The 72,089-nt window shown below is 34.2% G+C and overlaps 1 protein-coding gene, 2 long non-coding RNA genes and 8 other non-coding genes across 11 annotated transcripts; 1 reads left to right on the plus strand and 10 right to left on the minus strand.

The window, feature by feature from the left end:
• Window positions 1–18,468: 18,468 nt before the first annotated feature.
• Window positions 18,469–26,534, plus strand: LOC127123705 (uncharacterized). Its single transcript, XM_051053906.1, has 2 exons — window positions 18,469–19,084; window positions 26,365–26,534. Exons 1-2 carry the CDS (start codon window positions 18,469–18,471, stop codon window positions 26,532–26,534), a joined length of 786 nt encoding a protein of 261 aa, XP_050909863.1.
• Window positions 26,535–28,548: 2,014 nt separating this feature from the next.
• Window positions 28,549–31,174, minus strand: LOC127120318 (uncharacterized). The gene is made up of 2 exons (XR_007803178.1): window positions 31,036–31,174; window positions 28,549–30,424 (listed from the first exon to the last, which is right to left on the minus strand). It is a non-coding gene; the product is annotated as an uncharacterized LOC127120318 (long non-coding RNA).
• LOC127124725 (small nucleolar RNA Z105) lies at window positions 30,704–30,779 on the minus strand. Its single transcript, XR_007804188.1, has one exon. It is a non-coding gene; the product is annotated as a small nucleolar RNA Z105 (small nucleolar RNA).
• LOC127124792 (small nucleolar RNA SNOR75) lies at window positions 30,854–30,934 on the minus strand. The gene has a single exon (XR_007804263.1). It is a non-coding gene; the product is annotated as a small nucleolar RNA SNOR75 (small nucleolar RNA).
• Window positions 31,175–34,037: 2,863 nt separating the features above from the next.
• On the minus strand, window positions 34,038–34,113 carry LOC127124724 (small nucleolar RNA Z105). The gene has a single exon (XR_007804187.1). It is a non-coding gene; the product is annotated as a small nucleolar RNA Z105 (small nucleolar RNA).
• A 72-nt stretch (window positions 34,114–34,185) lies between these two features.
• Window positions 34,186–34,266, minus strand: LOC127124797 (small nucleolar RNA SNOR75). The gene has a single exon (XR_007804267.1). It is a non-coding gene; the product is annotated as a small nucleolar RNA SNOR75 (small nucleolar RNA).
• A 7,901-nt stretch (window positions 34,267–42,167) lies between these two features.
• Window positions 42,168–42,243, minus strand: LOC127124729 (small nucleolar RNA Z105). Its single transcript, XR_007804191.1, has one exon. It is a non-coding gene; the product is annotated as a small nucleolar RNA Z105 (small nucleolar RNA).
• A 72-nt stretch (window positions 42,244–42,315) lies between these two features.
• LOC127124798 (small nucleolar RNA SNOR75) lies at window positions 42,316–42,396 on the minus strand. Its single transcript, XR_007804269.1, has one exon. It is a non-coding gene; the product is annotated as a small nucleolar RNA SNOR75 (small nucleolar RNA).
• A 2,034-nt stretch (window positions 42,397–44,430) lies between these two features.
• On the minus strand, window positions 44,431–46,119 carry LOC127120317 (uncharacterized). Its single transcript, XR_007803177.1, has 2 exons — window positions 45,857–46,119; window positions 44,431–44,934 (listed from the first exon to the last, which is right to left on the minus strand). It is a non-coding gene; the product is annotated as an uncharacterized LOC127120317 (long non-coding RNA).
• LOC127124726 (small nucleolar RNA Z105) lies at window positions 45,525–45,600 on the minus strand. The gene has a single exon (XR_007804189.1). It is a non-coding gene; the product is annotated as a small nucleolar RNA Z105 (small nucleolar RNA).
• Window positions 45,675–45,755, minus strand: LOC127124794 (small nucleolar RNA SNOR75). Its single transcript, XR_007804264.1, has one exon. It is a non-coding gene; the product is annotated as a small nucleolar RNA SNOR75 (small nucleolar RNA).
• Window positions 46,120–72,089: the final 25,970 nt, after the last annotated feature.

The following is a 72,089-nucleotide window of genomic DNA, read 5'->3' on the forward strand; positions in this document are numbered from 1 at the left end:
CAACATTCGGCCGTGGAGCCATAATACCATAATTCCACTCGATGTCGGCTGCCTTTTGTATTACATTATGATTGGGAAATCGGTGGATGTGGCATCTATCGTCGCGGGGGAGATGAGAAAAGTGGCAACTAGCGGGACAAAGTTCGGAGGGAAAGTCGGTGTGCTCATGTATCCGGGGTTGATTATGGGGCTTTGCCGAAGGGCAAATGTGCCTATTCCGGATGAGGTGCACCTTTCTATAACCAGTGTGATTAATGATGTGTTTTTAAATAGGTTCTGCCAAAGTCAGATGGATAGAGCTGAGGGAGCATGCACTTCTTCATCTAGGCCTCGCGCTCGCGGTGCACTAGTTTTTGATCAGATGGCGTTTACCACTTACTACTGTGAAAACTTTGAGGCTTCTAGGAGGTCTCAATCATTCTTATTTGATGCCATGCAACAGCAGTTTCATAACACATTCTTAGCACCCGAAGCCCGCACTTTTCCGACTCAGGCGGAGTACGCATCTTATTCTAATTAGCCTGAAGGCAGGCCAGCATTCATGGGGGGTGTAGGAGGTAGTGGTCAAGCTAGTGGTGCAGGTCATGATGAAGACATGGAAGATGACATTGGGTCCGTGGGCGGTGGTGTTGATGAGGAGGATTGAAGACCTTGATTTAGGTAGTATTAGATTTTTTTTATTTGTAAGTTTTTTTTATTATTATTGTTTTTGTGTTTTTAATTATGGTTGTACTTTTGGTGGCTCTCGTTTCATCGTGAACTTTTGTTTTGTTAATTGCATGTATCTTTATTGTGAAGTCTAATTGTGTGTTTCTATGAACTTTGGTATGCCTCACTTTTTTTGTTTAATTGTTCTCGTTCTTGAGTTAAGCTTGAAGGAACCAAGTGATGCTTGCAAGGAAGGAAGCGTAGGACACTTCGAGTGGTGATGATAAGAATTGGTTGTCGGCATTTCAAGGTACACTTTACCGCTTTCTAGACTTAACATGAATAATTTGATGGTGCGTTGCAAATTTCCTATCATAAATTCCTTGAGATACATGTCAATTTTGAATCAAAGTAGAACTTAACCAATTGTGAGGTAGCCTTCCATTGTACACTAAATGCGGGAGACCGAATATTATTTCAATTCATTCTTATCATGCTAAATCATGCATTAGTCTATTTTTGTGAAAATTGTGAAAGTGATAGAGGCATTGTTTGTTATTGAGAAAACCACTTGGCCAAAAAAGTTTTGAATCAACTAACCTTGTGAGGTGTGATCCTTAGTTTAACCCCTTTGAGCTTGTATTAGGATTCATTTGATTGATAAGTGCAAATTCCATTAAAAATATTGCGAATAAATGAATCCTAATTTCTTTCGTTTCAATTGAACCTTCAACCGATTTTGTTTGCAATTTTTGTCTTTTGCCAATGTCTAAGTAGGGACCATTATTGCATAAATTTTGTCTTGAAGTCTAAAGTTGGGGAGAGTAACTTAGAAGAGTTGATAAAAAACTTGAAAAAGTGCTGTTTTAAAAACAGGTGAAAGTGTGAAAAGAAACAAGAACAATAAGTCACCTTTGAAATTATGGAGCTAGTAAAAAGAAAGAAAAAACAAAAAGAGAGCTCATGGTTGTGTTGTTGTTGAAAAATAAGAAAAGAAGAAAAAATGGGATCAAAAATAGAATTTGTTGTTGAGTTTGAATTTATGGGAATGCTCCATTGGGATAGGTATTTTTGTTTGAATTCCCTTAATCATACTCTTTCTTTGTAACCCAGGCCACATTACAACCTTTGAAAGACCTCTTGATTCTCATTTTTTCACATGATTTAGTGTTTGCTTTGATGACCGCATGATTCGAGTTGATGTTGATTTAATTGTTCGGATGAGTGAAAGAAAACCCTCATGTTTATCCATCATTAATATGGTGTGTGTATAAGTTTGATTCAATTTTGACATGTATTGCTTTGAATTTCTTGGTATGTCATTTGCACCCAACCATTGTTCTTGTTCATGTTTTGTCTAGCATTGAGGTAAGTGGATTGTGAAAGGGTTGTACACTTTTGAACCATTTGATTGTCTTTGGTTAATCCTTGTTTCATTCTCTTGTTTCATTACTTTGGTTACTTTGGTGAAAAACTTTTGTTTAGGGACAAACAAAATGATAAGTTGGGGAGAGTTGTTAGGGACCAATTATCACTACTTTTTATATATTATTATTGGTCCCTTTTACCATTTTCTTATCGAATTTACACACTTTTATTTTCAAAATTTAGTAAATATGCAATTAAGTTTATTTTAATTATGTTTTGAGTAGATATTTCACTTATTTGTTAATTTTGTAGAAATTGTGGACAATAGAGCATTGGATTGCATGAGCAAAATTTGGAAGGGGCTTGATGGGCATTTTGGAAGCACACTTGAAGAATAAAGTTTGGAAGAAAAAGTGTTAATGAAGCTTGCAAGGCAAAGAAGCTGCATTTCCTTCAGTTCGCGCCGCGACCCATGTTGGCGCCGCAAACCCTGCGAAGACAGCAAGCCTTTTAATTAGTTTGGGCCACTTGTTATGTTTGGAGCCTAACTTAAGTGTGGCATTTTTAGAACATTTTGAGATCACTTTTATGTTTGAGACCAAAAGGAGATTATTAGAGAAAGAATGAACTTTTTAACCACACAATGGGAGAAAAGGAGAGATTATAAGTTTTGTAAGAGCAATCTAGAGGCCATCTTTTGTATCCATTCCATTTGTTTTGCTGTCAAACATGGTGATGAGGAGCTAAACCCCACTTTGTCAAGATTTGAGGTAGTAGTTATCCCTTATTGATTATGTATTCCTATTAACTCTTGTATGTGACAATTGATTATTGATGTATGGATTGATACTTTCACCCTATTTTGAATATTCAGATTTGAGTTATTGTTGAGAAAGGTTGTTCAAATCTTGACTTAAAGTATGCTTTCAAGTAGTGAATAAATTGTAGAAATAGATTTATACACTACTTTTCTTTTGTATCAAACATTAAAGATTGTTATATTAATAGTTAGATGGAGAAATCGTCTAAAGATTAATATATTGATTATCACAATCTCATTTAGAAATAAATGTTATTGAGAGGATACTTGAGTATTATCAATAATTTTGAGTCCATATAGTTGCCACTAGGAAAACATAAGAAATTGGGATAGTGAACTCCAATCTTGGCAAGCCTTTTATATTTGATTTAAAACTAATTTCATTGTCTTAGTGTCATTTTAATTAAGAGATAACAATTCACTCAAAAACAACTTGGTTACTTTTCAAACTTACAACAATTGAGATTATAGAACGGCGATAATATCAACCAATCTCTGTGGATACGATATAAAAATATTTGCCGGAAATACACTTTTCAACACCTATCCATGTGGATTCAATTGGAGGTATAAAATACTTTGTCACATTCATAGATGATTTCAGTTGAAAACTGTGGGCTTACTTGATTAAGAAGAAAAATGTAGTGATCGAGGTATTTGCCTAGTTCAAATCTATGGTCAAAAGACAAAGTGGTCGAAAGCTCAATATTTTGAGGACTGATGCTTGTGGAGAATATGTGTCGAAAGACTTCGACATGCAATGTGAGAAAGAAGGGATTGTGCATGAGGTGGTGCCATCTTACACTCCACAATAGAATAGAACTGCAGAAAGTAAGAATAGAACCATTGTGAATATGGTGAGAAGTATGTTGAAAGGCAAGCATATACCCAAAGAATTATGGGGAGAAACTGTGTCGCCAGTAAAATATATTTTGAACAGATGTCCGACGAAGAAGCTAGATGGAATCACGCCAGAAGAATATTGGTCTGGTGTCAAGCCTAGCTTGGTTCATATGAAATTATTTGGATCTATAACACATAGACATGTGCTAGATCAGTTGAGAAGAAAACTTGATGACAAGTCGAGTCAGATGATCCTAATAGGGTATCATTTGACTGGAGGTTAAAAGTTGTTCGACCCAGTGAACAAGTAAGTAGTGATCAATAGGGATGTGATCATCGATGAGCTTAAGGAACCAGCAAGTGAAGTTAAAAGAGAAGTTCGACAAGATGAAGTCAGGGGTCAAGCAAGCACAAGAAGACCTTAAAGGAAAAGACACATTCCTGCAAGAATGTGTTTTTACATCAGATGATATGGTCGATGATGAAGGTGATCTAGTACATTATGCTTTCTATGCAAATGTCAAACCTATCAATGCAACTGAGGCATTGAAGGATTTGAAGTGGGTGAAAGCAATGAATGAGGATATGGAGTCCATAGAAGTCAACAACACCTGGTCACTTGTCAAATTGCGTAAAGGAAGTTGCAATAATGAGTTACTTATAACATGTCTCTATGTCGATGATTTGTTGGTAACAGGAAGTCACAAGAAGGAGATCGAGGACTTCAAACATGACCTAAGTAAGGAGTTTGAAATGTCATACTTGGGAAATATCTCATACTTCCTTAGTATCGAATTCTACAAGAGTAGTAGAGGCTTGACGATGTACCAAAAAAGATATGCAGGCGAAATACTTAAGATATTTGAGATGCAAGATTACAACCTAACTTCAACTCCATCTGAGCCTAGATTGTAATTGTCGAAAGACACATATGAAAATGATATCGATCCGACGCGGTATAGAAGACTCATTAGATCATTTTGATACCTTTACCGCACAAGGTCTAATATAGCATATAATGTAGGTATGGTGAGTAGATTCATGCAAAATCCAAAGGCATCACACCTAGCAGCGATGAAGAGGATACTAAGGTATCTGAAAGGAAATCTCGACTATTGCATTTTTTCCTGCAACTAATGAAGGAATATAATGCAAGCTAGTGGGATACACCGACTCAAGTTGGTGTAGTGATGTTGAGGATAAAAAATCCACAACTGGCTATGTGTTTATGCTAGGTAGTGCATTAGTTCCTTGGAGTTCAAGAAAGGAACTAGAAGTGACACTGTCATCGTGTGAAGAAGAGTACATAGTTGCTTATCTTTGTGCATGTCAAACAACATGAATGGTGAATTTGATCGAAGAGATTACAGGGAAAAGTCATGGAGCGATTACCATGAGGATCGGCAGCATGTCTGTTATCAATTTGCCGAAGAATTCGATAGCACATGGACGAAGCAAGCACATCGAAATGAGGTTTCACTATCTTCGAGAGCAAGTAGCAAAAGTGAAGTTGAACTTGGAACATTGCATAATTGAGAATCAGATTGCAGACATCATAACGAAAGGGAGTACCAGTTGAAGTGTTTAAGAAGTTAAAGTCTATGATGAATATAAATAGCTTAGACACAATGAATTATGTTGTGTGTTAAATTTTAATTCCTTGTGTCGAAGCAAGTTGCTCGACAGAAGCAAGGAAGTGTCGAATTGTGATAGTTGTCGAAACGTCGAAGTAGAGTACCTTGACAGGAATTTCGACTTAGGTCTAATTTTATAGTGTTAGCAAAATTAGGTATTTTTGGGTTTTATTTGAGGAGCAAGCAAACCCAAATCCATAAATAGGGAGTAATCCTTATCATTGTATAATTTGAGAACTTGCAGTTGCAAAGAATAAAATTTCAGTTGGGAAGCAGAGAGAAGCTCTGCAGAAAATATTTTACTATTCCCCTATTTTTCTTAAACCCTAATTTTTTTATCCTCCAATTTTATCTTTTCTTTCTTCTTCCATTAACAATTGTGCAACGAAAATAATCTTGCAATTAAGATTGGTTGATTCACTCGAGTGAAGAGTGAAGAGTAAAGAACAAGAGAAATTTGATCGATGTGATTGAATCTTATTCATCAAGATCGTTGTGGAATTCTCCATAGAATTTGTGAATTTCCAACAACATATTTATTTGTTTGTTTAAAATAAGATGTTGCGATGTGTTTTCCACGCCACAACATTTTTTTAAAAAAAAATTTAACATGTTATATTTTTTATTATGTTAAATATATAATGACGTGATAAACACATCGTAACAATATTTTTTTTGTCACGTGTTTATCACATCACAAAATCATGTTCCTGAAGGAAGGATTTCTTGTAGTGTTGTGATGTCTTTTCAAGCTACAATATACTTAGACGGAAGGATTTCTTATAGTGTTGTGATGTCTTTTCAAGCTACAATATACTTAGACTAACCTAACATATTTTATACTCTTTACAATTTTTTAGTCTTATGTCAAATAAAATAAATATTTATTTCTTACTCATTTTTTGTTTATATTTTTCTACTATATTTAATATATAAATAAAAACATATCAACAGAAAATCCCTAAAATTTATTTTTCTCATGAAAGTCCTCTATATTATCACAAAAATCAATAAAATACAAAAGTCCTCTTTATTATCAACAGAAAATCCATAAAATAGTACATTTGGTAAAAAAAAATGTTTTTTTCAGGTATATGCACAGCACTGTCTCATACTCTATGAACTTTTCAAGGTTTGAAACGAAACTAGAGTGGATACAATCCAAATTTTAAAATGTATTAACCCAAAAACAATGCTAAGGCGTTATTATCTTTAGCAACAAATTTTCACAGCTAGTGCGTGGCATTAGAAATAAATTATAAACTGTGTTTATGATATCAAAGTGCTAGAAATCATAGGAATATAATAATACACACATTTACTATAAAAACCATGATAGTTAGATCATGCATATTGGTACTAGTGATTCATCATCAATCATACTAAAGACTTAATTAATATTGAGGAGTTGCATAGAAATGTGCTACAGGGTAGAATGTTCAACCTGCGGGAAGGCCACCTGGGGAGGATGTGGCAAACATTTGACTACACTCTATGGTAGTATAGAGGAGGGCATGCATTGTATGTGCCGTTCATGGCCTGGTGTTGTTACAAGCTCTCACCAACCATCATCATCCTCTAATGGTACATCAACTTCTTTAATTTTGTCTTTTTCTTTTTTTGTTGTATATCTATTATACATCAACTTTGCCTAGTGCTCTAGATTTTACAGATTTGATTCTTTGTGGAGTGGTTAAGTTATTTTTATGCCATTTGTTGAGGAGTTCGTCTAGTTCAAAATGAAACTTCCATCCATCGGAGATTCAATCAATAAATTGAATGTTAGGGTCTAATGATCCGGAAACATAAATATTTTGATCATATTAAATATGTAATTCAACTTCGTTATGTTGTTAGTTTAATATTTTTTAATAGAAATTGGATATTGTCTACGAACAACTGCATTCTAGAGATTAATCTCTTGAGTCGAAGAAAATCGTAATGAACGATAAAACTGTTAAATATGTAATTTTTTGTTTTAAGTAAGAGTGTATTCGACAGGTGTCAAAGTATGTAGTTGTCGAAGAAGTTAACTTCGACAGAGTCTAAGTTTATGTATTTTCAGCAGAGTCAAATCAGTTTACTTCGATAGAGTTGAACTTAATTTTTTGTAATAGTTGAGTAAGTTATTTTGAGATTACTTAAAGCACAAGTAATCTCATTATAAATATAAGGAGACTCTATGTAATCAATATACAATATATTACTCTGTAAACACTTTTAAGGAATACAATTAAGTGTAGTTGCACTGAGAAATACATTCTTCTTCTTCCTCCAAAATTGTGTATTCTCTCAAACATGAATTCATCTTTTATTTCATCTCTTAAAATCTATGTGCAAAGTAGAATCATCTTACAATCAATGTGTAGTTGATTCACTCAAGAAAATTATGAAGAACAGGAGGCGCGATCAAGCAAAAAGTTTGATTATTATTCATAAAGATTAATTTGGATTATCTCCAAGATTGAGGTTAATTTCAACATCTGATATCTATAGCACTGACTGTGATTCTTGGGATACATTGAATCAAGATGAATCATATGAATAAGCATATCCCAACAAGTCTTTCCATCTTGAATGGTGAGAACTATGATAATTGGTGCAAGCAGATGAAGTTCGTTTTCTACTATCAAGATGTCTAAGATCTTGTGAAGAATGGAGTAACAGCAACTGGTGAGAATTCTACGGAAGAACAAAAGGCTGCACATAAAGATTTGAGAAAAAAAGATTATAAGGCTCTCTTTTTAATCCACCAATGTGTTGATCCAGACAACTTTGAGAAAGTTGGTGATGTAGACCCATCGAAGGAAGCATGAGACATCTTGGAAAAAATTGTTTGGAGGTACTGGGAAGGTGAAAGAGGTGAGGTTACAAACTCACAAAAGAACGTATGAATTGCTTTAGATGGAAGAAAACACAAGTGTTGTCGATTTCTTTACCAGAGTAACGAGACTAGTGAATCAAATCAAGATGTATGGGGAAGTGTTGACATAAAGATCAATAGTTGCAAAGATCTTAAGGTCATTACTTCCAAATTCCGATCATGTGGTATTATCCATAGAAGAAACGAAGGATTTGTCAAGCATGACAAAATAAGAGCTTCAAGAGACGCTTGAATATCATGAACAAAGAATGACTGAAAGATCTGCAAGCAAGATAAATAGTGATGTGGCTCTGTAGGCACAGTTAGCTAAAGATATGAAAGGCAAAGGAAAATGGAATGGAAACAAAGTTAGATGATGTTATAACAATTCGACTGGTAGAAGAAAACAACAAAAAGGTAGTTCATCAAATCAGAGACAATCCACAAGTCAAAACAATCACATAGGTGGTGTTGCAGAAAAAGAAAGATATGATGGAAGAAAACCTAACAAAATCCATATTCAGTGTTACAACTGCCAGAAGTAGGGACATTATGCAATTCAATGTCGAGAAAGCAAAAAATAAAATCAAGAAAGGGATGCAAGACTTGCAAAACAAGAAGAAGATGAAGTGTTGTTGATGGTCGTAACAAAAGAAGAAGAAAGACTCAAAGATCAGTGGTATCTCGACTCAGGTTGCTCATCACACATGACTGGAAAAAAGATATTGGTTCATTAACATCATTCCCTCGATGAAGAACAAGGTGAAATTTGCTAATGACAATACCCTAAGTGTCGAAGGTATTAGTGATGTTCTGATCACGAGGAAGGATGGCAAGTAATAAGTGATTTCCAATGTGTTGTACATACCTAGCATGAAAAGTAATCTTCTAAGTATTGGTTAGTTGATAGAGAAGAATTACAAGGTGGTGATTGAATACAAGATGATGAGAGTACTAGACTCAAATGACAAATTGATATTAAAGGCTCATATGTCTCAAAATAGGACCTTCAGGATTGAACTTGATATGTTGGAACATGAGTGCCTAGAAACTGCAACTAGCAGAGATGAATGACTATGGCATTACAGACTCGGTCATCTGAATTTCAATGAAATTAGCAACCTGAAGAGAAAAAACACGGTCCCTGGATTACCGGTAATCCATATTCCAAGTGAAGTCTGTGAAGAATGTGTTCAGGCAAAGCAACACGAGAATATATTCAACAAGGATCCAAGAAGCAAGTCAAAAGCCACTCTTGAAGTGATTTACTTAGATGTGCATGGTTCTCTCCATCTATATTCAACTGGAGATAACAAATACTTTGTTACATTTATAGATGATTACAACAGAAAGTTGTGAACCTATTTGATCAAGAAGAAAAGTTATGTGATTGATCTCTTCACCAAGTTCAAAACCATGATGGAAAGACAAAGTGGTCACAAGATCAAGACTCTGAAGATATATGGTGGTGGAGAATATGTGTCAAAAGATTTCGACATACTATGTGAAAGAGAAGGAATTGTACATGAGATGGTTCCACCATACACTTCTCAACAAAATGGTACTGCTGCAAGGAAGAACAAAACCATTATGAACATGATGATAAGTATCCTAAAAGGAAATCACTTACCAAATGAGTTATGTGGTGAGGTTATATCCACTACAAATTACATACTAAACAAATGTCCAACAAAGAGGCTAGAAGGTATCACACCATAAAAATGTTGGTCTAGTTTCAAACTTAGTCTAAGCAACTTGAAGGTGTTTAGATCCATAATACATAGACATGTGCATGATCAGCTGAGAAGAAAACCTAATGACAAGTTAATCCAGATGATCTTGTTAGGATATCACTCAACTTGTAGATACAAATTCTTCGACCCAGTGAACAAGCAAGTTGTGATCAATAAGGATATAATCATAGATGAGCTTAAGAAATGGGATTGGACTAAAAACATCAAGAATTACACAATGAGAATCCTATATGATGAACCATATAGTGAAGCTAGCAGAGAAGTTTGACAAGAAGAAATCAGAGGTCAATCACGCACAAGCAGAACTCAAAGAACAAGACACATGCCTGCAATATTGCAGGAATGTGATATCACATTAGATGATATGGTAGATGGTGAAGGTGAGCTATTATATTAAGTATTTTATGCAGATATTAAGCCATTCAATGTAGTGAGGCATTGAAAAACTCAAAATGGGTGGACGTTATGGTATCAGAGTTAAAATCCATAAAAGACAACAAAATATGGTCACTAGTTGAATTTCCACAAGGTAAGAAGGAATTTATTGTTAAATAGGTGTACAAGGTGAAGATAAATCCAAAGGGAAAAGTAACTAGACACAAGAAAAGACTTATAGCAAAGGGAAAAGTAACTAGACACAAGAAAAGACTTATAGCAAAGGGAATTCTTCGGAAAGAAGGAATTTACTATGATGAATTTTTTGCACCAGTTGCTAGGATCAAAATAATCAGGTTGGTTATTGGTCTAGAAAACATGAATAACTTGTCCATGTGTCATATGGATGTAAAATGTGAATTCCTAAATGTCCCTATAGATGAAGAGGTTTATGTAGCACAACCAGTTGGTTTTATGAAGCAAGGCCAAGAAGGAAAAGTACACATGCTGCATAAAGCCCTGTATGGACTCAAACAAGCTCCAAGAGCTTAAAACAAGAAAATAGATAGATTTATAAGGGAGAAAGAGTTTATAAAGTGCACAACTGAGCATGGTGTGCATGTCATAAGAAGCAGGAATGGGCTGCTTATACTTTATCTCTATGTAGATGATTTGTTGATAACAGGAAGCTACAAGAAGGAGACCGAAGATTTCAAACATGACTTAATCAAGGAGTTTGAAATGTCTGACTTGAGAATTATTTCATATTTACTTGGAATTGAATTCTACAAGAGTCGTAAAGGATTGGTGTTGTACCAAAAAATATATGCAAGATAGATACTCAAAAGATTTGAGATGAAGGAATGCAATGCAACTTCGACGCCAGCTGAAACAAGATTGCAGTTGACAAAGGATCTAGGAGAAGATGAAGTCGGTCCAACTTAGTATAGAAGACTCATTAGATCACTAAGATACATTTGTAAGGCCTGGTCTAGCGTACAATGTAGGTATAGTGAGTAGATTCATGCAAAATCCAAAGATATCTCATCTTGCAACCACCAAGAGGGTACTAAGGTACCTCACAGGAACACTAGATTATGGAATTTTTTTCCTGCTGTAGATAAAGGAAAAGAATGCAAACTTTTTGGGATACACTAATTCTAGTTGGTGTGGTGATGCTAGGGATAGAAAATCCACAGCTGGATATGTGTTCATGTTAGGTGGTGCACCCAATTGCTTGAAGTTCAAGAAAGGAACCTATTGTATAATTATCATCATGTGAGGTTGAATACATAGTTGCCTCTATATGTGCATGTCAACCAACGTGAATGGTAAATTAGATTAAAGAAATTACATGAAGAACCATGGAGCAATGACCATGAAGATCGACAACATGCTTACTAACAACCCAACAAAGAATCCGATAGCACATGGAAGAAGTAAGCACAGAGAAATGAGATTCCATTATCTAAGAGAAGAAGTAGAAAATGGAAGGTTAATTCTGGAACACTACAGATTAAATAATTGGATTGCAAACATAATGACAAAGGTTGTCCAAGTCGAATTTGTTCAAGAGATTGATGATAATGATGAACGTAGATATCTTAAACACTGTGAATTAGGTGGTGCGTTAAATATGTATTCTTTGTGTCAAGTAAGAGTGTGTTCAACAGATGTCAGAGTACGTAGTTGTCGAAGGAGTTAACTTCGGCAGAGTCTAAGTTTGTGTATTTTCAACAGAGTCAAATCAATTTACTTCGACAAAGTTGAACTTAGTTTTTTTGTAACAATTGATTAGTTATTTTGAGATTACTTGAAGTGCAAGTAATCTTATTATAAATAGAAAGAGACTCTATGTAATTAATATACAATAAATCACTATGTAAATACTTTCAAGGAATACATTTCAGTGTAGTTGCATAGAGAAATACATTATTCTTCTTCCTCTAAAATTGTGTATTCTCTCAAACTTGAATTCATCTTTTCTTTCATCTCTTCAAATATGTGTACAAAGTAGAATCAATTTGCAGCTAAGGTGTAGTTGATTCACTCAAGAAAATGGTGAAGAACAAGAGACGTGATCAATTAGAAAGATTGATTCTTGTTCATCAAGATTGATTCGGACTATCTCCAAGATTGGAGTTAATTCCAACAAAAATTCTCTTTCAAAATAATTTAACACTAATGTGTGTTCGGAACTGTGTTTGAACTTAAAACCTTGATTAAACTGAAAGATACATCTTACCATCTCATTTAAGTGTTCTTGAATATCGTCACTTCTATATTTGACCGCAGTTAATTGGTGCAAATATTCATAGTTTTTCAATTTTACATATATTTTATTTGTGTTTTTTTATACAAGCCATATATTATTTGTGTTGTTAGGGGTATATTAAACAAATTTCAATAATGGGTCTTTTTATTTAGTAAATAAAATTTACAATTAGTCTTTTGTTCGAATGAATTCCACTTTAAAATTACCTTTTACTATCCTAATGCTTCAAATAAGAAATTGTGGTTTTACTTTTGTCTACATTAAGTAAGATTAATTGTTTGGGACTCTACGAGTTCATTATAATTTAAGATGTACATACTCTGGTCACTATTATAAACAATAAAAAAAACTTTTTTGATTTATTAAATAAAAGATGTATCTGATATATAATAATTATCAGATATATTATTTATTTAATAAATCTAAAAAAAATGTTGTTTATAATAATGGCCAGAGAGTGTAATGACTAATTTCATATTATATTATATGGTGGACTAATAAGGTGACAAATAGATTTATTAAGGATGGCTAAAAAAACATAGCCTAGGGTACCCGCGGGTAAAACGCGTCATGGACGTGGATAAAACGCGTCAAGGACACGGGTTAAATAGTCCAATGAATATCCACATATTAAATAAACTAATATTTAATTTCTCATTTTTTTACGGGCACAAATACATAATTGATGGTACTCTTATCCGCGAATATTCATATCTACTATTAATTTAAAAAATTACTTAAATATCTTTTAAAATTATTATATTTCTCATTAATAGCCACTTAATTTAACTTGGTAATCTCCTTTTCATTTAAAATCATAGTTGCTTAAGTTTTTCTTCTATGTCTTCTTCTTGCCATGTGTCTTCTTTAAAAGTTATACACATAATTTCTATTTACGTCATATAATAAAAAATAAAAAATTACAATTTTTTTTTAAAAAAATACAATCACAATCAATTTATATTATAATTTTTTAAAAATATATAAAATATTTTCATTATAATATAAATTTTTATAAAAAAAAATTACAAACACAATCAATTTTCTTTAGAACAACGATTGAAACTAATCACAAATAAAAAAGAATATACATGCTTGTAAATTGAGAGTATCATATAAGATTTAAATAATTATACAAGATATGTCACTAGTGAAGATGGATTTTCGAGAGTATCACTAAAAATATGAGTGATATGGTACAAAAATAGTTGAAATGTCAACAAAATGTAATCCGCGTGATGCACACTAGTTTTATGATTTATTTGTTGATTTTTAAAGTAAATTTTTAAATTTTATTTTATAAAACTATATATATATATATATATATATATATATAAATTGTAGTGAGAATTTATATAAATTTGTAATGATGTAAAAATAATTATTACATAATTAAGAAATTATTGTAAGAAAAATATTAGTATCTTATAAAATTTATGAAAATAGTATAAATTTTTCACTTGCAAGGGTTTGAACCCATGAACTTTAATAGAGAATAATTGTGTGTTTTCCTCTTTTGAGTAGTGAAGATGGATTTTGGATCAAATGTTTGTATATCACTATTGTTGGAACTTGGAAGTTGGAATTAATTTTTTTTCTGTATTTTCTCAAGATGTCTTCTTTCACTTCGTTTTTGTGCAACTTTCTTCTTTCATCTTTAATATTCACACCATCATCATCAATGGAAAAAGAAATCATCTTTCCTCCTCTCATTAAATCTCTTCCATCATCATCAATGGAAAAAGAAATCATCTTTCCTCCTCTCATTAAATCTCTTCCACCATCAAATTCTTCTTCTAGTTCCATATCAGACATCATCTTTCCTCATCCTCCCAGTAAATCTCCATCACCAAGTCCATCTCACTTTCCAATGAGAGACCCTCTCCCATTAGCAAGGTGAAGAAGTCTCATTGATTGGTTGTGCCTTTTGTGATTGTTGCATGCTTTCTTCTTCTTGTCATCACAACTTGTTTGAAAATCTTTTTACTTCTCTTCACTACCACCACATAAAGTTGAGATGGTGGTACCTTCCACCTTGGATGCCGAGATGGGGACTCCATCATCAAATGTTGATATTGATACTGAAATGGTAGCTTCAACTCCCACATCACAAGCAGCTTTGAACATCGAGATTGTGACACCAACATAAAGAACAACCGCTAAAACTGAAATTGAAGAGTCCCAAGGATACTAGCAAGTTTATTAATATATGTTCTATTTATTTAGGTGCAACGGGTACATGATCCTTTACATGTAAGACCTATTGCCCATGCAATTTGGGATCCCCATTTTGGTAAACTGGCTGTAGAAGCTTTTACTTGAGGGGGTGGTGGTATACAATTGGTTTACGTACTAATAAGGATCTTTATATTGGAGTTATTTTTCTATTATTTCTTTCTTTCATATCTTTATTAGCGGGCTGGTTACACCTACAACCGAACTGGAAATCGAGCGTTTTCTGGTTTAAAAATGCTGAATCCCGCCCACATCACTAATTTCCTTTTGTGACGTGATATTTAGGTTTGTGGCGTGGATTTCACGTGCATAATGACTTCTTTTTTTTAATGTTTTATGTATTTATTTAGTTGAAATTTAAGAGAATTTTAGGGTATAACTGAGAGAATATTCAAATTATTATGTCATTTTTTCTTTATATTGAGGTGTTGGTTTTAGTGATATATTTGGCATTGGCTATGTACAGGTTTGTGTTGCTGTAATGTTTTTCTCTTTTTTTCATAAAAAAAATATATTAAGACCTGCGCAATGTGCGAATGCAAATTTATTTTAATATATTTTGTGTTTAATTTTAATTATTTTAAAAAAAACTTACAACTATAGTCAATACATTTATAATATTATAATTTTCTTTTGACAAACACTATTAATTTCCTTTTGAACAATGAAAGAAATTAATCACAAATAAAAATGGATGTATATGTTTGTAAGTTGAGAATGACATGAAATTTAGTTTTGAAAATTTAAATAACTATAAAAGATATGTGTTTTTAACTTTTAAGAAGTGAAAATAGATTTTGAAAGTTGCCACATAAAAATATGTGATGTGGCACTAAAATAGGTGAAGTATCGATGAAATGATATGTGGTTGTAATTTAATATATTATATAGATGATTAATGATATATTTTTTTATTTGAGTTCATACCTTTTTTTATATTTATATGTATTTGAGATATTTAATTTAAAGTTATAAATTATATGTAATAAGTATGATGCACAATATTTTTATATTTTTAAAATATTTAAAGAAAAATTTTAGATTTTATTTTATAGAATTACAGTTAAAAAATATTATAGTGAGACTTTATATAAAATTTTTAATGATGTGAAAATAATTGATAACCGCACTCGCGGACGTCCATTATTTTTATTTATATTTTGTTGAGTTTTAATTATTTTTGAAATTTTTAATAATTTGAGAAGTGAAGGTGAATTTTTGAGTGTGACACATAAAATATGAATGATATGGTAAAAAAATAATTGAAGTGTCAGCAAGATGATGTATGGTTATGATTTACTATATTATATAAATGATTAATGGTTTATTTTTTTATTTGAGTTCATATCTTTTAGATACTTGTATCTATTTTAGATATTTAATTTTAAGTTGTAAATTACATGTAACCAGCATGATACTTTATATTTTTATATTTAATGTGTTTATTTTTGAAATGTTTAAAATAAAATTATAAATTTTATTTCAAAGAATTACATCTAAAAAGTATCATGGTGAGAATTTATATAAAAACTTTAATGATGTGAAAATAATTGACACCCACGCGTGCGGATGTCTATTAGTTTTAATTTATTTTTTAAGTAGTTTTAATTATTTCATGAAAAATTTAATAATATGAAAAGAATTGATACATAATATGATCAATATCTAATTTTTTTCATTTGATTTTATATCTTTTTTATACAAGTATCTATTTTAGAAATTTAATTTTTAAGTTGTAAAATACACGTAACCCTCGTGATGCGCAATAGTTCTAAATTTTATTTTATAAAATTAAATTTAAAAAGTATTAAAGTGAGAACTTATATGAAATTTTTAATGACATGAAAATAATTATTACATAAACCAATATATAATTTTTTTATATTTCATAATTAAGAAATTATAGCAAGATAAATATAAGTAATATTTTATAAAATTTATAAAAATAATATAGTTTTATATTTGCAAGGGTTTGAACCCATAACCTTTAATATATAGAACAATCATGTGTTTTTCTATTTTAAGAAATGAAGATGGATTTTGCAATGTGCCGCATATGAATATAAGTGATGTGACACAAATATAGAACAATCATGTGTTTTTCTATTTTATCAAATTTATTGTATTTTGTAACCCAAATTTTATAGTTGCATATATGTGCAAACATACATAATGTTGATTAGAAGAAAGTTCAATTTATGTTGATTTTGGATCAAATATTTCTCAGGATGACTTCTTTCTCTTCATTTTTGTGTAGCTTTCTTCTCCTATCTTCAATATTTACACCATCATCATTTATGGGAGAGGAAATCATCTTTCCTCCTCCCATTAAATCTCCTCCGCCATTAAATTTCTCTGTAGGTCCCATATCACACTTCATCTTTCCTCATCAAGAGACCTTTATCATCCTCCCATCAACAAGGTGAATAAGTCTCATTGACTGATGTGCCTTTTGTGGCTGTCGTGTGTGCTTTCTCCGTCTTGTCATCACAACTTGCTTGTGAATCTTTTGCAACTATAGGCAATACATTTATAATATTATAATTTATTGTAATTTTTTTTACAAACACAAATTTTCTTTTGAATAACGATAGGAATTAATCACAAATAAAAAGGAATGTATATACTTGTAAGTTGAGAGTGACATATAAGATTTAGTTTTGAAATTTTAAATAACTATATAAGAGATGTGTTTTTCACTTTTGAATTTTGGAGTGTGCTATTTAAAATATGAATGATGTAGTACCGAAATAGTTGAAGTGTTAGTGAGATGGTGTGTTGTTAAAGATGAGCATGTTATTAGAATATCTCTATAATTGGTATACATCATAATTGTATATTATTAGCTTCCAAATTAGAATATCTTTATAATTAGTATAATTATTAGGATATCTCTATAATTGGTATACATCATAATTGTATATTATTAGCTTCCAAATATAGACATTGTCATACTTGTATATAATGAGTATTCTTATCAATGAAAATGCAGGGATTAAATTACTTACATGGTATCAGTTTTGTCACGATCCTAACCTAAACCCTTCTCACTGCCGCTAATCCTCTATTTTACCATGACAGAAACAAACTCCCATTCCCAAACTTCTGATGAAACTTCATCGGCCTCTCAAACCAACCCTCCTCAGGCTGCGAAACCCAACTTCCACTCCACCTTCACCATCAACAATGCCAAAACCATAATCCCGGTGACGTCGGAAAATGATTCTAATCTCTACCTCTCATGGTCTGCCCTCTTCAAGGTGTAAGCATGTGTTCACAACGTACTTGATCACATCATCCCGTCATCGGATGCACAGGTCATACAAGCATCAGCAGACCTTAAGGCTAACGATTCCGAACTTTGGAATCGGTTTGATGCGGTGGTACTGCAATGGATGTACGCAACTGTCTCGCAGGATATTCTCCGATCAATCCTCGTCGTCGATGACACTGCCGAAGAATGCTGGAAGCGCATCGCCGCTATGTTTCATGATAACAAGTATTCACGTGCTGTACAATTAGAAAATCAATTCAGCAACTCAAACCTGGAAGATTTTCCATCGACAAAAGCGTACTGCAACCGCCTCAAAACTCTATCTGATCAACTCGCCAACGTCGACTCTCCGGTCACTAACACGTGACTGGTGCTTAAAATGATATCCGATCTCACTGATGCATATGTTGGGTTTGTCACCTATATACAACAACACGACCATCTCCCCACCTTTGCCACAGCACGATCACGGTTGGAACTCGAGGAATCAACCATGTTGCAGCGTGCCGCTCGCGAATCACACGCCTCCTCTGTTTCGGCCGCTCTCATGGCCAAAGCTCCGGCCACCGAACCTACACCCAAACCGTCATCATATGCTTCAAACTCCCAACTATCTCCATCGACATATCGCGGTCATAGAGGAAAGAAACCGAATCGTGGCGGTCGAAATTCTGGAAGAGGAAATCGTGGGCAGCAACAACAACAACAGTGGCAGCCATGGAATTACCCACCTTGGCAACAATGGGGTCCTTGGAATTACCCACATTGCCCTTACCCAACCTCATATTTGAATAGACCAAATAATGGTCCTAAGCCCCAACAAAATGGAATTCTTGGGCCCAAACCTCAGCCGGCTGCTTTCAATGTTAATACTACCAGCCCTACTGACATTGAAAGTGCTTTTAGCACCCTCAATCTTGCTCAGCCAGACCCCTCTTGGTACATGGACACCGGAGCCACCTCTCACATGACATCTGATCGGAAAAATAGCAAGTGTACTATTTTCACCGATGTAGTAATAGGGAGTTTATTTCCCAGTATCGATCTCGAGGATTGCGTAGGAATTACTTATTTCAATTCGATTCTATTCAAACAAAAAGATAATGGTTGGTTTGTTTTGGAATTGCGAATAGTGACACGAAGATAGTAAAAATAACTGATTAAGATAAAAGATGCTAGGGTAAGTGGTTGAGTTAGCCCGTTATGAATTTATCCCGATTTCCTTAATGCCTATGATACATTCAATCACCTAACCTCAGAATGTTCTTACTTAAGTCCTTAAGTGAGAAACTATTAAACTACCAATTCTTACTCAAATGTCCATTCAATTAATCATTGGTTTTAATCATACAATATATCAAGGTTTACGGTAATTTATGAAAGTTACTAGTCCTAGATGATGCATTCATAAACCCAATTGTGTGAAAACCCTACCAATCACAGTCCTGTTATTGGAAGTCATAGATTAATTTGTATTTGTCCGATACAAAAGCATAATAACATCACACAATTAAATTGAAAGACATAACATAGTAATCAAGGAATCATTGGTTCACATTCATAACATACGATAACATCAGGACCACCCCCTAGCATCAGGGGGTTTAGCCTCTCATAGTACTTAAAGAATTCATAAAGTAAAGATTAGACATTACAAAGAATTAGGAGAATTTGATCTTCAATGGTGGCTACCGTTGAATCTCGCCGTCTTCGAATCCGTTGTATTCGCTATCTTCTCCACTGTAATGCTTTCGTTCGTCTATCAAAAGGTCCCTTTTTCTTTCTCTTCCAAGCCTTCTTATAGTTTCAGATGCCTCCTCCCCAAGCAAAAGGTCCATACTGCCCTTAATGAGAAGAATCGGTTCACAATGCAAAATTAGGTTTTCCAGGCTGCGTGCAATCAACACGGCCGTGTGTGTACACACGGGCGCCCGTGTTTTTTCTCCTGCATTAATTAATTTCAGCATTTGTTACAGTAGCAACAACACGGGCCGTGTCCCTACACACGGGTGCCCGTGTAGATGCATTGTTTTAATCAACACGGCCGTGTGTGTACACACGGGTGCCCGTGTTGATCCCTGTTTTCTGCTTCGTCTTTTTCTCTGCTTGACCAACAACACGGCCGTGTGGTGGCACACGGGTGGCCGTGTTGACCTGCTGTTCTGTCATATTTTCGTCCTTCAGAGTGTCCCGAACTTCACCATTCTTGCTTTTGAACCTGGAACAATGACACTACCCAAACGAAGCATAAACGAGGTCTTTTTGACTTAAACTCGTAATCGAATGTAATGTAATACCAAACCAACAAAACTTGATACTTGACTCAAATGCAACTAAAAACAAACATAAATCTTACCAGAGTGATGAAAATACGTCGGATTAACGGCGGGAATTCAATGGAAATGGTGACCGATCACAACCCCAAACTTGTCTCATTGCTTGTCCTCAAGTGATGTATTGAGTCCAAACAAAGGTCACCTCCGAATTCGTTTTCCACAATGCAACCTAGTCTTTCACCATTTGTGTTCTTCCTTTCCAATCGAGTTTCAGGTCTCTCCAATTCAGGCAGTTTACCATATTTCCACATCAGAAACATCTTCACCTGCAAGCTTTTCACTCACTCACAATATCTCTCGGGGTTAGGTGTGTACACTCACAGCACAGTATACAGTATCAGACTCTTAACTTTGAACACATTCTAATGTCATTACCACAGCAGATTTCACACACTTTTTGAGGTCTTTTTAGGTTGTAACGGGGCTTGGGTACGGTGGGATAAACAAAAAAATGGGTACAAAGGGTTTTGAACTCGGTAATCATATTGTGTACTTTTTCTTCTTTTCCTGTGCATCACATATATTTTTGGGGTAAAAACTCTTTTGACTCTTTTTCTACTCAACTTTCCGAGCATTTCATATCTCTCTAAGGTCTCGGCAAGTGCATTTTTTCTTTTCTTTTTTTCTTTTTTTTTTTCTCTTTCCGAGCCTTTCATATCTCTAAGGTCTCGGCAAGTGCATTTTTTTTCTTTTCTTATTTTTTTTTCTTATAAAGGACATACATACTGTTTTTCTTTTTGTATGATCTCATCTTATGCACTTGCCTTCCCTTTCAAAATTTTCACCCCAAACTTATTTTCATTGCACATCTTGCAATTCACACAATCATACCGAGTTATGACACAAAAGGGAATGGATAATTAAAAGTTAACATGGATTTATGAGGAATAATGCTTGACGTTAGCATGGGGTTTACAATGAACAAATGGCTAAGGCTCAACGGGGTTTTACGAAGGGAAACATACATATAGGGATGGCTAGAAAGGCCCTGGCTAAACAAACAACTTGCCTCAGTGTGTGTTGTCATGCTGTGACGTGTCAACAGAACATACGCAAAATCAGAGTGATAAAGTTATACCTGGCTGAACTCTCATGTTGATATTTCGTGTTTGGCCTTTTGTGATCTCACCATGTTGGTTAGCTTGCAAGCTCTGAAGTCTCTTCGTATTATGTGGTTCTTCCCTGACTTGGTCTTTCCATACCGCTCTCTTGGTCTAGTGTCACCAAATTGTGTCCGACTTTACCTTCTCATGGTTGCATCAACTTCCGGGGTGCCATATCAGAATAAGTATGAGGGGTGTCATTCATCCACTACCATTGATCCCGGATTCGTCCAACCATTTCTCATCACTCTGTACACACAAGTAAACAACGAAAACAAACAAAAACAAAAGCGATGGAAATAAAACATGAAAGGAAAACCCCCCCACACCTGAACTAAACATTGACCTCAATGTTTAAATCCAGATACTAAGGGGACTCACAGCGACTACTGTTGGTTTAATGCACTTGTGTAATTTCCTTCCACTTGGAGGTGTTTGTGACTTTGCCCTTTTAATTCTCCTCCTCCCCTACACAAAATTTTAGCACACACCAAAAATATAAAAACGAAATAAATTAGAAATCAAACGCGTGGGTTGCCTCCCACGAAGCGCTTCGTTTAACGTCGCATGGCTCGACGGTTCATTTCCCTTATCATGGGGGATATTTCCGGTTCAAAACCTTTTTGCACCTCTTGTCTACAACACGGAAATTGTCTCTTTTATCAGTGTGGACTCCTTTGTACCACGATTCCTTTTTAACTATCCTTTCAGTGTTAGGAATCTTTCCATTTCGGGTGGCTACTGGCAGTGGTGAGCCTTTGATAGTATTCAATGTCTTGATTAAGCCTACTTGATACTGAGATTTTGTATTTTCTTCCATCTCCTGATTTTCAATAGCATTCAATGTTATTTCCTTGTTGTGAACTTTCAAGGTTAGCGTGCACTCATCCATGTCGAGCTTGCATCGACTCGTCTTCATGAAAGGTCGACCCAGAATAATGGTTGCCTCATTGTCTTCAGGTATGTCTAGGATTACAAAATCAACTGGGAAAGTCAAGTCCGCTATTGTTACCAGCACATCTGCAGCTATACCATATGCATCTTTCCTTGAGTGATCCGCAAACTTCAGATTGGTCTTTATATCACTAATATTTTTAATACCCAGCCTGTGATAGACCGATAATGGCATCAGATTCACACTAGCTCCCGAATCTATTAGTACCTTTTTGAAGGTTCTTTCTTTGATTGTGCACGGTACTGTGACGGTTCCTGGATCCTTTTGTTTGTTAGGAATGTTCTGCTCCAGGGAGTTTGCATTATATTGTTCCTTACCAGATACCTGTTCTTCAGTGGTTGGTTTCTTTTCAGCCATTACCTCTTCCACGAATTTCTTGTACATGGGCATCCTTTCAAGTGCTTCAAACAAAGTCATATGACCCTCAATCCTTTTAAACATTTTTATGAATTTCTCGAAGTCTGACTCACTAGGTTCCTTCTTTGTCACTCTCTGAGGGTAGGGCAACTTAATCACCGGTTTAGTTCCTTTTGTAGTTTCTTCTTTAGTCGGCTCGCTCGGTGATATAATTTTTTTCTTCTTAGCAACCTCTTTCTCTGTCATCGTGACAATGTTAACATTCTCCTGACCTCTCGGATTTTGCACTGTTTCACTTGGTAGGGAACCTGGTGTTCTAGAACTTGACAGTTGTTGTGCTATCTGCCCCAGCTGAACTTCGAGATTCCTTAGGGAGGCGGTGGTGTTTTTCTGATTGTTTCTAGTCTCTTCTTCAAATTGCATATTTTGAGCTGCCATCTTTTCAATTGCAATCTCCCAATCTGCCTTCTGAGGTACCTGTTGCTGATCTTTCCAAGAGAAATTAGGATGATTTTTCCACCCCGGATTATATGTATTTGAATAGGGATTATTCTGCCTCAGGTAATTTATAGCTTGCACTTGTTCTGCGGTTGCAACACAATGCATGGCAAAGTGTGGTCCACTACAAATTTCACAAATCATGGTCGGAACCGGCTGAACTTGAGCAACAGTCTGGGTGCCTAAATTCATAGCTTTCAATCTCCTTTCAACCTCAGCAGCAATCTGGTCTTCCATTTTCACTACCTGATTTGCTAATTTCAAGTCAATTTTTCCCTCCGGCTGATTTACAGTACGGTCATACAATTCCAAATGCTCATTTGCTGCAATAGCTTCGATGATTTTTTTGATACCGGTTGCTGTAGAAAAATTAGACGAGCCACCAGCAGCTGTATCAATGAGTTGCTTAGTTCTCATCTTCAGCCCATTCACAAAATTCTGCATTTGTTCAGTTTCATCCAGATTATGTGTAGGACATGCAACTAAACATCTTTTGAATCTTTTGTAGGCATCTCCAAGTGTCTCTCCTTCTTTCTGTTTAAAATTCACAATGTCATACCTCTTACGGATATACACAGAAGCAGGAAAATACTCATTCAAGAATGCTGTTTCCATTTGTTGCCATGTAGTAATGCTTCCTGCAGGTAGGGAATAAAACCATTCCTCAGCGTCCTCAGATAACGTGAATGGAAACATGACCAATCTCTTTGCCTCCTCAGAATGCCCATCAATTTTCAATGACGTAGTCATAGTCAGAAACCTCTGCAGATGCTTGTTTGCATCCTCATTGATCTTTCCCGCAAAAGGTTTGCTTTCTAACTGGCGGATAGTAGACGGGTGCAACTGGAAGTGAGCAACATTAACAGGTTGATTCACAATGGTCAACCGCACTGCTGGATTATTTTGTCTGCCATAGTCACCTAAAAGTCTCTCCGGTGGAGGTGGGTCTGCAGCCATGATTTCAGGAACTGTTTCCGCTTCTGAATCTGAATTCTCTGAATGCACTGAAACAACTTCCTCGTCTGCTTTCTCTGCTAATTCCAATTTTTCTCGCTTGGCCTGTCTTAGTCTAGCACGAAGAGTTCTTTCTGGATCTGCGTCAAAAGAAAAATTCGCTGAGGACTTACCTCGCATAAACAAGTTAGACAAAGATTAAAATTGAATAACAAAATTGTCACAGACAAAATTTTGGTTGGCAAGCAACAAAATTTCGATAGAATAGAAATTAAAATATGTAGTTTGGCAATCCCCGGCAACGGCGCCAAAAACTTGATCGGAAAAATAGCAAGTGTACTATTTTCACCGATGTAGTAATAAGGAGTTTATTTCCCAGTATCGATCTCGAGGATTGCGTAGGAATTACTTATTTCAATTCGATTCTATTCAAACAAAAAGATAATGGTTGGTTTGTTTTGGAATTGCGAATAGTGACACGAAGATAGTAAAAATAACTGATTAAGATAAAAGATGCTAGGGTAAGTGGTTGAGTTAGCCCGTTATGAATTTATCCCGATTTCCTTAATGCCTATGATACATTCAATCACCTAACCTCAGAATGTTCTTACTTAAGTCCTTAAGTGAGAAACTATTAAACTACCAATTCTTACTCAAATGTCCATTCAATTAATCATTGGTTTTAATCATACAATATATCAAGGTTTACGGTAATTTATGAAAGTTACTAGTCCTAGATGATGCATTCATAAACCCAATTGTGTGAAAACCCTACCAATCACAGTCCTGTTATTGGAAGTCATAGATTAATTTGTATTTGTCCGATACAAAAGCATAATAACATCACACAATTAAATTGAAAGACATAACATAGTAATCAAGGAATCATTGGTTCACATTCATAACATACGATAACATCAGGACCACCCCCTAGCATCAGGGGGTTTAGCCTCTCATAGTACTTAAAGAATTCATAAAGTAAAGATTAGACATTACAAAGAATTAGGAGAATTTGATCTTCAATGGTGGCTACCGTTGAATCTCGCCGTCTTCGAATCCGTTGTATTCGCTATCTTCTCCACTGTAATGCTTTCGTTCGTCTATCAAAAGGTCCCTTTTTCTTTCTCTTCCAAGCCTTCTTATAGTTTCAGATGCCTCCTCCCCAAGCAAAAGGTCCATACTGCCCTTAATGAGAAGAATCGGTTCACAATGCAAAATTAGGTTTTCCAGGCTGCGTGCAATCAACACGGCCGTGTGTGTACACACGGGCGCCCGTGTTTTTTCTCCTGCATTAATTAATTTCAGCATTTGTTACAGTAGCAACAACACGGGCCGTGTCCCTACACACGGGTGCCCGTGTAGATGCACTGTTTTAATCAACACGGCCGTGTGTGTACACACGGGTGCCCGTGTTGATCCCTGTTTTCTGCTTCGTCTTTTTCTCTGCTTGACCAACAACACGGCCGTGTGGTGGCACACGGGTGGCCGTGTTGACCTGCTGTTCTGTCATATTTTCGTCCTTCAGAGTGTCCCGAACTTCACCATTCTTGCTTTTGAACCTGGAACAATGACACTACCCAAACGAAGCATAAACGAGGTCTTTTTGACTTAAACTCGTAATCGAATGTAATGTAATACCAAACCAACAAAACTTGATACTTGACTCAAATGCAACTAAAAACAAACATAAATCTTACCAGAGTGATGAAAATACGTCGGATTAACGGCGGGAATTCAATGGAAATGGTGACCGATCAACATCCTTGCAAGGTAATCTCTCGTCTTATTTTAAATTGAGCAAAAATAATAAAATCATAGTCGAAAATGGTCATTCTGTTCCAATTTATGGTCTCGGTAGTACACATCTAGATAACCCTCACCCACCTCTTGTCCTAAACAATGTGTTTCATGCTCCAAATCTAAACAATGTGCTTCCCCCTATCTATCAATCTATCGTCCAAGCCAACACAAAACCCATCACTAGGAGTCAACATGGCATTTTTAAACCTAAACAAAACACTATGGTTTACATCTTTATCCCTCATCTACTACTTCATTACTATCTTATAAAGATGCAGATTGGGGTGAATGTCCTGACACTAGAAGTTCCACTTCCGGCTACTGCGTGTATCTTGGAGACAATCTACTTTCTTGGTCGTCTAAACGACAACCCACACTCTCACGCTCTAGTGCTGAAGCAGAATACCGTGGAGTTGCCAATATGGTATTTGAATCATGCTAGTTACGAAACCTTCTGCTTGAGTTACTCATAGCATTTTACTTGGTCTAACAAGCAGAGTGAACGTTCCATTTATTCTAGAATTGATATAGTGATTGGCAATATGGATTGGTTTCAACAGCATATGGACTATACCCTCAACATTATGCAGCCAAGCATCTCTGATCATTCACTTTTTTGTCTGAAAATAAATGATGATAATAGGAAAAGGAGAAAGACCAACTTTAAATTCATCAACACCACTGCTGATATGGTGAATTTCTTGAACACGGTTAACAAAAGCTGGAAGGAAAATATCACTAGCAGACCTATGTATGTGCTTTAGAAGAAATTGCAAAGGTTGCAACCTATTCTTCAGGCTAGGCATAATTTGTTTCAGGCGCAGGTGGACCTTGAGAATGATAGAATGAATCCTAATAAAGTTAATTAGATGAAGAAGTATAGTGATGGCCTCATTGGGTGGCAAGAAGTAGAGGAAAAGTGTTGAGACAAAAAGCAAAGCTCGAATGGCTCAGATTGGGATATGGTAATAATAAATATTTCCATGCATCAATCAAGGCCAGGAGGAATGCCAACAGCATGAACATTCTGCAAACATAAGATGGTACTTTTATCACTCAACCCGAGGAGATTGAAGAGGAGGTCATTAGTTTTTACAAAAAGCTAATGGGAACTGCAGAGGCTGAGTTAAATGGTATTGACATACCTGTGATGAGATAGGGGCACCAAGATAGTAATACTCAAAGAGAAATGTTGACTACTCCCATCAATGAGCAAAAGATTGTGGAAGCTAAGTGTGGGTTGCAGCAGAGTGACCATATCTCTCCCCTCCTTTTTGTAATCTTAATGGAGTACCTCAATAGATGCTTCCGAAAATTGCAAATCAATCATAACTTCAAATTTCATGCAAAATGTGAAAAATTCAATCTAACAAATTTGTGTTTTGCGAATGATTTATTGTTGTTTGCTATAGGCGATTTTATTTCAGTCAAGCTCATGATGGAAGCCTTTGAAATGTTTTCGAAATTTACAGGCCTTAGGGTCAACTATGTTAAATGATGCATTTTCTTTGGTGGAGTGGACCAACATCTAAAGGACGACATTAAGTTGCTGACAGGGTTTGAAGAAGGCATGTTACCTTTCAGATACCTTGGGGTTCCAATGTTGAGTAGGAAGCTTACCATTCAAAATTATAGTATGTTGATTGATAAGATTATTGGGAAAATTGCGCGCGGGAGCTCGCGTCTGTTATCTTATGTAGGGAGGTTGTAGCTCCTCAAGAGCGTGATCTTTGCAATAACACACTATTGGATTCAGTGTCTACCATTCCCCAAGTGTGTTATTAGCAAGACCAATGATATATGTTGTGTGTTCCTATGAACTGGTGGTACTGAGAAGAGTCGGAAAGCTCATGTAGCTCATGTGGCTTGGAAAACTGTTTGCGGACCAAAGCGTCATGGAAGGTTGAACCTGACTGATCTTGATATTTGGAATACAACAACTTTGTTAAGGCTTTTGGGGAATTTAAGTGGTAAATCAGAAAGCTTGTGGGAGCAATGGATTCATGCCAATTATCTCAAAGACAAGAATATTATGGAAGCGCAATTAAAGTGTAAGACTTCTTGGATGGTAAAGGCCAATTTAAATCAACTTGGATAATAAAGGCCAAAGTATAAACTTCGTTGTTGGTGTCGCCATATGAAAGATGTCATCTCCTTATTGCAAAGTCCAATTTGAAAAATTTTCTTAAATAAATATTAAATAAGTATGATGTTTGTAGAGGAATTTCCATTTGCATCACATCATTGCCTTTGATATAATAACCATGCATCTAGCAAATCCAAAGTTTATCCACTTTTTTATTGATTTCCCAAAGTAACTTGAGGATACAAGTATGATTTCATGTAAGTAGATGCATGAGCTTTATACCACCACTAGTTCATGGTTTACAAACCTCCTCCCTTATTCGAATTCTCTCCTTCACCAGACCACAAAAACTTCCGACACACTGCATCAATAGCCTTCATAACGTTTATATAAAAAAAATAGCACTATTCATTCATAGTAAAAAAATTGGTGCTAAACTTCCAAGAAGCCCTTTATAGAAATAAAATATTTCCCTCCTTATATCAGCTTCATTGGTAAGTTTAGCACCATACGATCAAACAACACATAAATACACTGCCTACCACCCTTATTTTGTAAGCTAGCATGAAAATACCATTTATTTCCATCCCTAACATTCAACCAATGCACCTTTAATTTCTGTTTTAAGATCTTATCTTCAATAAGTAATCAATGCTCATAAACATTCTTATGTTCCTGCATTTCCGCTAACAAATGAGCATTAACAGGATCTTGTTGTAGATCAGTCGGCTTAGCCAGCATATTACTTCAAGCTGGTGCAATCTTCAAGTGCACCTGAGAATAATGCATAGTCATTTGCCTAAGAAGAGGTGCAGCTGCTTCAACTTCGTCCAAACTCTAAACATCTGAACTCCAGTACATTCCATATTCCAAACTCTAGCAACAGTCTCACTAAAAGATGGATGTCCAACAAGACAATTTAGAAACTTAAATGGCTTCAGCTTGGGAGCTCAAGCCAGATCATATTGCCAATAAAGCGGAAAATGGTCAGACCCTTTGGGATTCAAAACTTCCACAATGGCATTCCCATACTTCTGAATCCACTCGCCATTTCCAAAACACTCATCAATCTTAGTATAAATCAATTTTTCCTGTTATTTATTACACCACGAGAAAGACCATCCAATATAGCAAAGTTCTTGCACTTGTATATCAGTCATCCGCAAGCCACCAAGATGGTCAACCGTAGGCAAAACATTATTAAAGTCACAAGAGAAGGATCCCAAAATACCCAAATTCTGCATTAATAGCAGAAGTATAGTTATCCGCAAACATCCAACAATTATTGAAGCTTGTGCAAATTGCACTTGCCTTAGGCTACTTTACTCTAGTCTCTAGTGAACCAACCAAAACAATTTTATTAAACACTAAAAACTTAATTACTTCTCATTGTCCAGTGAAATTATTTAAGCCCCAGAAGTTCCAGCTCGAAATATTCTTGGAAAAAACGGAAGAAGTTGAGGGAACCACATGCCACTCTTGCCTAACATCCCAACACCCAGTACTAACCAGCGTCCATGGAGCTTCCTGCAGATTAGTAGGCTCACTAGGAGCCACAAGAGTCTCATGCCGAGCAACAACTACCTGCTCAGTTGGTCTCTAAACCTAACGCCAAACACAATTCTTAGGCTGCCTATGTTTTCTAGGCTGCCAAATATACACATTCTGTACAGCAGCACCACAATCATGCACATCACCAAGCACTTTTGACAATAACAGGGTTCATTCATACTCTATCGGCCGATCATAAACGACTCCAAAAGGATTCTTGTTAAAATGTATGTAGTCCTATAACAGTAATCTCTTAAATATTTCTATTTATTCTATGTTATTGTTTTAGACATGTTTATCTTCATTTTGTTGTAACCTAAACTGCTCATCAAACCCAGACCTACAATCACGAAACCCCCATGAAACTTCAAGGCCAGCTTCCCACCTCGCAGGCTCCACCACCAGCCTCACTTTACCCAACTCAATTCTGCACCATCTCAACTATCAAACTCCCTCGTAGCTATGCCATCTTCATCAACTTCCAGATTGTTTGTAATTTTGCAATATCAAAATATATTTTCTTCATCTTTATCACTTAAGATTTTAACACATATTTCAATAATAAAAAATCACAAACTTTCGTCATCTATAAGTATATTTGAGTCATAACGATTACTATCTATGACAGCGGAAATGATTAGCGAAATGTTCCATCCACCTCAGGTTGAAACTCTAAGATTGACCTCTCGGTTTTTCTGTGTCATAATATATGTGTCAATATTGTTTCCGGAATATGAGTCCTTCAAAGATTATATAGGTTATGAGTGACAAATGCTAAAAAATAAAACATGAAATTAAAACATAAAGATAAGAACACGGTAGCTCAAAAGTGCTTGAAAGATAATCATCGAGAACTCAAGTAAAATGATATTATCACTCTCATCATAGCCACCAAAGTGTCTCTCTTTATTTCAAAGACGAAATTATAAAAAGTAGAAGAATTGCAACAAAATAAAAAATATAGGCAATGGCATTCAGAATGAGTAGGAGGATATTTTAATCCTGTGTTTAATCATATGGAAAGGTTCACTGATATCATCATCATGCCATGCCTAAAACATTTAAAATAATCTTTTAGAAATTTAAATAATTGAGAATTTTCAAACGGAATAAAATGAATGAAATTCTCTCAGACAAATGCCTCGATATGTCGTCAGGATTTTGAATGGATCGGACTCGTCATCAATTGTTCATCATCACAGAGAATATCACAACTACTAATATTTGAAGTGAATAATAAACCAAACACTTTCAATAAAGCATGTTATGCTGCATAAAATTAAACGAAAGTACAGAAAATTCAAACCTATGGCTTTGGAAAAACCAGCGGCGGCTATGATATTCGTAGCAATGAAGGTATTATTCGATTTTATAGTGACCGGGTTCTGTTCTGACGCTTTAGGGTTTGTGGGAACATTTGGTGGTTTTAGTTAATGGGCCTTAACTTTCAAACAATGGGCCATGCTTTGAGAATAAAAGGAGTAAAAAATGTTTCGGAAAGTTGCTACACCTATGTTACAAGTTTATTTTCACACCCTCTATCTCTCTTATATAATTAGTGTCTTTAACCTATCAATCAGGTCGGCCCAATTAATATGAAGACCCTTTTATAATATAAAAAATGGTCTTAAATAAAAAATAAAGCAATTTTAATAATTAAAATTGACACATCAAGAATCAAACACAATATCCTTTAACAAATACCTTATCACTATTTTATTACCACTCTATTAGGGATCACTACATAATAATTTTTCACTCCTTTATTTATTCAACATAATTTTAAATACTAATTTTGTTTTTTTTAATAAAAATGAGATTTCTAAATTTGGAGATCTTGTATTAAGGATCTTCTTGTCCTTGTTTATGGATGGTCTTGATATCAAAAGAATTTACAATGAGTGTAAAATCTTATATTTTACTATCATTTCTAGCATCTCAAATTTATTTTATTATTATATTATATTACTTTGAGATGTATTATTTATCAAACTAGTATATGTATGATACGCGCATTTATTCACCTATATGAATAGATTTGTAATAATTAAAAAAAGGTTGATGTAACTGCTTTAGAAGAAATATAGAAATATAATTTGAGTGGTCATTACATTATCATAAATTAAAAGTACTGCGTATAGAAAAAAATAAAGAAATACAATTACAGCTGGAACATATATTGGTACCCATATAAATATAAAATGATAATTGATATACTAAAAAAAGGATATAGGATAATATATATACTTTTTTCATAATAATAGAATTTGCAATAAAATATGCAATAGTAATATTGTAGATTATGTAGTGTTATATTTGTAAAAGGCCTCACCTAAGGCGATGTTGTTGGACCGTCCTAGATGAGGCGACGATAAAAGGTCCCACGAATGGAGGGATCACCTCTCTCCATAGTCTTCTATCGCACCAACGTGAGAATTATAAGATAAGATATTTCTCGGGTAGAGAGAAAGTCAAGGTCATTAATTAATTCACGACACCTTTGGAAATAAGGATTCAACTGTCCATTATTGACTAAGTGGATGATGGACCTTTTCGAGAAAATCCTATGTCCTAGAGACCTCTACAAATACATATCCTCTCAAAGGAGAAAAGACAGATCCCAAGTAATATATGCTCTCTACACCAAACGCATTTCTTAGGCTGTCTATGTTGTCTAGGCTGCCGAATATACACATTCTGTACAGCAACACCACAATCATGTCCATCCCCAAGCACTTTTGACAATAACAGAGTTCATTCATACTCTATTGGCTGATCATAAACGACTCCAAAAGGACTCTTAATTCAAACTTTATACATCAACGGTTGGCCAACATCCACTTCCACCAAAATACAAGCATAAGCAATTAGAGATTGTTTATGAATATGTGACAGCTTTTGTCTCCGAATAATGCATCAAAAGTTTTAAGAACTTTATCTTCTCCTTTGTAAACTAACATTGTGAATGAGAATAATAAAACACATTGTGCGGTAGAGTGAGTTAAACTGACAATAATATTCTTCTTAAAATGTATGTAGTCCTATGGCAGTAGTAATCTCTAAAATATTTCTATTTATTCTATATGATATTGTTTTAGACATGTTTATCTTCATTTTGTTGTAACCAAAGGTTGTTGTCTTCAATCTAAATTAGTCATCAAACCAGACCTATAATCACGAAACCCTTTGAGCTTCCCACTTCGCAGGCTCTGCACCATCTCCACTATCAAACTCCCTCGTAGCTATGCCGTCTTCATCAACTTCTAGATTGTTTGTAATTTTTCAATATCAAAATATTTTTCTTTCCTCTTTATCACTTAAGATTTTAACACATATTTCAATAATAAAAAATCACACAAACTTTCATCATCTATAAGTATATTTGAGTCATAACGATTACTATCTATGACAGCGGAAATGATTAGCGAAATGTTCCATCCACCTCAGGTTGGAACTCTAAGATTGACCTCTCGGTTTTTCAACGACAAGTTTCAGGTTGGAACTCTAGGATTAGTGAAAACAATGCTATAAATGTTTCTTTCACCTTTTCATTTAAACTAATGAAATCTTACTCAAAATAAAAATAATAATAAAATTTAAATATTAGGTTAAAATTATTTAACTTTCATTTCTTTTAAAATTGATTATTTTAAAATACCATAGATAGTAAGGCATAAAATCAAATAATTTTTTTTTACATCCAACAACAACAACATGGACAAATTTTGATTATTTAAAAATATCCACAAAATTTTTGTTTTTTTAGTTTTAAAAAAATAGATTTTTTCTTTGTATTTTTTAAAATGGATTCTACAAAAACATTTTTCAAAATATTAAATTTTTTAAAACTTATTTTTTATAAATTAAAAAATTTAATTTTTCATTATATAACATAAATATACATTATTGAAAATCAAAACATAGTCAAAATCATAATTTTTTCAAAAAGTTGTATCTCAAAAATGATTTTCATGAAAAGCTATTTAAAATAGCTTCAAAATTAAGTAATTTTTTGAAATTTTGATATCCAAAAAAAGTTTAGATAAAATGATGAAATATCTTAAAATAACATTTTAAGAATAAGTATTCAAACTAAATTTTCATTTGAAACTTTTATGAAAAGTTTACTTGTAAATTTATTTTACACTAAAATATATAACACTATAAAAATCATTTTAAAAAAAAGTCAAAACAAACGGGTCCATTATCACTCTCATCATAGCCACCAAAGTGTCTCTCTTTATTTCAAAGACGAAATTATAAAAATTAGGATAATTGAAACAAAATAAAAAATGAAGGCAATGGCATTCAGAATGAGTAGGAGGATGTTTTAATCTTGTGTTTAATCATATGGAAAGGTTCACTGATATCATCATCATGCCATGCCTAAAACATTTAAAATAATCTTTTAGAAATTTAAATAATTGAAAATTCAAACGGAATAAAATGAATGAAATTCTCTCAGACAAATGTCTCGATATGTCGTCAGGATTTTGAATGGATCGGACTCGTCATCAATTGTTCATCATCACAGAGAATATCACAACTGCTAACATTGGAACTGAATAATAAACCAAACACTTCCAACAAAACATGTTATGCTACATAAAATTAAACGAAAGTAAAGAAAATTCAAACATAAGGTTATGGAGAGAAACGCAGTCGCTACTGTGATTATTGTAGATCTGAAGATATGTTCGGTTTTAGAGAGAACGGGTTCCGTTATGAGTCTTTTAGGGTTTGTGGGAACATTTGTGGGGTTTTAATGGGCCTTAACCCGCAAATAATGGCCCATACTTTGCGAATAAAAAGAGCCGGAGAAAATGTTTCGGGAAGTTGCCACTCCAATCTCACTATTTTATTTAAACACCCGTTGGCCCTCTTATGTAATAAGTGTCTTTAACCTATTAATAACCTTTGTAATGAATTTCTTACGTCAATTTTTATGGTTCACTCATCGCATATATGTCATTGACCATTAAGATAATTTATTAATTAATATCTTTTATAGAATAAATTAATAATTAGTTGTTTTAATTAATATTTTTAGAAATTAATTATTTAAAATTTTGAAAAGAATTACTAGGCCTAGGCCCAATTCATAATTGCATCTATTTCAAGTTTGTGCCAAATAAGACCTTGGATAATGCATTGTTGACTTTTATAAACACTAAAATTATTTATGAAAAAAACAATGTGGAAATCCAATGCAATTACAAGTTTATAAGATTTCACCTTCTTCCTTTGCTTCATCTTCCAACTGACTCTTACTAAACACAACAATATTTTAGGGACATGATGCTCGGTGAAAGCAAACTTGTCAACAATGTTTTTGGGATATGATGTTTGGTGACATCTATTGATACATCTGAGTTGTGTTTGTTTCGGTGTCAAAGAATGTGATATCTTGTTTCAATATATATATTCTACTTTTTATTTTTTTTACTCTATTGAAACTAATTGCTATAATTCTTAACTAATTATGACAAAATTTGTTTTCACTTCTAAAATAATTGATAAGAATATTTTAGTTTTCGCTTTTATTTCTAATAAAGACTCTAGTTGATATTCTTCTAACACTTTCCCATAAGATCAAAGTGGTTTTCAACAAAGAATCTTGAGCTTAGTTTTGAGATATTAGAATAAAGACTCTAGTTGTGCCAAACAATTTGGTTAATGTGTGGGCTATTTGGGACCTGAAAAGTACATGTTGAATAAGTAGTTTATTTAAGGCCGCCATTTTCTAATACAAAACAAGTATTAAGCTCGATATGCTTTATGCACGCATGAAGAACAGGGTTGTAGGACAACATGATATCACTTAAATTGTCACACAATAGTATATGTGGATAAAATGGAATTCCAAATTCATATAAAAGGGATTCTAATGGATTCTAACTGGAGTAACTCAGGGGTTGTATGATCACAGAATGGTCACACTTTGAGTGAGAAAACCCAATTTGTTGTAGAGCTTGAGTTAACTTATCATATGATGTCTTATTGAGCTTGCTTGTGTTGAACTATATATTTGCAGATTCAATCAAGAAGTGATCAAAGCTAAGTAAATCATGCCTACCATGGTTTTGAAGATTACAAATCATCTTTGATGACAACTTGTGAAAATGCAACTTGACTCTAAGATAAGTAAGTATTTCAAGCGGTCAAAGATGCAAAAGATAGTTTGTTCAAGCTCTTCCTCTGAATAAAGCCGGGGAGTTGGGGTTTAATGATCACATTTAATATCATCTGATAATGACATCTAACTTAAAGATATATCAAGCCTCATATCCAATAATACGCAGGCAAGTTCTTATATGATTGATGTATTCGGAAAAGTCTTGAAGCTTCTGAGTGTGAAAGAGAGGAAGTGTGAAAGTTTGCCTAATTGTATATGAGTGATTAGTGTTTTGTAAAAATACATGGGTGTGTTTGTAAAGTATTATGGCTAAATCATACACTCACTAATATAATTTTTAAACCCTATATCTTTCAAATAAAATAATCCAAAAATATTTTGGAGCCTAGACAAATGAATTGGAAATTGTCATAATGATTAGGACATGTATTTTGAATTGTCCAATCGATTGGATAAGGGAAAATTGTGTCCATAATCGATTATGGCAGTGTATTAATGAAGGGTAAATACTCTCTATCAAATATTTCCAAAATGAGCAATTCTAATTGATTATTTAGGTTATTCAATAAATTAGGATAAGAATCCAATTGATTGGTCCATTAACTTTGTCATTGGATTGTTTCCTTTTTGTGTCAAACTTTAACCTATAAATAAAGACATCTCCCTTCATTTTTTTACATCCAGAAACACAATCTATCTCACTATCCTTACTCTCTATCCAATACTTTTCTTCTTCTCTCATATTAATTTAGCCATACTACTTTGAGAAAGTCCTTGTGTTTAAGTGAGGAAACTTGTTCCAAAAGTGTAAATTTGTGAAATTACCAAAAGCTATTTTTTGTCTTGAGTGAATATCTCTTCTTAGGAAGTATTTGTTTAGGTTTGAAGCTAAACTCGTTAAAATATTTGTTTGAGGGATTTAGTATTAAGTCAACATTTGGTTTGTAAGTTCTCTTTATGAGTTCTCGAAGATAATCAATGAAAAATCTTCTCTTCGGTTCTTGAGCTCAATTCGGTATAAAAGCTATACTTGATTCGAAATCATGCTGGTGTAAAATCTCGGTTCGGTTTATGGTCAGCCAATGTAAAACCCTAGTTCGGTTCATGGTCATCCCGTGTAAAACCCTCGGTTCGGTTCCAAGGGTAGCTAATTCAAAACTCTAAATTGGTTTGGGATATGTCTCTATAAAAGTTTGTTTTACCTTGGGGACTAGCCGCTTAAAACTTTATTTGTTTTTAGAAGGAAAATTGACCGCTTCGATTCATTGTTCGTTGTTTGGTTGAAAGTGAATCTAAAACTTCATTTAACCTTGTATAAGAGGGTTCATGAGTTTAACCTACTAAAATCTCATAAAAATTATTGGATACTCTCAAGATAAAGTCTTGGAAAAATGAGTATGTCACTTTATTTAGACCAAACATCAATAAATCCTGGTGTGTTCTCTTTTCCCTTATCTCCTTACTTTCTGCATATTTTCTTTACCATTGTTTTTCCACTGCGAAATTCAAACATTTTCTTAGAAATGCTTTTGAACTCTGAAATTGAAAACGATTTTGTTTTAAACAGACGTTTTCCCCAAAATTCTCCCCTTCTTGTGTGTGGAGTCACATGTTCAACAAGTGGCATCAGAGCCTAACTCTTGTTTAAAGACTAATCGTCTAAGGAGAATGATGACTTGCAACATTATTTTAACAAGATATCTTTTCAAAACACACCTCCCCCATTTAATGGTAATATGTTTGAACTATGGAAAGATAGGTTTAAAATCTTCATTCAAAATTTTGATTTAAAATTGTGGGAAACAATAATCAACGGTTTGTTTATCCCTACTTATCACGTAAATGAAGAAGTAGTATATCAACCCGGTTTTATTTGAACCATAGAGGAATAGATAAAGTTTGAAATGGATTTCAAAACTAAGAAAAATTTAATTATGTCATTATATGATAGTCAATTCTTTTATGTTTATGATTACAAATCTGCCTAGGAAGTATGAGACACTCTTGAATGATTAGAAGTTTCTCCTAGTATCAAACAAAATGAACACAGATGGTGAAGAAGATGAATGTTTTATTCATAAGTGTTTATATATTTTTAGAAATGTTAGAAATAGTCGGTGTTGTCCCTTATCTCTGACTCGGGATTCAATTTGGTCATTTAAGTTTTAAAAAGATCATTTTTGTCCCTTAAATCTGCAAACATTATCATGTTAATTCTTTCAGTCCATTATATTAGTCAAAATTAATTCACAAGACCATGTGACACTGACGTGAAATACCAGAAATATTCGTAGCTAAAATATGTTTTGAATTTTATTTAGTATTATTCATCTTCTTCACCATACTCACACTCCATTTTATGCACTTCTCCATATTATCCCATGAATCTACCAAATATTAAATCTGCAAATTCAAGAACAATACCATAGAGCTTTATAAATCCACCATAAATTCACACGCCTAGCATCCTTGGCTACCATCAATTATTTTCTCAATTATCTATTACACTCAAAAGTATTGGAATTATAATTGATTAATTAATATAGAAACAGAGCAACACCACAAAGCTCATAAATCCAACGTAGACAAAAAATAGAGCTTCATAAAAGAGCAGTGTTGCCTCCGAGTTGAAAAAGAACCCATTTCGGTATTAGAGACGTTTTCTCTAACAATTGAAGCGATAAACAGCACATGTGGTGATTCCAAGATTGGTTTATTTGTGTGTAATGTGCATATGAATGCATAGTTTTTAATCTAAATAATTGCTATGCATATTAGATTTTAATTGTTATAATATTGATTGATATTGTTGTCCAATCATATGCTATTTCAAACATCCATTTCCACTTATAAATATATTACAAGCAATTTCTTTCCTTTTATGACTTATAATTTCTCTTAATACCCTTCTCACCCTTATGCATTTGCAGGTTTTCTTCCATCGCCTCTTCCTCTACCTGCACCACCACCTATGTGATTGCCTTGATTAAAAGATTGTCTCTGATTTGATGAATTACCTTCTTGATGGTTTCCTCTACTAGTTGAATTTTTGTAACTTCCTCTGCCTTTGTTACCATTCCATCTTCCTTTGTCTTTCTTAGTCAACCGAGCTTGCTAATCCATGTCAGTCTTCGACTTACTTGTAGTTTTTTTAGCCATTATTTTTTTGTGAGATTCAAGAGTCCCTTGAAGCTCTTCTTTGATCACACTTAACAAATAATTTGATTCTTATATGGCTACTACCACATGATCGAACTTTGGACCCAATGACCTTAAAATCTTTTACACTACAGATTTTGATGTCAACACTTTTCCATATTTCTTGATTTGATTCACCAGTTTTGTTACTCTGGTGAAGAAACCAGTCGCACTTTCGTTGTCTTCCATCTGAAGCAATTTAAACATTCTTTTGTGAGTTTGTAACCTAACCTCCTTCACTTTCTCAGTGCCTCCAAATGATTTTTCTGGGATGTCCCGTGCTTCCTTTGATGAATCTACATCACCAATTTTCTCAAAGTTGTCTAGATCAACACATTGATGGATTAAAAAGAGAGACTTGTAATATTTCTTCTTCAAATCTTTGTGTGCATCATTTTGTTTATCTGTATCATTCTCTCTAATTGGTGTTACTCCATTCTTCATAAGATCCCAAAGATCTTGATAAAAGAAAACAACATTCATCTGCTTAGATTAATTTTTATAATTCCTACCATTCAAGATGAGGGGATTCTCCATAAAATGTTTGTTCGAACGATTCATCGTGATTCAATATGTCCCAAAGATCACACAACTAGTGCTCTAGATACCAGATGTTGGGAAAACTACAATCTTGAAGTTAATCGAATCAATTTTGATAAATAAGGATTAATATTTATGATTGATCACACCCCTTGTTCTTCACCTTTTACTCAGATGAAACAACCACTCATTGGTCGCAAGATGATTTTACACTACACATAGAATGAAAGAAGAAAACGAGATAATTGAAAGTGAGAGAAAAGAGAAATTATGGAGGAAGAAGATGAATGTATTATTGTGTAAACTGCACTCTAAGTGTTTGATACAACGTGTGTTAATCACAATTGTGATTTCTGAAACTGCATAATGCAACTACAAAACTCGTTACAAGTGAAACGAAGTTCCTCTCTATTTATAGATAATATTACGTGCACTACAAGTAATCAAAAATAACTAACTTAACTAAAACTGAGCTAAGCCAATCTTCTTCGTCTTTGTCGACTCCTTCGACAACTACATGTTTTGACTGCATATTTCGATAGGTTGTATTTGACTTTTTGTCAAATATAATCAATACAGACTTTGTTCAACGCATGCTACTTCGACATACACTAAAACACCTTTCGACACTCGTCGAATACAAATACATTATTTAGACATCGACACAAAGAAATACATATTTAACAATATCTTGTAGCACTAACCCTTCCATGTTTCTCATATTATCATGTAATTCATTAGCAATGTTACTGTATTATTAATATACCTCACAACTAGTAATAAAATTGTTGTTAACAAGCATGAATTGACTAGTAGGACATACATTTTTAAAATGACATTTGATTCAGGATTTTCATCAAATTGATTGTAGCCATCATTGGAAGAATACATTGTAACATAAAATTTGATGAGACAATATATCCAAAATGCATAATAACATAAAATTTAAGGAATTTCATCAAACTGTGAAACTGTTGTCAGAATTTGTGGCCAAAACATTGGAGAAGATCAAGAATATATTTAAATATTGAAAATTTCTTTAAGTGATCGACTTTTTCGTCGCTAAATCAGTCAATGTTACATGTCATCTGCCACATCTGCAAAAAATAACATTGTATACAAGCATAAGCAATTAGAGATTGTTTATGAATATGTGACAGCTTTTGTCTCCGAATAATGCATCAAAAGTTTTAAGAACTTTATCTTCTCCTTTGTAAACTAACATTGTGAATGAGAATAATAAAACACATTGTGCGGTAGAGTGAGTTAAACTGACAATAATATTCTTCTTAAAATGTATGTAGTCCTATGGCAGTAGTAATCTCTAAAGTATTTCTATTTATTCTATATGATATTGTTTTAGACATGTTCATCTTCCTTTTGTTGTAACCAAAGGTTGTTGTCTTCAATCTAAATTGGTCATAAACCGATCTATAATCACGAAACCCCTTGAGCTTCCCACTTCGCAGGCTCTGCACCATCTCCACTATCAAACTCCCTCGTAGCTATGCCGTCTTCATCAACTTCTAGATTGTTTGTAATTTTTCAATATCAAAATATTTTTCTTTCCTCTTTATCACTTAAGATTTTAACACATATTTCAATAATAAAAAATCACACAAACTTTCATCATCTATAAGTATATTTGAGTCATAACGATTACTATCTATGACAGCGGAAATGATTAGCGAAATGTTCCATCCACCTCAGGTTGGAACTCTAAGATTGACCTCTCGGTGTTTCAACGACAAGTTTCAGGTTGGAACTCTAGGATTAGTGAAAACATTGCTATAAATGTTTCTTCCACCTTTTCATTTAAACCAATGAAATCTTACTCAAAATAAAAATAATAATAAAATTTAAATATTAGGTTAAAATTATTTAACTTTCATTTCTTTTAAAATTGATTATTTTAAAATACCATAGATAGTAAGGCATAAAATCAAATAATTTTTTTTTACATCCAACAACAACATGGACAAATTTTGATTATTTAAAAATATCCACAAAAATTTAGTTTTTTTAGTTTTAAAATAATAGATTTTTTCTTTGTATTTTTTAAAATGAATTCTACAAAATTATTTTTCAAAATATTAAATTTTTTAAAAATTATTTTTAATAAATTAAAAAATTGAATTTTTCATTATATAACATAAATATACTGAAAATCAAAACATAGTCAAAATCATAATTTTTTCAAAAAGTTGTATCTCAAAAATGATTTTCATGAAAAGCTATTTAAAATTGCTTCAAAATTAAGTAATTTTTTGAAATTTTGATATCCAAAAAAAGTTTAGATAAAATGATGAAATATCTTAAAATAACATTTTAAGAATAAGTATTCAAACTAAATTTTCATTTGAAACTTTTATGAAAAGTTTATTTGTAAATTTATTTTACACTAAAATATATAATATTATAAAAATCATTTAAAAAAAAAAGTCAAAACAAACGGGTCCATTATCACTCTCATCATAACCACCAAAGTGTCTATCTTTATTTCAAAGACGAAATTATAAAAATTGGGATAATTGAAACAAAATAAAAAATAAAGGCAATGACATTCAGAATGAGTAGGAGGATGTTTTAATCCTGTGTTTAATCATATGGAAAGGTTCACTGATATCATCATCATGCCATGCCTAAAACATTTAAAATAATCTTTTAGAAATTTAAATAATTGAAAATTCAAACGGAATAAAATGAATGAAATTCTCTCAGACAAATGCCTCGATATGTCGTCAGGATTTTGAATGGATCAGACTCGTCATCAATTGTTCATCATCATAGAGAATATCACAACTACTAACATTGGAACTGAATAATAAACCAACACTTCAAACAAAACATGTTATGCTACATAAAATTAAACGAAAGTAAAGAAAATTCAAACCTAAGGTTATGGAGAGAAACGCAGTCGCTACTGTGATTATTGTAGATCAGAAGATATGTTCGGTTTTAGAGAGAACGGGTTCCGGTATGAGTCTTTTAGGGTTTGGGGGAACATTTGTGGGGTTTTAGTGGGCCTTAACCCGCAAATAATGGCCCATACTTTGCGAATAAAAAGAGCCGAAGAAAATGTTTTGGAAAGTTGCTACTCCAATCTCACTATTTTATTTAAACACCCGCTGACCCTCTTATGTAATAAGTGTCTTTAACCTATTAATAACCTTTGTAATGAATTTCTTACGTCAATTTTTATGGTTCACTCATCGCATATATGTCATTGACCATTAAGATAATTTATTAATTAATATCTTTTATAGAATAAATTAATAATTAGTTGTTTTAATTAACATTTTTAGAAATTAATTATTTAAAATTTTGAAAAGAATTACTAGGCCTAGGCCCAATTCATAATTGCATCTATTTCAAGTTTGTGCCAAATAATACCTTGGATAATGCATTGTTGACTTTTATAAACACTAAAATTATTTATGAAAAAAACAATGTGGAAATCCAATGCAATTACAAGTTTATAAGATTTCACCTTCTTCCTTTGCTTCATCTTCGAATTGACTCTTACTAAATACAACAATATTTTAGGGACATGATGCTCGGTGAAAGCAAACTTGTCAACAATGTTTTTGGGACATGATGTTTGGTGACATCTATTGATACATCTAAGTTATGTTTGTTTCGGTGTCAAAGAATATGTTATCTAGTTTCAATATCGTTTTCAAGTACAAACTATGAATCCTCAGAACTTGTCCTTCTCCTGTCACCATCCAACATGATACCTCTACCTAAGAGGCATAGGACTTACAACCATTACATGTAGATTTGGATTAAAAGACAGCCTCTGTCAAACTTTAGAACCTTTTCTTTGCCTAAAGTTCCCAACAGAACCTTTTTAACTTTTCTAGAAACAAATACTCGTTTATTCTAGACCAATCCCCTGGCTCTCGAAAATGCTTATGGCATTGACCTCCAACTTGCTACTACATTTGGAATAGGTAAATACTAGAAAATCCTTACTTTATACACCGCATTGCCTAAAGCAAGATATCCAACCTTAAGCAATTTATTTTGAATGTCAACCCTTCGTTGCCAATCCACTCTTTCACCCTAAACTTGAAGTTTTTGAAATCTTCAGTGATATGTCCAAGTGATCCAACATAGAATCCACACAATGTTTTTGGTAATACCAATGTGGATATGTATACTCACTAATCAATCACTTTAAGCCTTGAAGTCAGTGTTCCTTTTGGAAATAAAAAACATTTACGTTTAACCAAGAGCAAAGTAGTTTTGTTCAGTTAATCTGACTATGCTTTCAAATTGTAAGAGAAAATGTCCCATATGGGTATTAACCACATGCTCCTCGTCATACACATCACGACGTGACGAAGAAATCATGATAAAATCCAAAAATTATGATGGTTGTTCCTCAAAAACATATTACATAAGAATCACAAGCCCTTTCAAACAAAAAAAAACAAGTTCTCCGAGAATTATTCCAAAAAGAAAAAAAGGCCATTACGTTGAACAATTGACTTCGGCAAAAAAAATTAGGACATCCCAGTGGACTTAAAAGCTTCAAATAAGCCATTAAGGCAAAAATTAGAGATAAAAAATTATGCCATATCAAGAATTAGGTGATCACCATATCAAAACCAGAAATAAAAGGCCACTTACACTTTTAACAAAACCAGAAATAAAATGACTACCATTTCTACGTTAATCACCTTCAAACTCTTATCTAATTAGAGATTCCAACATTAGAACTTAAATCTTATCTACATTCCAATTACACCTTCATTAGAACTTAAATCTCCATCTTTAACATTCGTATGTTGAATTAACTAATCATAAGACAGGAGATCATCAAGAAGAAAGGATAAACTAAAATTAAATTTGAAAACCGCTTAAAGTATAGTTTATTTTAAAAACATATTACAACAAGGTTACTTGTAGAGATTTGCTAATCAACCACGTTAGTATCATATTCTAGCAGTATGCTTTGTATTTTTTATAGGTAAATAAACATGGTGTTTAGGTTAATGGTATGCTGGTGAAACATAGCATAAGCCTAGATAATATCTAGAAGAAACATGATACGGATTGGAGAATAGACACTGCCTTGGAGGCATTCGTAACAGAAGTTAGAGATCATATATAGAAAAAACATGATACGGCTAATAGATCGTTGTCAAAGCTATTTTTCTTCTCTTATCTACATTCCAAATACAGATTCCAAAATCTAACCAACCTTTCCTTTAATGAGGTTCACGTCCATCTCATGTTGGATTCATTGGTTTTCAAGCATTCAAAAGCGTATGAGCGCTAAATTAATGAAGTTGTTTACTATAAATGAATTCATAGATTTCCCTGCATAGAACAACATTTGAATACATATATTATATAACAAAAAACTTATTCGAGCATAAACCAAAATTTGCTTTACATGTATTATTGAACAAAATCTTATTTGAGCTCTTGTCCACAAAAGTTTAATTTCCCAACACCGAAATCAAACCAGTGATAGCTACGAAACAGCAAAATTTGACTGTTTCTCCCCACGGTTACAAAATGAAAAATATCCTAAAAAGCTACGTAGAGTATTATAAGTTAATTTTATTCGTTCATATCTCTATAAGGCTAAAGTTACCTATCAAATGTTTTGGCAAATCGTTTAATCCCAAAACAATGCAACACCAGTTTCTAATTAACATATGAAACTACGAACTTTTCTAGATACCATTTGCTAAACAAGAAACATTTTGCTAAAACTTTTCTTAAAAGTATATCAGTATAGACAGAAGGTGGCTCAAAAGTGCTTGAAAGATAATCATCGAGAACTCAAGTAAATGATATTATCACTCTCATCATAGCCACCAAAGTGTCTCTCTTTATTTCAAAGACGAAATTATAAAAAAGTAGAAGAATTGCAACAAAATAAAAAATGAAGGCAATGGCATTCAGAATGAGTAGGAGGATATTTTAATCCTGTGTTTAATCATATGGAAAGGTTCACTGATATCATCATCATGCCATGCCTAAAACATTTAAAATAATCTTTTAGAAATTTAAATAATTGAGAATTTTCAAACGGAATAAAATGAATGAAATTCTCTCAGACAAATGCCTCGATATGTCGTCAGGATTTTGAATGGATCGGACTCGTCATCAATTGTTCATCATCACAGAGAATATCACAACTACTAATATTTGAAGTGAATAATAAACCAAACACTTTCAATAAAGCATGTTATGCTGCATAAAATTAAACGAAAGTACAGAAAATTCAAACCTATGGCTTTGGAAAAACCAGCGGCGGCTATGATATTCGTAGCAATGAAGGTATTATTCGATTTTATAGTGACCGGGTTCTGTTCTGAGGCTTTAGGGTTTGTGGGAACATTTGGTGGTTTTAGTTAATGGGCCTTAACTTGCAAATAATGGGCCACTCTTTGAGAATAAAAGGAGTAAAACATGTTTCGGAAAGTTGCTACACCTATCTGACAAGTTTATTTTCACACTCTCTACCTCTTATATATAATTAGTGTCTTTAACCTATCAATCAGGTCGGCCCAGTTAATATGAAGACCCTTTTATAATATAAAAAATGGTCTTAAATTAAAAATAATGCAACTTTAATAATTAAAATTGACATATCAAGAATCAAACACAATAACCTTTAACAAATACCTTATCACTACTTTATTACCACTTGACTAATGATCACAGCATAATAATTTTTCACTCCCTTATTTATTTAATATAATTTTAAATATTAATTTTGTTTTTTAATAAAAATAGATCCTAAAATTGGAGGTCTTATGCTAAGAATCTTCTTACACTTGTTTAGGGGTGGTCCTGTTATCAAAAAAAATTTACAATGACCGGAAGATCTCATATTTTACTATCATTTCTAACATCTCAAATTTATTTTATTGTTCTATTAAATTACTTTAAGATGTATTATCTATCAAACTAGTAAAAAAACTTGTAATAATTGAAAAAAAAATTGATGCAACTACATTAGAAGAAAGATATAAATACAATTTGAATGGTCAATGCATTACCATAAATTAAAAGTAATGCATATAGGAAAAAAATCAAGAAATATAATTACAGCTCAAACATAAATTGATATCCATATAGATATAAAATAATAATTGATATACTAAAAAAAAGGATATAGTACAATATATATTTTTGTCATAATAATATAATTTGCAATAAAATATACAATAGTAATATTGTAGATTATGTAGTGTTATATTTCTAAAAGGTCTCGTCTAAGACGGTGCTCTTGGACCGCCCTAAAAGAGATCACGATAAAAGGTCCCTCGAAGGGAGGTATCATCTCTCCCCGTAGTCTTCTCTCGCCCCAATGTGAGAATTATGGGATAAGATATTTCTCGGGCAGAGAGAAAGTCAGAGTCATTAACTAACCTATGACACCTTTGGAAATAAGGATTCAACAGTCCATTATTGATTAAGTGGGCGGTGACCATTTTCGAAGAAAATGTATGTCCTAGATATCTTTACAAATACATATCCTCTCAAAGAAGAAAAGACACACCTCAAGTAATATATGTTCTCTACACCCTAAAGAGCACAATGTTCGTTATAACCTTAATACACGACCTTTGATAGTCATATGCTTGCTACCAAGCATCGTCGGTCATCAGTAAAGTCTCTCACCTTACGTGAGCAGATCTCTCAAATCATCTCAAAACACCATCTTGCATGGCTTCTTGCCATCGTTGGCAAGCCCTAACCACCATATCGTGTTATAAACCTACTAAGACCTCTTGATCTCCTTGCCCTTGTAAGGGGAACATGCACACCTGTACTTTTTGACATGTATAGTGGCGCCCACCATAGGGCCCCGGTAAAACTAACCTGGTCCACATCATACTCAAACTCCCATCATCTTCGCACTGAAAATGATTGATAAAACTACAATTTATAATACAAACACCATCGTCGGAGGTCACTCTAGATCTTTCTAGAAGAAATACGCAGGGCAAATGTTTACGACAAATGTAATATTCCATGGCTCCCCATAAATCCCCAAGGGAAAACATGGGTTTATATCATCTTATTCGAGGAGGACGCCTTCAGTCTTAACCCTCACGATGATGATCCTCTTGTCATCATTGTGCAACAGGGGCATCAAATGCGTTATGACTGACCCCTGAAGCTTTGTTAACGTCATGTTCTTGGACGCCTTCCAAAAAATACAACTCAACTCGAACGACATAAAAATGTTAAGTGGTTCTTTGACAGGGTTATCAGGCGAACATGTGGAAATAATGGGCCATATAACCCTAGTAACCATATGTGGTAACCATATGTGGTAACCATAATGGGCCTTATAACCCTGGTAGGTGGTGCCAGCGTTCTTGAGGCCGAAGAACTTAACATTATAATAGTAGATGCCATGATTTGACATGAAGGCTTTCTTAGGCGTGTCCAGGGGATCCATTCGAATATGGTTGTACTTTGAATATGCATTCATGAAGCTCAACATTTGGTATCCTAATGATTTGTCAATGAGGCGATCAATGTCCGGCAGTGGGTACGGATCTTTAGGGCAGGCGACGTTCAGATCAGTGAAATCTACGTATATGTGCCACTTGTTGTTAGCTTTCCATAATAGAACCAATTTAGCTAGCTATCTGGTAACCATGTGTGAAGAGGGGTACCCCACCTAGTTGGTTATTGCAGGTGACTTGTGTAGAATGGTTATGGATGTGGCATGGTGAAGACATGTTGCATAAGTCTTGGTTTACTTGCAAGTCGTGTTTTTGAAATTTGCAGGTTGTAGGAAGTGTGTGTTGATGACCTGTTGGACTGGTGGCTTGTAAATCATGACTATGACTCGATTGCAATGTGCTTGGACACTTTAGGACAGGCTTAACAGATTGCAAGTTAGATCATGTCAAGTTATGGTTGCATCAGTTTTTTGTTGCTAATGCTAAGGTTACTTGTATGAAAATGCAGGGCAATGCAATGTTATTATCTGGACTACAAGCAGGTTTTGCAGGTTAGGCCAAGGTTTGTGTGGATTGTAAGCAGGGCATGCCAATGTTTGTTGCTGCAGGTGATTGTTGTTGATGATGATTTGATATTGCAGGTTCCTTGTATAGAAATGCAGGGTATTGTTGTTGGTAATTAGGTTACAGCAGGATGTATGTATTTGGTAAGCTCATGTCATGGTGAGTTATGCAAAATGTTGTTAATGTATGATTGGTGGTCTGCATTGTTGCTAGGTTGCCATGAGTATGTATGCCCTTATTGACTTATCTCATGATGCATTGCTTGGTTTCAGTTTTGGCACTTATTTGCATGACTGCCCAAAGTTTAGATTTATCTTGTATTGCATATTTGTGTTAGATTCATGTATGTGTGTTTGAATGATGCATGTGTTGATTGGAATAAGTGCATGACTATTGGTTTGTGGCATTAGACATGATGGCAAGGAAAAGTAAGGCAAGACATGGCAAAGTATGATCAAGTTCAAGGCATGGCAAGGCATGACCAAGACCAAATGGATGAAAAAAAATGAGATTTCTTTCTCATGAAGCAAATGACCATGGAATCTTATGCAAGAGTGAAGATGTCATGAGTATTAGGGTTTAGGTAATGAAAAAGTAGGTTGGTGGACTTTGGTCAACTGGTTGACCAAAAGTTAACTTTTGTAAAAATTGCATTTTGTGTATTTTCTTTTGTAATGGACAATGTAAATACTAATGAATGAATGAAATAACCTTATTTCGATGAAAATGATCTTCATGATTGCATGTAAACAAGTTTGATTTCAAAATGAACTTTGCCTTAAAAACTAAGTTTAAGCCATAGTTAGAAGTAAATGAATCAACACCTTTAAAACACTTGAATCACAATGATTATAAATGCATGATAATACATGAGCCAAAAGGAACAAATGGGCTAGGGCCACATGATGAATCAATAACTAATGGACTTATAATGAACTATGAAGCATAGTTAAACAATGGACCAAAAGATCATGAACCAAGGACTTGAATGCACCATAGCCTAGGATCAAATGGCCTATAGGGCAATATGGATCAATGTAATCAAATGAACCAAGAATATCATGGATAGTAGAAGTATAATTATCCTTTGATTTTTTGAATAAATGCAGATTGTGATTTATGTGGTACATCATCTGACAATTAATATCAGAGGGAGTGGCAGCTTGCTGAAGAGGAAGATATTAAGTCATCTCTTAGAAAAGGTGATGTAGACATGTGCTTTATTCAAGAATCTAAAGATAAACGGATGGAAGAAAGCTTGGTTCATAGTATTAGGGGAAATTCAGAGGTGGAATGGTTAACTAAGGCATCTTAGGGACAATCTGGAGGCATTATTACAATGTGGAAGCCTGAAGTTATAACCCCTGAATTTAGCTTTACTGGTGGAGGCTATATGGGCATGTGAGTAAAATGGCGAGGTATTCCTTGTTACTTAATTAATGTTTGGTCTTCTTGTAGTATAGAAAATAAGAGATTGTAATGGTCTGATATCCGAGAAAAAAAATAGTAGGAGCTTGAGTCATAATTAAGGGGAAATGGGGAAATTTAATGCATTCATTGAATCTATGGAGCTTGTTGATGTTCCAACATTGGGAAATAGATTTACCTGGTTTAGCTCTAATGGAAGGATGTGTAGTATATTAGATAGATTTATTTGATCCCAAGTCCTATAAATGGAAACCCCTAGTTCAAGAAATTGGCCCTAGAGATATATCTGATCATTGTGCTGTTTGGATCAAACCCATGTCATTAGATTGGGGGCTTAAGCCTTTTAAAGTGAATAAATGTTGGTTGGAACATGAAAATTTCATGGACTTTGTGAAGGAGTGGGAATATTTTCATATTAGAGGGAAAAGGTCTATGTGTTAAAAGAAAAAATCAAACTTCTTAGAGAGAGGCTAATGGTCTAGAATAGAGAGGTATTTGGTTGGTTGGATTTGTCCCTAGAAGGTGCAGTGTCTGAGCTAAACATATCAGATAAACAAATTTCTAATCTACAACATTTTTTGAATAAGGAAGATAATTTAAATAGAATGAACATTCTTAAATCTATTTGAGAAAAAATTGAACCTAAAGAAAGCTTATTGAGGCAGAAGGCTAAGCATTGGTGGATTCATGAAGGGGGCCAAAACACAAAGTTTTTTCAATCAGCCATGAAATAGAAGCTGAGGATTAATTCTATTATGATGGTTCAAACATATAATGTAAGAGTGGAGGGTGTTGAAGAATTTTAAGAATTAGTTAAATGTTTTTTTGAAGAATGATTCCAAGAGAAGGTTCAGGTCAGACCAATACTGGAAGGCATAAAGTTTATTAAATTGTCATTAAAAGACAGTGCATGGATGCATGTGGAATTCTCCAAGGAGGATTTTAAAGGTATCATTTGGGAGTGTGAAAGGGATATAAGCCTTTTACATATGGGATTAGTTTTGATTTTTTGAAAAAGTGCTGGAGTATAGTTGGTAAAAATGTTATGAATTTTGTTCAGGAGTTTTATGTAACTGGTAAGATACCTAAAGCTCTGATACCATCTTTTTAAGCTCTTGTTCCCAAACTAGATAATCCTTAGAAGTTGGAAGACTATATACCTATATGACTTATAGGTTGTATGTACAAAATCATATCAAAGTTATTAGCATCAAAACTGAAAAGAGTAATTGGAAAAATAGTTTTGTAAGTTGAGTATGCACCTAAGAGGAGGGGGGGGGGGGTGAATTAGGTTATTTGAAAAATTTTTTCGGTTTTATTAAAACTTGTTCTTTCTTTTCTGGTTTGGTTATGCAATGAAACGGTAAAGTGAGGAAAGAAAATAACACCGAGACGTATAATGGTTCCCCTCATAATCCGAGAGTACTCCAGTCCCCTTACCACATGTAAGAGATTTTATTACTGTTAGATCTTATGGACAAGACAACCTAGTCTTTCTATACAGACTCTAACAAGAACACCAAGAACAATCCTCTTGGATTTTTCACTAAGTCCATTAAGAGAACAATCCTCTCTTAATGACTCTCTTGTTTCCAACAGTCATGGACAACAAGGATAGAAAGAACAATATGCGTTTTTACAAGTTTTTGAAAGATGGAACAATATATCAATCTATTGATTGATCTTCTTCTTTTAAGAAATCAATTCTCTTTATGACATACAAGTGCTCTAAGACTGGTATGGATGAAACTATATGAATGTATATTGAAAATTTTGTGTAGAAAGTTTCACCAGAAAACTTAATCAAGAACACTTGAGAAAATTTGAAAAGATGAAGAGAAAAATTGTTTTAAATATTTGTGTGAAGGAGGTGATTCAAATTCTGAAAATATGTGGTATATATAACCCTTAGACACCTTTCTAAATAGTCATAATTCATGAATGGATGCCATGATTCAAGAACACAATTCAGAAAATGTTTTCATGAAAAAATGCATTTATTTCTGCCACTGGTTCAATGGTAATCGGTTACCCAATATGGTGTAATCGGCTACACCTGAACCAATGTTAAAAAATTTGAAAATTTTCACCATGTAATCGCATACCCAAAATATGTAACCGATTACCTGCTACAAAAATTGTCACAAGAGGTAGCGCAGACAACTGGTAATTGGTTACTTCAAACCTGGTAACAGATTACCATCAAGGCAGAATGACCAAATGCAGTTGAAAATTCATTGTAAGGCCACATTAAAATATTTAAGAGGCCTAAATGAAACATGACATGTATGAATGAAACTCTTGAGCACTTAAATGAACATAGAGAGGTTGAGAACTGTATACCTTAATAATTTGTGATGCACATTTGCTTGTAGAGCATGTCTTCATCAAAACACTTTGAGAAGCTTGTCTTCACATTCTCCCCCTTTTGATGATGACAACTCTTTATTGAAATTTTATAGAATCTTTCTTTCTCTAACAATTGAAACTCCCTCTTGATCAAAGCTCCCCCTTGATCCATGATTGAGAAAATTTTTAAAGTAATTGCTAGTTGCATTGTTAGAGAAACATACAACAACCAAATATATCTTATCCCCCTTTGTCATTAGCAAAAAGGATGGGAAATACTAAACAATGAACAACCAAATGTTGTATGATAATATAACATATAATATGAACACATAAACAAATAACAAAACAACCAAAAGCACATAACTTAATACAAAACAACTTTTCCATACATAATGATTAAAACATAAACTTAAAAACAAGAAAATTCAACATAACAAAAAACAAGAAACAAACACATTAATCATTTTCCGATATTTCCATATTCTCTGCATCATCTCCTTCATCTTCACCACTTTCCTCTTCCTCACTAATTTTCGAGTTTTGGGATTTGTTAAGGTTTTCTAATAGTCTCTTAATGGAAGCCATCTCAAATTTCTGCTCACGATAGTTACGTATCATAGTGGATTCAACTAAATAGATCTTGTTGTATAGGACTTCATTGGTGTACCCACATTCCGGAGCCGGTGGAGGAGCATTAGAGGGTTCATCTTTATACTTATACATGCAATCCTAGTCCAAAAAGATACTACTATTCCTAACCGACATTGAAGCATTAATCTCACATTCCCTAGCAGACATCTTCTTCTTTGGTTTCCGTTTCAGATCAATTCCACAACCTTCCCAAATATTGGTGATTAACCTAACATAGGGTAATCCACCGGTTAAGGATTATTGGTGCTTCATATGGTACATGATAGTGTATGCACAATTTACTTGAATCTTATTTTCGATAGCATATATCAATTGTAACTCCAAATCACCAATTTGGGAATGGTTTGAGTGTTTCGACATCAACACATAAGTAATCAAGTAATGGAGCATCCTATCACTCACAGTCAAGTTCTTTGCAAACAAAAAGAATCGTGAAGAAGCTGGATTCTTCTTGCCAAGAATAGCTTGCTGAGAAACACGATAGATATGGAAGAAATAATCCATCTTACTATAACTGTCCCATTCGAGGACTAACCCGTGGTGAAACGCTTGACCAACAAAAGGAATTCCTAAAAAGTTTCCAAAGGCTTCTAAATCCATGATAATATATGTATTCTTAACTTTAGAAGTGAGAACATCATTATCACCAGGAAGAATAACTAGATTTGCATAAAAGTCTTTAACTAAATCCGGATAAAAATTTCCAGTGTCAGAAACCATAAAATATACTCCTTGCAGTCTCAGGAGCTCGGGAAAGTCAAAATAGTGAGAGGGTAACGATGAGAGATTACCATATTTTACCGGCATGAGAGACCGATTTCTGAAATCAAAAGTAAGCCTTCTAGTCTTGAGAGATGGTGCATGTTGTTCAGCTTCTTGAGGTTCTGAGCTAGCTTCATCAATTTTGGATTTTCCCTTGTCTTTTCTTAAAGGAGCCATGGAGCTTGAAGACATTGAGAGTTAGGGGTTGGAAAAGGGGTTTTCTGATTTGAGTTTGGGTAGAAGCTGAACAAATGAGAGAAGAAGAAGTTTGATGGAAGGTTTAGGGGAGATGAAAAGTGAAAGGGTTCAGAAAAAATATTGGAAAGTGGTAACTTAATAAATAAGCACTTATAAAAAATAGACAAATAACAACCATTTAAGAAAAAGCAAAAATCTGGAAAATGTTCAGGTGTAATCGATTACCCTGAGAGGTGTATTCGGTTATACTATGCAAAAACGCTGCAATGAGTCACGCAAGCAGGCATGTAATCGATTACTGAATAAGGGGTAACCGATTACCTCAAGGAAAAAAACAAAATATTCACCAGGATCAGCATGCAATGAATTTTAATAAACCAACAATTACACATGTTATTAAATATCCTTGGGCAACTTTATGTGAAGCAAACATGTCATACAATTATTATAAAGGCATAGAAAATTAATTTTCTCAAAACTCATGTAAGGAAACACATACATAAAATTTTTAAAATAAAAGTTTGAGGTAATGAGAGGGTGTACCTTTGTATTTGCACTGATTAGTTTTGAAGAATCAAATGTCACAATCATCTAAAATACCAAGTTCCCTCCAAATTTTATAAAATGATTCCTTCGGGAGAGGTTTTATGAATATGTCGACAAACTGATTATGTGTATCCACGAACGAGACTTCAACATCGCCTTTGAGTACATGATCACGTAAAAAGTGATATCGAATGTCTATGTGTTTAGTACGAGAATGCATGACTGGATTCTTTGTTATATTTATTGCACTTATGTTGTCGCATCAAAGTGATATGCATCCAAGATTTAGTCCGAAATCACTCAGTTGTTGCTTTAGTCATAGAATCTGAGCGCAACAACTTCCTGTTGTTATGTATTTTGCTTTTGCGGTGCTAAGAGCAACACATGCTTGTTTCTTACACGCCCAAGAAACTAATGCATTTCCTAGGATGTGACATGTTCCACTTGTACTTTTTCTATCAATTTTGCAACCTGCATAATCCGAGTCAGAATATCCAACTAAATCACATATACTACCTTTTGGATACCATAGGTCGACATTCGTTGTTCCTTTGAGATACTTCATGATCCTTTTAACAGCGGTGAGATACAATTCCTTTGGATTGGCTTAAAACCAAGCACAAAGACACACACTAAACATTATTGTCGCATCTCAAAAAAATGCGATCATTCGCGAGGCGCTCGCACGCTCGCGGAAAATATGTTCGAACAGAGTCGCCACCGAACTTTATTTATTCCAATGAAGGAAAGGGAAAATATCGATAAAACTCACAAAAAACAACAAAAAGAAAATGGTCGTCGCAACCAAAATTGGGTTCGAAAGTCGGTTACGCAAGAGGAAGGTATTAACACCCCTCACATTCGTTGTACTCAACGGGAACCACTTAGTTAAACTTATGATAGAGTGTTAGCTAATGTTAATTATTATCTTATACTTATCGGGCGAGAAAAAATAAAGAAAGAAAGGAAAGACTTAGGTTTTTTAATATTAATGTGCCTGACAAGATTTCACAATCCTGCTCCTACGTATCTCCAGGTGCTATGAAGAACTCAAGGAAAACGTAGTTCTACCCAAAGAGAACTACTGGGTGGATTGCTTTTAAAGAGAGTGATGATTGGATCACATTTGAGCGATTAAACCTTCACTTGTTGCTCGCTCTTGGAGGCTGAAGTCTTTGTTTGTTTCGCACCAAAATGGATGTTGCATACTCTTTTCTGAAAATGTTTTCAGAGTCGCACAAGGGCGGAAAACAGATTTGATTGGTTGAGTGTTTTGTTGGATGATGATTACTCGAATGTCCGAGTAAGGCTACTCGTATCCATGTACTCGAGGAAGGGAATGGAAGGCTCCAGACCACCTCCTTTTTCGTCCTTAATTGAAAAAAGGATTTAAATAAGGTTAATGTATTTTGGACAAACGACAAATACTCGAATGTCCGAGTAAGGCTACTCATATCCAAGTACTCGGGGAAGGGAATGGAAGGCTCCAGACCACCTCCTTTTTCGTCTAAGTTTGTTGCGAAATTAAGTTTAACTTAAGGTTTGATTATGAAAATAATTTGGATGTGGCGGGGGCTAGAAGTTTTTTAATGGATGACAATTGTTTGAATGACCGAGTAAGGCTACTCGTATCCAAGTAATCACTACGCCAAAAACTAGAATAGACAGCGCCCCTTAGAGGGCGCTTTATTACAAAAGCGCACTCTAAAGTGAAGAGAAAAAATAAGGAGCATACTACTGGAATAGACAGCGCACTTTAGAGGGCGCTTTTGTAACAAAGCGCACTCTAAAGTGAAGCGAAAAAATAATGAGGAAATGGAGGGACACCAATAGAGGACGCTTTATTGAAAGCGCCCTCTAAAGGTAACCTTAGAGGGCGCTTTTAAAAAAGCGCTCTCTATGTCCATGTACATTTCCAGTTTAGAAGGCGCTTATGGAAAGCCTTAGAGAGCGCTTTTAGAAGCGCCCTCTTAGGCCCCCTTTAGAGGGCGCTTTTGTAACAAAGCGCCCTCTAAAGTGAAGTCAAATAAAAAATAATGAGGAAATGGATGGACACCAATAGAGGGCGCTTTAATGAAAGCGCCCTCTTAGGCCCCCTTTAGAGGGCGCTTTTTTTACAAAAGCGCCCTCTAAGGTCCCCTTTAGTAAACATTAAAATTATAACATATACTGCATGTCTCTTTATTTTCCCTCTCTACAAGCTATTTCGTTTACGTAACTGGGTTTTCTCTCTACTGCGATTACTCTCGTCCTCCGTTCGTTCTCCCTCACCGTCGTCGTCGCCGTCGCCTTTTTCTGCTGCTGCGTTCACGTTCACTGAGTTATCTGCGTCCACCGTCACTGTTCACTTTCTTCTCCATCGTTACCGTCACCTTGAAGGTATTTCTATTCTTCATCGTTACCGTTCACTTTCTTCATGTGTTTGATTAGGGCATTTTCTAAACTTAGTTTTACATTTTGTGCATTATGTTGATTAATGTTGTTTAGGGCAAACTGAGTTTTTTATTTCTGATTGAAAACTGATATCATTTGAAGTGTGTTTGAGCTTGTGCTTGGAAGTTTGATGATTATGGATGCAAGTTTGTTCATGTTCCAAACACCATAAGTTTGCATTGGTCTTTTGTATGCAGTAGGTGTGTGTGAGTTTGTATTCAATAATGATAAAAAAAAAGAGTTTAGATTGTTGTAACATGAGATAAATGGAAGGTATATGAATGTGTTTTTTGTGTAGCTTCACGAATATGGTCATTGTCTTACTTGGGTCTTATTGAATCATTTCTATATTACAGATAAAATGGCTAACCAAGACGATACCCATGACGCGAATGGATCACGTAACAATGTTGAAAAAGAAATCAAACGAGGATTGACTGTTATGAAGTCAATCATTCGTGCAAGAGACAAGGGTGTAAAATTTGAAGTACATTGGAGTGCTGAAGACCAACTAATTGAGCCTAACGGTTCAATGTTGGCAAGTTACATTGGTTTCCTTGTTCGACAACATATTCCGATTACATGTGATAATTGGAGAAGTCCGGAATTGAAGGTTGGCAAAGAAAAAATATGGTCCGAGATACAGGTACTTACCATATATTGTTATATGTTTTTTTTGTTGACTATTTGTTGACCATATATTGTTATAATATTACTTATAATAACACACTCCATGTGTATGTTTTTTAGAGATCCTTTCACATCGATGAAAGCCGGCAAAAATATTGTATTCAATTGGCCGGAAAAAGACTCCGAGGATTTCGATCCTTTTTGTCCAACAAATTTCTCAAGGATGAGGAAGGAAAATTTGTTGAAGCAGAACGGCCAATGAAGTATGCCGAGATTATTTCAGCCGATGAATGGAATAACTTTGTCGCCAAACGAAGAAACAAAAAATTCCATGTAATGTCTATTAATTATGGTATTATACAATTGTTAAGTTACTTGGTTCTAATATGCCTTAAACTTTTTTATCCAGGAAGTAAGCGACAAAAATCGGAAAAGGGCATCAAAACCCACGTATCCGTACAAAAAAGGGCGTACGGGATATGCACGGTTACAACAAAGAATTGTGAGTATATTCAAATGCTATGAGCTTATACATTGTCACAATATGTTATAATTGATGATCTTATAATCTGATTCAATGTGTAGCTAGCCGAGGAGAAAAGTGACGCAACATCTCTTCCGGAGCACGTATTGTGGAAGGCTGCTCGGGTTGGGAAGGATGGGGCTGTCGTTGAAGCGGTTCAAAATGTTTATGATGAATGTGTAAGTATATATAACATTATTTCTTTAATTATATCGAAAATTTTGTTAGACATATAATTCATTTTTAATCTCCTCTAATAATATTTCAGGAGACTTTATCCCAAACCTTACCTTCAACCGAGGTCCAGGATTGCAGGAGCGTACTTAGTCGAGTACTAAATGTTCCTGAGTATTCCGGTCGTGTGAGGGGTAAGGGTTTTGGTGTGACTCCGTCGTCATTTTATAAAAAACCAAAAACAAAAAGTCCTACCAACAAAGAGGTGATGGAGACCTTGGCGGAGTTAAGGGCACAAGTACTCCAACTGCAAAACGAGAATGCAAGGTATAGAGAGGAAAGGTGCGCTTCCGAGGCAAAAGATACTAGTGACCGAGCTAGTATCAATTGTCAACCGAAATTTCCCGAGGTAATTATATATGTTATTATGAAATTAAAATAGCACTTTTTTACTTGACACATATACATGTTAACAATAACATTTATTATTGGTTTAGGGCATTTCACCTTGTCAGCTGTATCTATCGTCACCAACTTATCGCATAGTTGGCAAGGGAAAAGTGCACAATACTTCGGGTGAATTACTTCACCATAATCCCCTCCCGGTGGGATATATGAAAGTTTCGGTTGACCTTGTATTAGATACGGACGCCCTTCTACCATTACCTGACGTTGTTTCAGAGACAACGTTGATGCGAGATGCAGTCGGATCCTTTGTTGGTTGGCCGTCAGATCTAATTTTCCCCGATGCCGAGGTATATATGTTCTAAATGATTATGAATATTTAGTATTCACATTTCAATTCAGCTACAATTATGATATTTAATCAATCCTTATTACATGGTAATGTTAGACTCCTACAAGACCCACACATAAAGCTGGTAAAGGGATTTCAAGACGCATCGAGTCGGTTGCATCTCAAAAAGAGGTACAAATATATATACCCATTTAATTATATACGCAACGATTCTGTTGCATCACAAAAAGTCATGATTTATTTTATATGAATTTTTAGGTTCCCGGTCGAAAGTTGAAAAGCGCTGGTAAGGATATTCCAACGACGTCCGGGACAAAATCTTAAATTATGATGCGTCTTGAGAAAATGGTGGAAGAGTCCGATATTATGCACGGGGCCATTCGTAGTATAGATTTTGATGAAGGTGTTTTCGGAATTGCTCATTTCGAAATAATTGCAAAGGAGGACATGCAACAACTTTTTGAACACGACGAATTGGGCATCGCTGTCATTCATACATACATATGGTACTCCGATCAATCTATAATTTACTTAGTTGAACAATTTATTTACACATTTCAATGAGTAGTCTAATGTTTATTATGTTTCTATTTAAGGTATATGTATGTAACATTGATGCGGGGAACTGAATTGTGTAACCGTTTCAATTTTATTGCTGCTTCCCGTATCAACACAACGTTAATAGCGAAAAATCCAACATCCGTAAAGAATGATCTAGTCGATAGATTCATGGCGACCGGCGATAATACTACACCCAGTTTGTATTTTTTACCGTTTAATTCTGGCAACGGGTTAGATTTTCTTTCTAATAATTTCATTCTAATCTATGTATATCTTTTACGTAGAAAATTTTCATTCATCTAAATTTTTGTTTTATTTTACAGTGGTCACTGGGTGTTGGTTGCTATGGATCTTTCGAGACTCATAGTGTATTATCTGGATTCGTTATCGGGTGATTGGAGTAAATATCCGAGTATGAAGAAGACGGTTGACGCGTAAGTGAAATTCCCCTAAATATTCGTGTGTATTTGTATATTTAATTATGTCTGTCAGATTGATCTCAATATACGTTTTTGTTCTTGTTAGGGCAATACTAAAATTTAGATCAAAAAAGAATTATCGTAATAGGAAGGACATTACCTGGGTCAGAGTTGAGGTATATATTAAGTATCTTATTTTTGCTTAATTATAATAGTGTTTATTTTTTGCTTATAATAGTGTTTGTAAGAAATTAACTATATATATATATTGTTTGTTTTTCTTTGTAGTGTCCTCAGCAAAACAATTCGGTCGATTGCGGATTTTTTGTATTGAGATTTATGAGAGATATCACTGCGTTGAATCGTATAGACATCTCAAAAATGGTATGGAATAATAACTTAGGGTTTATTTTAATATTATCGGATATTTCATCTAATTTGTTACTAAACCTTGAATATGTTTTATTCTCTTAATTGTAGTACTTTGACGAATACAAATCTTACTCAAGAGCTCATTTGGATGAAATGAAGGATGAATTGTGTCAATTCATTATTGATCAAAGAATCATATAGCTAGGTTGTATATTGTTGTACATATATGTATGGAATGTTGTTGTTGTATATATGTTGTATATTGTTGTTGTACTAGTTTTACTAAATCATGAATATGTTGTTGTATATTGTTGATCAAAGAATCATATATTAATGTTGTATATATGGAGGATTAATGTTGTATATAAATGGATTCATGTTGTATATATCAATGGATTAATGGTGTATAACATTGGATTAAAGGATGAAATCAATATGAATTTTACACTTTTGCAGCATGCGAACAGGTTCCCAATTAAATACCCACTGCTTTTCAAACAATTTTTTTTAAAATAACTAACACTTTAGAGGGCGCTTTCTGCAGGAAGCGCCCTCTAAACACTTTACATTGACAACTTTAGAGGGCGCTTTGTCCAGAAAGCGCCCTCTAAGGTGGCTTTACATTGACAACTTTAGAGGGCGCTTTATCCAGAAAGCGCCCTCTAAGGTGGCTCTCTAAGGTGGCTTTACATGACAACTTTAGAGGGCGCTTTATCCAGAAAGCGCCCTCTAAAGTGGCCCTTTATGGGCCACTTTAGACAGCGCTTTTTTATGAAAGCGCACTAGAATGTGGCCCTTAAAGGGCCACTTTAGACAACGCTTTCTCCAGGAAAATAAAGCGTTGTCTTTACCTATGCCAGCGCCACTTTAGAGGGCGCTTAAAAGCGCTGTTATAGGCCAAAATAAGCGCCCTCTTTTCCCTTATTTGGCGTAGTGAATTGAGGAGAGGAATCGAAGGCTCGAGACCATCTCCCTTTTTCATCTTTAATGAAATGGTGTTTGAATAGATAAAGTATTTTGGATCTGAATAGGGAAAAGACACTCGATGTTGGATTGAGGTTTTTATTCTTTGCGTTTGAATCGAAATAGAATGGCATGATTTGAAAGTTTTAAAAATGACGGAGAAGTGGATATGAAAATGACTATAATTTTTTTGTGTGAAAATTTCTCGACGTTGGATCGAGTATTTGTTTTTTTTTGTTCTTTTCTGAAAAAGGTTGATTTTAATCTTTGAATTAACAATCAACTGATATAATAAAGTAAATGAAAGCGATAAACTTATTACACATTTTCGGGAATGGGGTACAGTTTTTCGAATGGGGATATAACACAATAATTTAAACAGTAAAAGTTCAAAAGACAGTTGTAAAATAAAGAATCTCGTTGTAAGAAGGCCCAAGAGAAAGCCAGGGGACTCGAAGTAAAAATCAAAAATTAAACTAAAAGAAATTTAGCGATATGTTAAACAATCGTAAAGTGATTCATGTAGGAATCACCATATTCGAGTCCGATCAACAAGACTATATGCGTGTAAGCAATTTTTGAAGTTAAATTGAATTTTTAACTTCAAAATTGCTACGCATCTGCGAAAAACCAATTGGGACAAATAAAAAGATTTTTTTAAATAATTTTATAATAATCAATTTAATTAAATAAATGATAATAAATAAATAACAATAATAAAAATAATGATTAACAATATTAATAATAATTAGCAGCAAACAACATTAATAATAATAATAATAATAATAATAATAATAATAATAATAAATAATAAGAAATAATAATAATAAGCTAAAAATAATAGTTATTAACAATAATAATTATTATTAATAATTAACAATAAAAATAACGGTTAGTAACAATAGTTAATCAAGAGTAATAATAATAATAATGACAACAATAAAAAACGATAATAACAACAATAATAATAGACAATAAATATTATTAATAATAATAATAATAATGAATAGTAATAAATAAAATATAAATAATAATGAATAATAATAATATATAATTAGTAATAATAATAATAATACAAATAATAATATCAATATAAATAATGATAGTACTACTGATATATATATATATATATATATATATATATATATATATATATATATATATATATATATATATATATATATATATATATATATATATATATATAATAATAACAGTAACGGTAATATATAATAATAGTAATAATAATAGTTGTAATAATACAAAACAATAGTATATAAATAAAACAAACAAAACAAAACTTAAAAAAAAAAAAATGAAAAGTGGCGTTGCCACTTGAAAAGAAAAGAAAGTTTAATAAAAAAATTGTTTTTTTTTTTTAAAAGTTAAAACAAAAACCACTTATATGCTTACATGTGTTTAAGAAGGGAGAAAAAAAATAGCAAAACACATATCATCCTTTTTCATGTTGCTCGTGCATTAAACTAGTATCATAAAGATCTCATTTTCTTCCTTTCATTTCTCTTATCTTATCACTGTATCCCAACATCTCTTTTCTCTCACATTTCAAAAGAAAATATTTTTAAAAACTCAAACAATATAACCGCAAGTTGCATCCAAAATCGAAAGCAAATCAGAAAGAAGAAAGAAAAAAAAGAACAAAATGAACACCCACCGAACCGGATCCGACGAAAGCGGTGGTGGTGCAGCGAGCTTCGACGGCACACGGTGATAGATTGTATCCCAATCAATTTTTTATACTTTTGTTTCAGTTTTGTTAGGTGATGTTGAATAGTTTGTTGTATTGTGTTGTTGTCAATGACGTTGTTGGTGTTAAGGTGAGGATGATGATAAGGGTAGTGTGGTTTTTATGGTGAGAAAATGAGTTGAAGGTGAAGGTGATGATATTTAGTAAATAATATGAATAAAGTTTTTGTGTGTTATGTTGAAGATGGAGTTGAGTTGTGTTTGAGAGATTGAAAGGTGAAGATAATTTTTCTAAGTTTTGTTGTTGTTGGGTGGTTGAAGAAGTGGAAAAAACATATATTATTTTTTTAGATTAAAGCTGCTTTTTGTGGTGATGATAATGAGATTTTGAAGAGATATTATGTGTTGGGGCGGTTTATGAATAGTAGAGAAAGAGTGAGTTTTTGATGATTTTTTTAAATATATTTTATGTTAGATATTTTTGTGTAAGTGTGGATATGAAGAAAAGGTAGAAAGAAAAGAGGAAAGAGAGAGGGAAAGAGAGAAAGAAGAAAAAGAGAATCCTGAGAGTGAGAGGAAAAGAAGGAAATGTGGAGAGAGAAAAGGAGAAAAGAGAGGAGAGAGAAAAAATAAAAGAAAGAAAAGAAAAGAAGTGGAGAGAGAAAAAAAATAAAAAAATAAAAATAAAAATGAAAATAAAATCAAGTGGTACTCTATCGATGGCAAAAGGAGTTTTTTTTTTAAAATGATTTTAAGATAAAAATAAATGAGTTATTGAGTCGCTGGTAAAAAAATTAAATAATTTTATTCTTACTATTTAAATTTAAAAAAAAATACAAATATGAATAAAATCAAATTGACAACATAGATAATTCTAAATAATTCATCATATTATTTTGGCGAAAGATAAAGAATAATCGGATAAAAAATGAATAAAAATCGAGCATAAAAAATGTCCAAAATAAATAAATAAATAAAGTGAACGCATAAAAATGATCAGCGCAAAATAAACTTCTCGGAAACATACAGGTTTTGATCAAATTTTAAAATAAAAATCGATCGGTTAAAAGGCTCAGGCGGGCATAAAAACTGCGACTGAAAAAGTAGTCGAAAAAATAAAATGAGCATGCCAGGTTGAACTACGCGAACCATAGATCAATAAAACTGACGTCTGAAAGCTCAATTTTGATAATTTTCGACCAATAATTCGACGTATATTTGGGAAATGATTCAACCGGGTTGTCTGTAGATCCGAAAAAATTATCTGGCTGATATTTTAAACATTATGCGGAACAAAATGCATGTTGTGACAAGTATAAAATGCAAATTTCATGTAAATGAGCTGAATTATTGACTGAATAATCGTGAACAGACAATCAGATGCAAATGAACCACTCTTGTACAATTTGTTGTTGATTCTCAAACAAAACCCTACAAAGATTCAGGCAACGACAATACTCTTGATTATCACTTTCTGAACCTCTGAAACACGATGCAATAAAAAAAATAAGCGATGCAACAAGATTGAGAAATCAAGTCTTTCGACTTCTTAATCAAGAGACAACTGCATAAGTATTATCAAAGTCGGATAAAATGTCAGAATTCTTGACTTTTTTACCTGAACCCTGATGAATGCTTTAAATTGATGAAACACACGACAAAATGGATCGATTTATGTTATGATGATGCGAGTGAAAATTCAGGGTAAAATTTAGGGTATGACAGCTGCCCCTATTTAAACATCTTTAACTGGAGGGTATGACGAACTCTTGTCTTCAAATCATCATGGTAAAAGATAGTTTAAATATCAAACAGACCCAAATTTTACCCTCTTATGCAATAGAATGATATGCTTATGATTATGACCGAATGCACTTGGATTTAATAAATACTCTTGATTTCTTAATCATGAATGTAAATGAATTGAGAAATGCTCTTGATTTCTCAGATGACATGCAGATGAGTTAAGAAATATTCCTGATTTCTTAATCATGAATCTAAATGAATTGAGAAATGCTCTTGATTTCTCATATGAAATGCAAATGAATTAAGAAAACTCTTAATTCCTTAATCATGAATTTAAATGAATTGAGAAATGCTCTTGATTTCTCAGATGACATGCAGATGAGTTAAGAAATACTCTTGATTCTTAATCAACAAACTATAAATGAAAATGAATGCAACTAGATTTAAGAAATACTCTTGATTTCATCAATCATGAGATGACAAATGATATGTATAAGTTAAGAAATACTCTTGATTTCTTAATCATGAATGTAAATGAATTGAGAAATGCTCTTGATTTCTCAGATGACATGCAGATGAGTTAAGAAATATTCCTGATTTTTGAATCATGAATGTAAATGAATTGAGAAATGCTCTTGATTTCTCAGATGAAATGCAAATGAATTAAGAAATACTCTTAATTCCTTAATCATGAATTTAAATGAATTGAGAAATGCTCTTGATTTCTCAGATGACATGCAGATGAGTTAAGAAATACTCTTGATTCTTAATCATGAATGTAAATGAAATATGTATGAGTTAAGAAATACTCTTGATTTCTTAATCATGATAATGCAAATGAATTAAGAAATACTCTTGATTCCTTAATCATGAATGTAAATGAGTTGAGAAATGCTCTTGATTTCTCAGATGACATGCAGATGAGTTAACAAATATTCCTGATTTCTTAATCATGAATGTAAATGAATTGAAAAATGCTCTTGATTTCTCAGATGAAATGCAAATGAATTAAGAAATACTCTTAATTCCTTAATCATGAATTTAAATGAATTGAGAAATGCTCTTGATTTCTCAGATGACATGCAGATGAGTTAAGAAATACTCTTGATTCTTAATCATGAATGTAAATGAAATATGTATGAGTTAAGAAATACTCTTGATTTCTTAATCATGATAATGCAAATGAATTAAGAAATACTCTTGATTCCTTAATCATGAATGTAAATGAGAAATGCTCTTGATTTCTCAGATGACATGCAAATGACCGGGGATGAGAGAATCATGTTCAGTTGCTTTTGACTGACATTAGGTCTTTGGGATGGATTTGTTATAAGGTAACATGCTCGACTGGTCTTCAGACGTTCTTCGTTGAAGGCAGACACTCATGGGGGAATAAATGATCATATTCAACTGCTTTTGGCTAAAGATGTCATATTCAGCAACTCTTGGCTGAAACTGATGCATTCAACGACTATTGGTTGAAGCAAAAACTATAAAATAAAATAGTGTTCAACTGCTCTTGGCTGAAACTACTACATAAGATAAAATGGTGTCCAGCTGCTCTTGGCTGAAACTAACGCATTCAACTGCTATTGGTTGAAGCAAATTGCTGGGAAATACACAAAATGCTTCCTCTGGGGAATAACCGCATGCTCAGCTGCTTTTGGCTGACACAAGAATCTTTTGGGGAATGAGAAGATCTCAAAGACTTGTTGGGGAGTTCATGATATTTTGCTGGAGAAAATACAATGTTGGAGAAACTCTGTGTGGAAATATCTACTAGGGAAACCAAGCAGAAATTCTGTTTACAACAAAGTTCCAACGGAAGAAAAATCAATCACCTTGCTGGGGAAGAAACTCGTCTTAAGAATCATTACCAACAATGATTGTATTCTGAAAGTACTATAGTATTGGAGAAGATAACTGCTCTACTCTTGAGAACACCTTTTGCATCTTGGTCTGCTGAGGATTACACTGAACTTTCTTGAGAGGTTGTTGAATTCGGCTGAGGTTTATGCATGATCTGTTTTTGTATATGATATGCAAAATGAATGTGAAAGAATGAATATATTAGTTTATGCATTTTATGGGTATCAAGCTCGGATTCCCCAACGTCTTGTCTTGGATAGTTTTGTCACCATGAAGATGATTTTTTTGTTGCAAAAAAAAATCTGATTTCTGCTTTTCCGCCAAACGGGCTTCAATGAGGACTTCTTGCTTCTGGAAGAAAATCCATTTCAAACTTGCTTTAGATTATAATGATCTAGGAAATGTCCCACGTCTTGTGAACCAGATGCATTATTGTAAACCAACAAAAATTCCTTTTATACTTTCAAAATCAAAACAAATTAAAGTTTTCAAAAGCTTTGTCGTTTCCACTATTTTAATGTTTTTATCTTATCAAAAATAAAAAGTGACATTAAGCAGAAAAACAGAAATAATTGGTAAAGCAATGTTCAACTGAACAATTTTATTTGATGAGAAGAATAACTCATACATGAGGTTCGTGAAGAGATAAACCCCTCTAAGAGGAGATTATAGAGAAAGAAAGCAAGTAAATGGCAACAAAAATTAAACTGATTTTCCAACGAAATACAACTTTGCTACTTTCTCCTATGTCCTCTAGTCCTCATTACTTTGCTTCTGGAGATGATAATTAGACTGTTTTCTTCCATCTGAGCTTTGTTGCAGTGTTGACTTATGTCGCTCCAGTATTATGCTTTTGGATATTCCCTAACTTTTGCGCAAACTACTCCTTAAGAGTTTCAGTTCACCGGGAGATTTTTCCCTTTTTTGCTTAAGTCGCCCTTTCGGGTTTTCGACTTACCGGGCTTAATTTTTTGTTTATCCCTAATTTTTGCCTGAGCCGCCCTTTCGGGTTTTCAACTCACCGGGATGCTCATTGTTTTTTGCCTAAGTCGCCCTTTCGGGTTTTCAACTTAGCGAGCTTTTATTATCCATCTCTTTTTCTTAGGCATAATACTTTCTGACTGCATCAGAATTGACGGGGTGTGTCAACTCTTCTCCGTCCATGTTCGTGAGAACTAAAGCTCCACCAGAGAAAGCTTTCTTCACCACAAATGGTCCTTCATAGTTTGGAATCCACTTGCCGCGTGAATCCTTCTGGAGGGAGATTATCTTTTTCAAAACTAGTTCACCTACATTAAACTCTCGAGGTCGAACCTTCTTGTCAAATGCCAACTTGAGCCTCCTCTGATATAACTGACCATGACACAATGATGTCATCCTCTTTTCTTTGATTATATTGAGCTGGTTAAATCTGGTTTGAATCCATTTTGCTTCTTCTAATTCTGTCTCCATCAAGACTCTCAACAAGGGGATCTCAACTTCTATTGGTAGGACAACCTCCATGCCATAGACTAGTGAGAAAGGGGTTGCCCCTGTTGAAGTGCGAACAACTGTTCGATATCCGTGCAAAGCAAAGGGTAGCATCTCTTGCCAATCTTTATAAGTTTTCACCATCTTCTGAATGATCTTCTTGATATTCTTGTTAGCTGCCTCTACAGCTCCGTTCATCTTTGGCCTATAAGTGACGAGTTATAATGTTCAATCTTAAAATTCTCGCACAACTCCTTCATCATTTTATTATTCAGATTTGATCCATTATCGATGATAATCTTCCTAGGAGTTCAGTAGCGACAAATTATCTCTTTCTTGATAAACCGAGTGACGACTTGCTTTGTCACATTGGCATAAGAAGCTGCTTCTACCCACTTAGTGAAGTAGTCAATGGCAACCAGAATGAACTGATGTCCATTAGCAGCTTTAGGCTCAATCATACCAATCATGTCTATGCCCCACATTGAGAATGGCCATGGAGATGATAAAACATTCAGAGGAGTAGGTGGCACGTGTACCTTGTCAGCATAAATTTGGCACTTGTGGCATTTCCTGGCATAGTGGTAACAATCTGTTTCCATTGTCAACCAATAGTAACCAGCTCTAAGGATTTTCTTCACCATTGCATGTCCGTTTGCATGAATGCCGAAAGAACCTTCATGGATTTCTTTGATGAGTAGGTCGGCTTCGTGTCTATCCACGCATCTGAGCAGAACTAAATCGAAGTTTCTTTTGTATAGAACACCACCACTTATGAAGAAATTGGCTGATAACTTTCTTAAGGTCTTTTTGTCTGTGATAGATACATTATTTGGATACTCGTGCTTCTCAAGATATCGTTTGATGTCATAAAACCAAGGCTTGCCATCTGTTTCTGCTTCAACTGTCAAGCAATGTGTTGGCTCGTCTAGACGTTGAATTGTAATAGCAGGTGATTCGTTAGTCCACTTGACCTTGAACATAGATGACAGAGTAGCCAAGGCATCGGCTAGCTGATTCTCCTCCCTAAGAATATGATGGAAATTAATCTCATCAAAGTAGGGGATTAGCTTCATGACATGCTCTCGATATGGGATCAAATTGGGATGGAGGGTCTCCCAATCTCCTTTGATTTTATAGATGACAAGTGTTGAGTCTCCATACACCTCAAGAATCTTGACTCTTAGGTCGATAGCTGCTTCAATTCCCAAGATACATGCTTCATACTCCGCCATGTTATTGGTGCATTTGAAACATAACCTTGCCGTGAAGGGAAGATGAAAATCCTTTGGAGAAGTTATAACAGCCCCAATTCCGTTACCCAATGCATTTGAGGCACCATCGAACACGAGCGTCCACCGCGATCCTGGTTCGGGTCCTTCTTCCGGGCCTAGAATCTCATAGTCTCTTATGTACATGACGTCTTCATCTGGGAAGTCGAGTCTCATCGATTGATAGTCCTCCACTGGCTGGTGCGCAAGGTACTCTGATAACACACTACCCTTAATGGCCTTCTGAGTTACATACTGAATGTCATATTCTGATAACAACATTTGCCAGCGAGCGATTCTGCCAGTTAATCAAGGTTTCTCGAAGATGTACTTGATGGGATCCATCTTGGATATTAACATTGTTGTATGACAAATCATATACTGTCTCAGACGACGAGCAGCCCATGCTAATGCACAACAAGTCTTTTCTAGCATGGAGTACCTGATTTCACATTCTGTAAACTTCTTGCTCAAGTAGTAGATAACATGTTCTTGTCTACCCGTCTCATCGTGTTGCCCCAGTACACATCCCATGGATTCATCGAGTACTGTCAAATACATAATGAGAGGCCTTCCTGGAACTTGTGGCACTAAGATTGGTGGTTCTTGCAGATACTGTTTGATTTTATCGAATGCACTCTGGCAATCATCTTTCCACCTAACGACTTGATCTTTTCTTAACAACTTGAATATTGGCTCGCAAGTGGCTGTCAGATGCGAGATGAATCTGGAAATATAGTTCAATCTGCCCAAGAAACCACGGACTTGCTTCTCTGTTCGAGGTGCTGGTATCTCTTGAATAGCTTTGACTTTGCCAGGATCAACTTCTATGCCTCTCTGGCTCACAATGAATCCTAGAAGCTTTCCAGATCTGACTCCAAAAGTGCATTTAGCAGGGTTTAAGCGCAGTTTGTATTTCCTCAATCTTACAAACAACTTCTTCAGATGAATAACATGCTCCTCTTCTGTTTGAGACTTGGAAATCATGTCATCCACATAGACTTCAATCTCCGTATGTATCATATCATGGAAAAAGAGTCACCATGGCCCTTTGATAGGTTGCCCCAGAATTTTTCAGGCCGAAAGGAATTACCTTATAACAGAAAGTGCCCCATGGTGTAATGAAAGTTGTTTTCTCCATATCTTCGGGAGACATTTTAATCTGATTATATCCTGAGAATTCGTCCATGAAGGAGAATATAGAGAACTGAGCTGTGTTATCTACCAATACATCAATGTGAGGTAAAGGAAAATCATCTTTGGGACTAGCTCTATTCAGGTCTCTGTAGTCTACACACATTCGAACTTTTCCATCTTTCTTCGGAACTGGAACAATATTAGCAATCCACTGCGGGTAAGTTGCAACAGCTAGAAAACCTGCATCAAACTGCTTCTTGACCTCTTCTCTAATCTTGACAGCCATGTCTGGTCGAGTTCTTCTCAACTTCTGCTTGATGGGCGAGCATTCTGGCTTCAACGGTAGCTTGTGCACAACTATGTTGGTGTCGAGTCCTGGCATATCCTGGTACGACCAAGCAAACACATCCACATATTCGTGTAGAAGCTTGACCAACTCCTCCTTCACATTTTGCTCCAAGGCAGCTCCAACCTTGACTTCCTTTCGATCCTCCTCAGTCCCCAGATTGATCACATCCACTGGTTCTTGATGAGCCTGAATCATCTTTTCCTCTTGTTTCAAAAGTCTGGTCAACTCTTCTGGGAGTTCACAGTCTTCCTTATCATCCTCTTCATCTTGGTTAATCGGGAGGTCGAAGTCATAAGGAATTATAGCATTGTCGTGTTCAATGGATACAGTTATTAATGATCTGCATGGAAATGATTTTTCTTTTTAGCGGAAGATTTTGAAAAATGAAAGTGATGTGAAATCAAAATTGCCATTTTTTAATTTTGTTGTTTATTTGTTTTTAAAAATAAAAAAGAAAAAGATGAAAGACAGGGATCTCAAAAAATGTGCTTTTTATTGATGATAAGGCTTAAATATTAACACAAAATGGGCCCTACAAAGCTATCCATATGCCTTGGGCATGGCATTGGATGTTTTTAGAAAACAGTAAATTACTTTAAACAAGAAACTATATCCGGAACATCTGTTGCCTTCCAGTTGGTGAGAGCGGCATCCGGAGGTCCACAAAACACCATTTTGGACAAATCTGGATCTTCATCTTCAAGAGCATTCACTTGATCATCACTTCGGAAACCGGCTTTGGAGAATATTTCCTGGATGCTAGGAACCTTCCCCTGATGTATCTTCTGACCTTTGAAAAGTTCAAAAGACGGTTGATATCCTAACCCACACTTGTCTTTCTTCTCTGGTAATTCAATCACTGTGCCCCAACTTCCAGGGCAACCAGCTTCAATTGCAGCTTTCACACTCTTCCACGAGGACATGACCCCCTTGGGTTCTTCAACAAGTTTCGGCTTAGTCTGGACCACATTGACCACTTCAAGGGCTTGGAGAGGAGTTTCAACAATGTCTTCACCTACTTTAATGTATCTGAAAGAAGTCAAATGGCTGACGAAAATATCTTCCTCTCCGGATACTGATACCAGCTTACCAGAAGTAACAAACTTCAGCTTCTGGTGAAGTGTCGAGGTGACAACTCCAGCAGCATGGATCCA

Source organism: Lathyrus oleraceus, chromosome 2, assembly GCF_024323335.1.
Source record: "Lathyrus oleraceus cultivar Zhongwan6 chromosome 2, CAAS_Psat_ZW6_1.0, whole genome shotgun sequence".
NCBI classification, from domain to species: Eukaryota; Viridiplantae; Streptophyta; class Magnoliopsida; order Fabales; family Fabaceae; genus Lathyrus; species Lathyrus oleraceus.

Bases quoted from the DNA above. Each gene is read 5' to 3' on its own strand.
- LOC127123705 (XM_051053906.1), top strand. From the start codon at position 18,469: ATGATATCCGATCTCACTGATGCATATGTTGGGTTTGTCACCTATATA. The intron at 19,085-26,364 runs GTACTATTTTCA...TATCTTATAAAG, and splicing joins TGATCGGAAAAATAGCAAGT to ATGCAGATTGGGGTGAATGT.